At 47.8% G+C, this 71,449-nt stretch overlaps 1 protein-coding gene and 1 pseudogene across 2 annotated transcripts; one reads left to right on the top strand and one right to left on the bottom strand.

The window, feature by feature from the left end:
• The first annotated feature begins 18,213 nt into the window (after positions 1-18,213).
• Positions 18,214-65,622, top strand: LOC144156292 (uncharacterized). Of its 2 annotated transcripts, XM_077688243.1 has the most exons (6): positions 18,214-18,383; positions 22,900-23,004; positions 23,532-23,635; positions 31,087-31,216; positions 38,379-38,462; positions 64,713-65,622. In XM_077688243.1, the coding sequence occupies exons 1-6, from the start codon at positions 18,316-18,318 to the stop codon at positions 64,846-64,848; spliced, it is 627 nt and encodes a 208-aa protein (XP_077544369.1). In that variant the 5' UTR covers positions 18,214-18,315; the 3' UTR covers positions 64,849-65,622. The 2 variants fall into 2 exon arrangements, with proteins under 2 accessions (XP_077544369.1, XP_077544370.1); XM_077688244.1 differs by lacking the exon at positions 22,900-23,004 and having other exon boundaries at positions 18,244-18,383; positions 23,540-23,635.
• On the bottom strand, positions 26,813-27,748 carry LOC144156293 (uncharacterized; annotated as a pseudogene).
• Positions 65,623-71,449: the final 5,827 nt, after the last annotated feature.

Below are 71,449 nucleotides of genomic sequence, written 5' to 3'. Positions count from 1 at the left end.
TTTGCCGCTCGCGACGGTGTTCGGCGCGTAATGGGAGCTAAGCTTTAACCGAGAACTTATCAGCTGCCTGCAGCGGATGTTGCATTGCGTCCTATTGTCAACATTTCGAGATATCCGTGATCCCCGAAAAGACGTTTCGAGACAAAGGGTGGAAAACGTCGCCTATGGCAGGTATATGCACGGCAAAAAAAGGTTTCGACTTAACCGATATTTCGAGATATCCGAGTTCGAGTTATGGAGAAATCACTGTATCTGATGACTGAAGGTGATAAAACTTCGCATGCATGTGCACACGTCTTGTTTTTTTATTCGGCATTTACATTTAACAGATTCCCAGCTGACTGGACGTAACTGAGGGGGCCGCGAAGACGTGCGCTTAAGGGCCTCCAGATCAACGATGCGAAAGGTCAGGAGGCACCGGTTCGAGCTGCTTTATTTATATATACGTACAGGGGACAACATCTTGGGAAACTTGCAAAGAAAGACGGTTCCAAGGAGCCATAGAAAAAAGCGGAGCGCCGCCACACACCACACACATTTTCACGCGCTGACTAATCCATCAGTTAACAACGGCGGGGGTATTCACAAAGAACGGTTGTTTGCTAGCTGAAGTCCCGCATGATATTTCCAAGCTGGAAAACGATGCCTTGCCGGCAGTGTTCCCGAAGCCCCCGAGTATGTGTCGAAATCGGTTCGACACATACTCGGGGGCTAGCATAGCGACACGATTCCGCGGTTTTTACAAGGCTCGATCCTTCATAATACGCGAAAACGTACTCCTGTCACTTCACGCTCCGGTTAAAACACTTCGTACTGGTAAGAACCAACTTATTTTTCTAATCTGGTTTGTCGACAGAAACGGATAGGGTTCGAAAAGGGGCAGTTAAAATGGGCTGAACCCGCCCAGAAATAGGGCAGAACTACGAAGGCAGCAGCGGCACGGCAGGGCGCCGTCCGCCGCTGCCCATCGCGCCGGCCGGCCACCGCGCTCCGATTGACTGCAGCGCCGCCGCTGCATGCATCACGGAGGTACACTGTAACGGAGGAGCCCCCTTCGCGGCCGGCGGACGGCAGACTAGCACATATTTCTACTAGTAAGCTGGTGGGTCACATGATCGAACTCAAGAGAAAAATAACAAAGAAAAGTGACTCTTTGGTTCATTACAGCGCTGATTGAAGTCGAGATTGACGAATGAATGAATCGGCGACATCGGTGCGCTCCGCGGTTATCAGGCGTAGCGCTTCGCTGCTCTTATGTGTCATAGAAGCGATGGTCGTGGCCGTCTTTTTCTGTGATCACGCCATAAACTTGTGACATAGCAGCAAACGATGGTGTGGCGGCGGTGGCGGCAGGGAAGGTGATATAACGCAACAAAGCTTGCATTGAAGCAGAGAGCCCTGCTACATTACTAAAAGCGATTGAAATAAATAGATACGTACGGTAAAGAAATTGTGTGATGTTCTTTAGCTCGACATCCGCCTTTCGCTCACTTTTGGATCAACATAGGGCCTCCTCGATTATCAGTCCCGGATCGTCCGCGGACTGCCCGACACGCGATCCGGCGCTCGATTTTCACATGTATTCCTATGGGACTTCCGGGACGAACGCAGTCCCCGGACTGCCCGCGGATCGTCCAGGACTGGTAAATCGAGGGTGCCCATTATTCGATCGCCTTGTGGTGTTGGCGCCAAATTTGACCTCCAGAAATGTGTTTTTCTTGTCAGCCTCAGCTACCGTCTTAATTTGTATAGTACATGCCAAGTGTTTTTATATCTTTCTTGTACAATATTTGATACCTTGGTTGCGATCTTTACGAGTGACTCGTCAAATTACACTGCGTGTCGTCATAGCTATAGGTGCAGCACGTCACTGATTGCTTACGTCGTGCTTACGCAAAAAAACATGGGCGAATTGCCGGCAATTTGTACAGTCGAGAATAGGGCCCCCGGGGCAATTTTTCCCCCTATTTTGCTTGTATTTTGCGACAAAAAACAGCCGCCATTTTTAAGCTGTTACGTAGCACTACGTCACTTTTACGCAGGCTGAAGTTGCCAATGCATGACGTAATCGTTCCCGCCAACTGTTTAAATTACGTCACACCTTCTCAGCCAATCACAGATGGAGTGTGTATTACAAGCAGTATTGTTGTTGAATAGCAAAGACAGGCTTACGTTGTCATGTCCGCTGCATTCAGTCTGGTTTTTCATTGCCGGCCAAGAATTATGCGCCTTTAGTAACGAGAAATAAGGCAAACTTTAGAACGGGTGTCCCTAAACGATAAACGACATGAAACGTCAAAATGACGACAGCACACACAACCGCTTTGTCAACCGGAAGCACGTGATCAAAATTGAAAGCCAATCAGAAAAGACTTCCGGCAAATTGCCAGAATTGCCGGCAATTTGTGCAGTCGAGAAGCTACACCCACCAAAATGCCCCAAAAGAGTTCGCGGGGCCCCAAAGGGGTGCCACGACGGTTTCGACCTGGGGTTTAACCACAATTTCGATTTTGGGGTGGGGTGTCGCGGTTCTCCTAGGGGTGTGTGTTGGGAGGGGGGAGAGGGAGGTATAGATTGATCCCTGGTTTCGACTCGCCAACAAAGCGACTGCAGGCTCCAAAGGGCCAGAACGAACTAGGAGATTTATTGGCCGAGTGGTACAGCGCATACTGATCGCCGCGACAGGGCAAAGCACTACACTGTATGTACCAATGCGAGGCTCGGGGCCCGGCCCAAGCGGGCGCTGGTGGCCGAGGGTTGCACGAGGGCCGCCAGCGAGGCAGGCCTAATAGGCCTGCCCTAATAGGCCTAATAGGCCAGCGCTTGTGTTGTACATCCCTCCGTCTTTCGTCCCGTTGTTTTGCGCGCTGTGTGTGTTTCTTTCAGGCTAATAGGGCCACCCGCGCGTCCGAATGGGACAAGGGCCCCGTCCCGAATGAGCGGCTCGTCGCTATTCCCTTCTGGTTCTATCTGGTTCCAGTTCAACTGGTTTATTGGACAATTCCCAGATGAAACCAGTAGCTCTGGGACCAGTAGGACTAGGGCAGGGGTAAACCAGTATCATCTGGAACCAGTTACTACTGATCGACCAAAACACAGATGATTCTCAGAAAGGCCCTAGCAGAAGGTGGGTGAAAGGTAAACTGGTCAGGAATATTTCAGCCCCATGATTCTAGCCTAGTTTGTTTGTCACAGTTTGTTTGGGATCCAAACAAGCCGTGACCTGTTTCTGCCAAAGCAGGATGGCTGGGAAGTGGAGAAGATACGTAACGTAAGTGGATCAGGTGAAAAAGGTTTCCATTTCCAGGTGGGGTTATGGAACTGGAAATCTCTCCCCGCTGGGAAATATCCCAGCTAGAAATTTGCTTTCCAGCTGGAAGACATTTCCGGTTCCATAATCCAGCTGGAAACTCCGGCTGGAAATTTCGCATTCCCAGCTGGAAATATACGATTGCCTGCTGCATTTCTTGCTAGTATTTTTCAGGGCTCGGGTTACGTACCCAGATGGGACGCACAGTACAGTGCAAAAAAAAAGAACACTGTACTAAGGCAAAGTGCTTCCGTGTGAAGATAATGAACACGGTGGACTGGAAATCTCTCCCAGGAATGAACTGGAAATCTCTCCCAGTCGGGAAATATCCCAGCTAGAAATTTGCTTTCCAGCTGGAATATTTCCCAGCTGGAAGACATTTCCGGTTCCATAATCCAGCTGGAAACTCCGGCTGGAAATTTCGCATTCCCAGCTGGAAATATACGATTGCCTGCTGCATTTCCTGCTAGTATTTTTCAGGGCTCGGGTTACGTACGCAGATGGGACGCACAGTACAGTGCAAAAAAAGAACACTGTACTAAGGCAAAGTGCTTCCGTGTGAAGATAATGAACACGCAAGTACATCCGCATTTAAAAAATTAGGCAGAACAAACATTCTTACCTAAATTACTGCGAAAGAATTTCTACACAATGGCCATGCAAGCAGCAAAAAAACCAACACGAGTGGAAAGTACAGGAAAAGATTTTATTATGCATTAGGCAACTTAAAACAGGCAAATGTGCTGTTGGGCTAGTTTTGTGCTGTTGGGCTAGTTTTGCGAGCGACTTGGGGCGCGACGCGACTAGCGACGAACTACTTTTCGCCGCGCACCAAGTCGCTCATCGAATCGCTCGGTTCTGGGTCGCCAGAAACAGTCGCTCGCCTCCCGGAAGTGGCCTCAGCGACTAGCCAATAGGAGAGCCCCTACGTAAGCACGCAACCTCCGGTTTAAAGAGAACGGGGGGGAAGATCCACGCAGACGACGTTTGCGGTGCAGCGGCAAAGAAAGCTTTGCGTGGCAAAGCTTGAGTACACGCTGAAGCAGAAGCAAGAAGGCTCCCGCTCACACTGGGTGAGACCCGTGTGGGAAAAACGACGTCAAGAAAGCGAATTCTTCACGGCGTTCATGTTGGAGCCGAGAAACGAGGCGCAGAAGGAAAAGCGTGCGCTATCGCTAACCCAAACCAGTTTTAGAGATGCGATGAAGTGCAAAAAGCAAGGTAGAAAGGCGTAATACTTTTTAGTCATGCTTTTTATGACAAATGAACAAAAAAAAATCGCGCCAATCCACCCCGTGAATGTGGTTGAAAAGCAAAGCTGTAAACGGCCCCCATAACGATTGCCCATACGACGTCACCTAAATTCACTCACATCGCTCTACAAATAGCAAAACCAGAAAGAAGTGTAATGCACTTAACAACACCATTTATTACTTCAAAGAGATATTCTTGGTGAAGTTAAATCAATGCATGATGCATGAACGGTGTTTGGTTGAGTTGTATATGGTGTAGCACACGAGTGGAAACTTTTTTTATAAAATCAAAGTAAGCTCCAACTCGGTGTTAGACGATCTGACTTCTCCATCTCTGCGCCGCGGACGGAGGCGACGACATTTGCGGCAGAGAAGGAGCAGGAGGAGGAAGAAATACTTCCGTTCAGATTTCTGAACGGCCCAGAGTGCAGCCCCGGGGAGTGATTCCTTCTTTTGTGGGGCCCATACGCAGCCCGCGCGGCCTGTGTTCTGTCCATCCGCTGAAGCTGGGTAGGTAGAGAGGGCCTCGACAGCAGGATCTCCCATTGCTCTTGTTGGGTAGTTGACGGAAAGAGAGGAGGGTGCTCAGGGCTAAAGTCGCACACCCCGATTACGGGGCGGAGTGTTCCTACTTCTGAGCAAAATTTACATTCAGCGTCGTAGCGATTCGGATACATTAAGTGAAGACGCGTAGGCTGTGGGAAGGAGCCCGGATTTTATGAGCCGTAGGGTAGTTTGTTGTTCTCTGGAAAGATCAGGGTAAGGCGAAGGTACGGTCTGTCTCAGAAGGCGATAATGCTGGGTTATCTCCCTGAACGTGACAAGCGGGTGATTGTCCTCCTGCAGCTCAATAGAACGGGAGGTGAAAGCGCAGGCTTGTTGGGTTGGCGTATTTGTTGCCCTCCATTGAAGCGTGAGGGGGGTCCAGATGAGCTGAATGGAACCGTTTGGGGAGTGGTTTTTTAGCACGCGCAGTGCAGGTCAGGACACCTAACCCCACTGGTAATTCCAGTAGGCTTGCTGGGAATCGATGACTACCCTCCGCACTCCTGGTTGAGCGAGAGCCAAGGTGATGGCTGCCTCTGCTGCTGCCGTCATTTCTTGGGTCCTAAGCGAGGTACACGCAAGGAGGTTGGTTCTGGAGGTAGCCACGATGATGGCGTATTGCTTCCCTCGATGTTTGGAGGCATCTGTGTAAATAACGCCATGATCCCCACCGAGGGTGGTATTTAGCGCTTGAGCCCGTGCTTTTCGGTGAACCCTCGTCATGTGAGGTGTTCATATTTGTAAGCAAAGGGAGCATCTTTAGTTTTAGTCGCCAAGAGTCTGGGAGAACGTCAAGCGGAGTGACATTCTGGGCCGCCCAGCCAATCTGGTAAAGCATGCGGTTACCCACCGCAGTTCTGAGTCGGACCTTCTGGTTAGAAAGACGGCCTTCTATCAGCTCTTCCACCGTGTTGTGGAGCCCCGTGCTAAGCAGCCCCTGTGTGGACGCACTCATGAGAAGACCAATGGCCTGCTCGACCGCCTTTCTAAGCATTATATAAAGCATCTCTATGTCTTCCTTGTCGACAAGAAGACAGTGGGTTGACGTAAGTGACTCTCGAGAGGACAAAAGCTTCAATTAATCGAAAGGTAGCGGATTCCTTTAGGCCTCGCTGCTTGGTGGCAACTCGCCTGATCATGTGTATGATTGGATTAATGCTGTTTTTGAGGCGCTGCAAGGATACGTCACTCTTGGTGTTGGCCTGGAAAAGTGGGCCCATGGTCTTGAAGCAGGGGCTTGGAGTGATGGCCTGGCCATCAAGGAATATTTGAATGTATTCCTTGGTTTGGTGTGAGGGCGGACGACAAGTAGCTGTGATTCTTTACGTGAACACTGGAGGCCACAGGCTTTAGCCCATTGGCGTACTAGAAGTGAGATGCCATTCATTGGTGTGAGCTTCCTTTAATTTTTGGAACTCAGCACATGAGCAAGGTGCGCACAGGGCCGCTAGACGGGCGTGAGGGGTCGCGTGACGTTTTCACGTGGCATTCAGCGATAACGCAGGGGGTAAACCTGCAGATGTGCTTGGTGAGTACACCACCTGTTTTCCACGTCTTCGCGTGGGCTCATAGCTAGATCGGTAAGACAACGGGCTCTCGCTTTGTTAGTCTATTAGTTCCAGGTTCGATTCCCGGCGGTGCCTGGTTCTTTTATTTGTTCGCTGGCGTTTTCTGGTGACACCAACGGTCGCGAAAGAACCCTTGGGGGGTAGAGGTAAAAAGCTTTGCTTTAAAAATGTTTGCAAACATCCAGCGTACCAAGCGCGTTACTATGCGCAGTGCGGAAACATTGAAATCGCCATCCTCAGTCGCATGCTGAGTCGCTCGAGCCGTCGCCCCGTCGCTGTCATGTGGTTGCCTCGGCGAGCGACTTCGGTTCGGCGACTGCGGATCCTAGTCGCGTCGCTGGAAAAATCGCTGCATGTGGTTAGCGCTTTACAAAAGAGAGAGCTGTATGTGGACACAAACAAAAGCACAGTTGCTTGTCTACCTTTCTCTCTGTGTGTGCGCACGGTTTCAATCTGTTCTTACAAGCAGTAAAAAGACAGGTAATGAACAAGTCCTACCTTCGCGGTAACGGGAACAGAAACGTCAAAACTAGATGCGAGATAAACGCACAATGAAACCGTTGCAGGATGGCAAGCTGGACGAGTTGGTGCTGATTCATCTCGAAAACAGGCGCGGAAAGACGTAGACTAAAGGCCGACCTCCATGCAGCGAAATGTAGGCGAAAAGGCGGCGAACGTCGCCCGGCGGCGGCCGCTCCGCCGCCGGCGTCGAAAATACGGCTGTTCGTCGGCGATCTACGCGAGCTAGATGTCGAACGCGCGGCGGCGAACGCGACCGGAAGCGGCAAACTGCATTTTGAGTCCGCAGCCAATCACAGCCTCCTACTTCGTTGTACTTCCTGTCCTGTCTTCCATCGGCGGCGTTCGCCGGGTCACGTTGCATGGAGGTTGGGGTGGACGAAAACTGAGCGGCGCGTCAAACCACGGCGTCCGCCGCGCCAAGTTCGCCGAGAAACTTCGCTGCATGGAGGTCGGCCTTAAGAATAGAAATACACAGGACGACGACGAAGCGCGTCGTCCTGTGTATTTCTCTTCTTAGTCTACGTCTTTCCGCGCCTGTTTTCGAGATGAAACCGTTGCGACGACTGCACTTCCAATCGTCTTAGAACAAAGACAGTGCGGAGCGCAAATCCACCTCTTCATTGTCCACCACGGCTGTGATGGCTGTGACGAGTAAGGCCTGCACGCCTTCCCGGTAAATAGGAGCCCTGCAGACCTCCATCCACATTACCGGGCTACACAATGTGCGCACTCCCTAAATTAAAAAGCCGTCTTGGTGCAGCACACTTTCTAAAGATGTAATTAATCTTGCTGACTCGTTTCTTAGCGCGTGTGGACTCCGGAGCTCCACAGAACAGGGAGGATTGGAGCTCGCTCTACCCCCCTCAACGTTACCAACGTTACTAGATAACGTTGACCCCCCTGGCGAAAGCCACCGTGAAAAAAAAAAAAAAAAATTGGCAAGAGCTTTTACCTAAAGTGAATTTAAAATTTTTCTTTTAGGTTTATGTAAAGTTTTTTTATCAAAATAAGTTATTCAGTAATTGATTTTGGTTTTTTCGTGTGTGCCTGTGTGTGTCTGTGTGTGGAAGCTATCCGCTACTGGTCGCGGCCGTAGCTATGCGATTCCACCTGACGTTCAGGAACGGTGGACGAGCACTACTGCGCATGCGCCAACTAGACATAAAAAAACAAAGAAAGCGACTTTTTTTTTTGCCGGATGTGACGTCATGGTTAAAAAAAAAAATGGCAGTTGTTGTACGGTTATCTTGCTGCGATCTTCTCGCCGTGATTTTTGTCTGCCGTTGCAGCGGTGCATAGGTGTTCGGCTTGCCATTGTGATAAGGGCGCTCTCGAAGAACTTCTGGAGAGCACTCACGGTGGTGTGCAGCGTGTGATTGAGACGCTGAGTGTGTGCGGCCGCCTTATTTGCGCGTAGTGCGTTACGACGGTGAACACGGGTGTTCTGCATCAGTTGTGCCGCCTCGATTTGCGAGAGTGATGAGTGCGCTCGCGACAAGCTTCTGCGCTGCATTTCATTAGAGCACCGTGTTGAGGCCGCTGGGCGTTTCGTCTCCGACGTGCGAGTGCGCGTATGCCTTCAACTTCAAACGGCGGTGCTATCATGGCCAGCCGCGAACGATCGTTCGCACTAAACTCTTGTCGCTCACCACACGGTCATTGACTAAGAAATATCAAGACAAGACTATTGCGACCGGCCAGCCACGAACGATCGTTCGCACGAAACTTTTGTCGCTCACCACACGGTCGTTGACTAAGAAATAACAAGACCAGACTATTGCGACCTACAAAGGTGATTCCTGCGCGTCGCTTTGGTTCGTTGAACCCCGTGTCTTGTAATCGCTGCGTGCTGTCATAAGCTCCTGGACATTATATTCAGGAGGTCATGGTCCTGCTGCATATTCTTGTTAAATCATTGCAGAGGACTCTTGGCGCGCAGAAATGGAAAAGTTTGTAATTATCCACGTTAGTTTCGTTGGTCTCCAGAGGGTTGCTTTCCTAACGAGCGTATTGATGCGTATATCGCGGTATGGAAGCTGTACAAATGTGTTGACGGATGTGGACGGGCACACTTTGTAGCTGTTCTTGGGGCGCTGGATATACGAGGAGTTCAGGGGTGTCTCGCTTGGTAGGTGGTTGAGGCGGGAGGTTTCGGAGTGATGGTAAGCTTCGTGCAGTTTATCTAAGGTATTATATACTTCCAGTTAGACCAACTTGCACGTGGGTGTCGAGAGGGCACTGTTCGATCTGTGAAAATATTTATTTCGCCCACCACCATATTTGGTGCCCGTTTGTGCTTCTGCGATCAGCCTTCGTCGTGTTCTGCTTGATTGTACACTGTGACTAAGTTTGATAACCGTAGCGGGACCCCGCACGACAAGCGGCAGTGGGCCAAATTAACATTCTCAAATGCTATTTCCATAACACTGTTGGACACGAATTCTTGTAACTTTGTTCCTCCTGTGGCTACACAGCCCGTCACCATGATGCACAGAATATACTGAAAGTCACATAGTTTGTTGTTCCTATTTCAATGTATCTTGATGGTACATAGGGCAGACAAGGACCTAGCAGGCGGTGGTGGGAGCATGCCGCATTGGTGACGACTTGAACAGAAACCGATTTGGTGCTCCACTCCAAGACTCAATGCACGCTAGGTGGCTGCATGCCAGAATTTGATACGATGAGAGTGCTGAAGTTATATGGCACAAAACAGGAACGAGAAATCTTTGAGGCCTATGTGATAAAGGTGGGAGACAGATGCACTATAGAATACTGAATAATTAGTGTGAAGTGTGCAGCAGCTGTAATTGCTTTTTACATGTGGTGTTAAAGCAGTGTCACATGAGGGTTTTGTTTACTTTGTAATCACTCTCAGAGGGAAATGAAGCTTCGTTGATGAAGCTCATTCCTGTCTCTATCCTTTCCTTGAGTCATGCCTGACATTTGACCAAAATTTCCAAGATGAAGTCTCAACTAGTCTGCGTAGCCACCTTCATTCAATTCACTGTTTTGATGCATATTTAAGCACAAAACCCTGGGACGTCTGCCATTAATCACTCGTAAGAAACCCTTGATGCCCGCCACACTCACCACTACCACTTCCACAACTTTGCAAAAAACAGATGCAAGCACAGCCATGACAGATTCCGTGCTTCCCAGTAAGCATGTCCCTTTATCAAGAAGGATGCATCACACCTCAAATACACTATAACGCATACAAAAGCTAGTGATCATCTATCTCATCCGGACATCACGCCTTTCTACAAGGGAATGAGGCGGCACGCACTGCTGCCCTCAAATTTACTAGCCACGGATTCGTAGAAAGCAGAAAAGACCTGCCAGATTCCCTCACCAACCAAAGCCGTTTTACAGATGCCTACAAACCCACACATACTACAACACAACATATTACCCAACACATGCCCCAATGAATGCCCACCCTGTAAAGGAAGGAAGGAGAGAGAGAGAGAGAGAACAAACACTTATTTCTAAGTCCAGGTCCTAATTTGAAAGTTCAATTCACCGGATCCGTGTAGTACTCCTGAATGCCTGGTCCTAATTTGAAAGTTCACTTCATCGAATCCACGTAGTACTCCTGAATGCCTGTGCGGATCTGGTGCACGTGTTTGTAGAGAGCTTCCTGGGCAGCCTGGATGTTCACTGTCGGCGGGGGAGACAGCCAGAGCTCCCAGGAAGTGATGAAAGTGAGGGATTGGGTAAGAGATGGTGGGGTGAAGTCCCAATTAGAATGAGGGATGGATAGGTAGGAAGAACACCTGGGGCAGGAAGGGTGGCCAGGGCGCCGATAGATGCGGTGAAAAATGTGATGGGAGGGGAGTGAAGAGGTTTGAGCTTGTCAAATGAGGCACGCAGCCTCACGAGTTAGACGGGAACTGGGGGGTGGGTACAGGGTGCGTGATAGGCATTGGGCGTGGAATTGGTAACGGCGGGAAGCGCGGTGTTGAGTACGAACCGTCGGCGGGTGGTACAAGGTTGGCCAAAACATGGGCGAACCCGGGAAAGGTACTCGGGTGAGCGCGTCTGCTAAGGCGTTTCCGCACATGCCAGCGTGGCCAGGAACCCAAACCAGTGTGAAGCGTGGCCGAGGATTCGATGCAAGTATCAGAGTGACGAAATCAGTGGTTTGTGGGTGGGTCTCATGGTTAGCGAAATTACGAAGGGTTGACTGACAGTCAGAGAAGATATATACTGGCGTGGTAGTAGGAACATTAAGAGTAGCATGCTCTATTGCAAGGGCAATGGTGTATTTTTCGAGGGAGGTCGAATCCGGTGGAGGAAGAAAGGAAAGCATAGCAGTGTTTAAAGAAGGGAGTAGGAGAAATGAAGCCATGCCCATTGAGTTTGAGGGTATGTAGGAGATAGTAAAGGGAAGACTGAGCGGTTAAGCATCCAATCAACTGCACCCAATACTTATCAGTGATTTCAAATAAATGCGTCAAACTTGCATGAAACACCTTACTGCATTTTTAACTCTCGTTCATGAAATTGTTTGTGTAAATTATACACTTATACTGAAGTGACCAGGCAGTATATTTGAAGGTGTGTGAACATTCGCAACTTAGAATACTGTGCGAGTACTTTTAAGTGCAATGCACTTCTTAAGCGACCCTGAACCTGCGTCCACCGGCGATGTCCGCGCACGTGGAGATGGGCGCGCGCAGCCTGGCCGCTGACATGGCACATACCCACGTGGGGGATTGGCCAGGAATCTCCTCGTCTTCCTTGGCAACGGGGGGAGATGGGCGCGCGCTGCCTGGCCGCTGACATGGCACATACCCACGTGGGGGATTGGCCAAGAATCGGGCATGAGAAGGGCTAATGCACCTGCTTAAAGGAGTACTGACACGAAATTTCAAAGCTGAGATCCGCTCTAGCAATCAAGTACAACAACACAAATAGGTGTCTGTGAATAAATGCATCTTTCTTTCTTTGTAGTTGTGTGTGTGTGTGTGATCTCTCTTTCGCGAACATTACCGAACCGCGCAAATTCAACTAGTGCATTCGCACTTTCACATTCTTCCCCTCGGGGAAATGCGGGGAATTTTTTGATATTCGATTTGCAGCGCTGTTTCAAATGTTTGAAATTTACAAATAGTAGAGGAACGAATGTTTGCTCTATCTGAAGACGTGCAAACTTTCAAGCTTCACTACATGGTAAGACCTTGCGGGTTGGTTTTTCTGCATGACACCGAAGCCGTGCCAAAAGCCTAATGCAGAAGCCTTGCACCAAGCAAGTGTTCGCTAACTGTGGTGTATGTTAAGTCAAGTGCAACACTATGAAAGCAAAATTTATAATCTAAAATAGGTTTCCTATAGATATAATAGCAGAAGTGAGAAATAAAACGTTATTGCTGGCTTGTTCGCGAGGTCCCACCGGCAACTGGCATGCACAGCCTCCTTTCAATCATTGAGGAGAGTGGGGGGACTGCTGCCTATCATATTAAATATACCTAATATGCTTACTGTGTTCACAGTATTTTGAGGAACCCATATTTCTTTATCTCAATGTATGCAAAATTCTTGTTGCACTGGTTTGCATGTCTATGTTTTATTTTCTCTGTTACATTAAATTTTTTGTATGTCAAGCGCAAGTACCTGAACAGAGATGTGTCTAGTTCTGACTGCCTAAGCTGTCTTTTTTGGTATGTTTTATACACTCTAGAAACACCAAAACAAAGATAGTGTGGTTTGAAAATATTCAATTTGCAGCCACTTTTACTATTCGTATTCAAAAATAATTTATTGAATTCACAGCCACGTTTAACTTGTATTCAATTCACAGACGCAAAGTTGATAATCACACACCTCTAAATATATATACAAAAGGTAAGTTGTCGTTTGTAGTGACAAAAAACACTCAGCTGCAGTGGCGTCGCTAAGGGGGGGCCGGGGGTGCCTGGGCCCCGGGTACCAGCCCCTCAGTAAAGGGGGGGGGGGAAGCCACTTCATGCTGACGTCAAAAACTGACGTCAATGCTGACGTCAAAAACTGGAAGACAACTGTAACGAGACCACAGCTTTGGCCTGTTCAATAATGGAAGAAAGCGAGGAGAGTTTTGGCATCCAGGAATGTCGCGGTAGTTGAGGATGGGTGCGGCTTGAGGAGTTAATTGGCTGCAGGGTGAGCGGAGGCGAACAAGGAACGATTCCTGGAGAGGGGGTGTGTCGGTATACGACTGCGACGCACGGAGGGGTGTAGCGAGCGAGCTTGCTTTTCAATGGGATGACAGGGGCCTAACAAAGCCCCTTCATCACGTCCAGGACCACTGTTAGGGTGGCGGACGAGATCAGTAGGGAAGGGGAGTGAAGGGGGAGGCATCCAAGCCTATGAGACTTGGGTCATGTGTCCTCGGCGGTTATTTATGTGGCTTTTTTTACGCTCATGAGATGTTGTGTACGGGTCATGGTGAATGTTTAGCATTTTCTGGAGTCTTCGCAGTGACGCGTTGGAGACCATGTACCCCGGTCCAGTTGTCATATTTTCAGAAGGAAACCAAGGTGAAAATGACCTGAAAAAAAAAAAAAAATATGGGGAAGATTGTATCTTGAGGAAGCGGGGACTGATAATTAAAACGAAATGAAAGTAAGTGTGAAACATGCAATGAAGGTTGGCGCGGGGCAGCTAACTGTACAAATTAAGCCTGTGTTGGGAGGAGGGGCGCAAGTGGAAGAAGAGGGGTGGGAGCTCAGTTGTCCAACATTAGGCGAGACAAATGGGTTGTCGCGATTTCCCCTTGGTTGCACCAGATTCCTTCAGTGCTTGCACTAACCAACCAATTTGCGATTTATGCAATCACGAAGGATCTGATATCGAGTGTTGATAGCTCATATTTTTTATGTCGTTGACTTTCCTTCATCGTGCCCAGTGACGCAGCCAGCACATGGCAATTGTACGAAGATGGCATTATATGGAAGGGGCGTATCCCATGCGGCCCCGTGTAATTAAACTAAAAGAACAACGGACGAGTAGCTTGTTGAACAAATTATGCAAGAAATAGAACAGTTATGTAGGCATTTATTTTATTTACCTAACTTTTAATCAGGCAAATCTACGTTTTTTTATTTCATTCCCCTGTAAGTTAAGAGCAATATAAATGAGTATCTGCGTTGCGCACATAAATAAAGTGAATAGCTGTGTGTTCATCTTCTTTCCATTTTATCATGGTTTTCGTGTGGCCGTCCCAAGGAGTTCTAAGGGAAGAAATATTTGAAGCTGATGACCTAAATATTTTGCTCTGGTAGGTTCATCTTTCAAGGTGGAGGGTGAGAAAAAAAAGGACAGGACAACGAATTAAGTGCATAACAAAAAGATAAACGCCAGGTACGTCACCCACTTTCCATCATTAGGCATTCGATCCGCTGAGTGCTCCCATCCCGGAATATAATCGGGAGACCCCACGATAATTGAGGTGGGAGTGAGGGGCAGTTTCTGTGTTAGTGAAAGCGTTCTGCTGAGTGCTTTGTGAACATTACTAGAAAAAAAAATGTTGAAGACTGCAACAAAGGACAGGACGCCCGGTGTCGTATACACGATTTTTGAGCTGAGTGCCCCTCCCCATGCATTGGGGAGGAAAAATCTACTGGAACGACTCAGGCAGCACAACGACGACGTCCAGCTGCAAAACCATCGCCCAGTACTGCAAAACATCAGACCGCAAAAGAGACTTCGGTGAGATGCTCCAGAAGCGTGACCAACTGGAGGAAAAGATGCAAAGAACATAAATCCTTCCCTCCGAACCCTCCCACTTGTGTACATGCGGGCACCACGCTCCACAGCGAGGCGCTTTGTGAGTGACCGGCGCTACAACGCGACCCCAGTCACCCATGAAGGAAGAGGGAAACGAGATGGGTCCCAAACGTCGTGTTCTTGGTTATTACTCTTGGTTGGAGAGGGCGATATTATTTCCTCAGCTACTGGGAAAAGGTTGTTTCATCTAGGATCTGTCTTTAGCTAGTCGACTTTACAACCACGTCAATGAAATCGTCACCAACACATCGGGATGGGTGCGACCGAACGGTTGTGAGCCAGCGTGTGGCGCTGATACACTCGGGCCCGTACGAATCTGATATTTTACTCAAGAGTTCTTTCTTTATCGCTTCGTAACCTCCTTCGATTCAGATTTCCTCCATTGGCTGGTGGCTGCTTCACTGGAAAGCCCGAACCTCACATTTTATACTTTATACTGTGTTCCGTTTTCCCAAGATGCCAATGTCAATTAACTTATTTGCAAATGAGTGGTGGAATCTTTTTACAACGTACGAAAGGAAATGACAAAATTGTCGCAGACAAACATCCACACGACTAGCCGTGCACTGGCCGCTTAGACGACTCGTACGGCCAGTCGTCTCTTTCCCCGCTAAATGCTCCCTTTCTATCTGCTTCCATTTTCAGTAATCACATAACCATAGAAATAAAGAGACCCGACAACGTATCTATTTCAAATGTACTAAAATTCTCACTTAGAGAAATTTCCAGCAGTTGCATGCTGCCACAGAGGCTGCCTTTAGTGACAAACGGGCAGGCGCAGGCGGTTTTTCCTAATTTATGGGGCGGCCGTTTCTTTCACACTTATCCTGCACAATACTTGGAAATAGCTTTTTTTTAAGTCCGGCTGTTGTTTATTTGCTGGGACAACTTCTATTTCTCCCCCAGCCTTCTTTCACCAGGCTCCGCCTGTGGTCCTTCAAACATAATTTGTTCAAGGTGCGTTCCTAGACACAGGAAAATTGATGCGAATGAAGCGACTATTTGTCTTGCATGTGTTGCCTTTAAACAGCCCTATCATTGCTGGCCACCCTCCTCCAGGCCCGTGGGTTGTCTGCATAATTTAGTCGGCACAGCGGGCTGCAAAGCTTTCCGAACGCCTCTGGTGACCACCTTAAGTGTCGTTTTCTGATGAGGCCCGAGACTCTCTCACACCTCCATTGCTCTTGCAGGCATCCATTCGCTTGGTATCAGCAGTAAGATGTGGTACTCTCACACTGCTGCATATCAGCCTTCACTTTTCCCCTACCCTACTTTGGTTTGGCGCATTACACCCTGTGCTGCCGCAAGTAGCTCTTGGCCACTCCTTTCTCGGCTGCTAATGGTGTTTTCGTGCTCACGAGTGACACACCATGATGCTCCTTACTGTTAGGATTTTTATCGATGCCTAATTCACTGAAAAGGTCGGTGTTGTGTATCAAGATCTGCACCAGAGGCGTTGTCTGGGGTTCTCTAAACCAAGCTCGTGTAGCTATTATTGCCTAAATAACACACGGCTTCTTATCTTGCTGCTTACTTTTCTAATACTATATTGCCAGTTCTTTATAAATAACTACACATCAAGTATCCTGTGGCTTCATTCTGCATCGCATGTCGCATATTATGCATGCTTGCATTGATGTTTCGAAGCCCGTGCATTAAGTAGCTGTAAAAAGTTTTTTTTTACATTGGTATCCAAATGAAAGACACAAAATTTGCCGAGACCAATCGCTCTTGTTGCGCGATGAAGCAATGCTGAGTGACAAGAGTGACAGAAATCGCTTTTTGTAGCTCCAGTCACAAGTAGAAGACATTAAAAGACATTAATATTATCAATAATAACAATAACACTAGTTTTATTATTAATAATTGTTTTGTATATGTGGGGCGAGACAAATTTTCTGGGCCCCGCGTGCAAGTTTACCCAGCAACGCCACTGCTCAGCTGCCATTGCCATCACTGCTGGAGAGAGAAAACTGACAAGCAAAACCTCATCATCCCTGACTAATTTCAGTTTTAAGTTGTAGTGGCACTTTTGTGCTGTTCGACAAGCTGTTCGACAAACTTATTTGCGGTAAGATTGCTGCAGACAAGTCCTCAGTCACGCTAAACACAGAAGAAATGAACTTGAAAGCATTGCACATCATATAAGATCTGTTCCTAAAAGTACCAACTGAAGTACAATATTGTTCTTCGGCATGTGACAGCACACATCAAGGACATATTGGGTGAACTGTCCAGCATCTGTTGAATGCATGGCATTATACCAGCTTGAACGTGCCTTAGAAGGGATAATTTTAAAAACGGTACCAACTTGAGAGGGCCCACGAAAAAAAAAAAAATGCTTGGCACCAGGGCTAAGTGCAACTAGTTAATATTTTCTCATTCACTACTTGAGGCCTGGATGTGTATTATTAAGGCTTGGGTCTTACAGCCGGTAACAACAAAAAAAACCTTTTTTTTTGTGCGCAGCCCTACGTCCCACCGGGCTGCATGTCCTATTATCAGCTGGATTAAGGTTTCAGACCAACAAAGTGATTAGCAGACAGATTATGGTAGTTACTACACTTTCGCAATGGTGAACATTACCTGCCTGCCTCACGACTCCGAACACACAATTATACCTTCGCACAGGTTAACTCTGTTGTACTGGGACAAAAACACAGCCCTGTGGTCCACGTAGAAGTGGTCTACGTTTGCAGTGGCTAGCTTGGTTACGATGGGAGTGGTCATGCGCCATCCCAGTGCCCTCGTCTGACCGGCGTTGCTCCCTCTCGCCACGGCACGTAGGCGGCGAAACGCCCAGCGGCCTCAACACGGCACTCTAATAAAACACAGTCCAGAAGTTCGACGGGAACGCACTCATCACTGTCGTAAATCGAGGCGGCAGAACTGATGCAGAGCGCCCGTCGTCACCGTGGCAACGTACTACGCGAAAATTAGGCAATTAGGCAGTCGCACACACTCAGCGTCCCGATAACACGCTGCACACCACCGTAAGTGCTCTCCAGAAGTTCTTCGAGAGCACCTTCATCACAATCGTAAGCCAAACACCTATGCACCGCTGCAACGGCAGGCAAAAATCACGACGAGAAGAGAGCAGCGAAATGACCGCGCAACAGCTGCCATTTTTCTTGAACCATGACGTCACATCCGGCAAAAAAAAAAGTCGCTTTTTTTGTTTTTTGATGTGTACTTGGCGCATGCGCAGTAGTGCTCGTCCACCGTTCCTGAACGTCAGGTTGCGATTCCGAAGAGGAGGCCGATGGGAATGAAGGCAGCCATTTTACGCGGTCTCGCGGTCTAGTCGGTGTTAAGTGTCCAGTGGAATCGAGTATTTAAAAGCACTATGTCGTCGCGATATTCGCGGCCTCCAAACTCGTCACTTTTTATTAGAAATGTGCCTGATGGCACTAGGTATGTACGAACTTTTTCTTCGATATGTAGATCAACTCCAGGCACCGCGTTTTCCCTGTGCCGTTCTGCCCGCGTTGTACCGGTTAGGCCTGAGTAGTAGCATGCCGTCCTTTGCAGTGTCCTCCTTTAATGAAAGGCGGTGTTTACTCTCCGAGTGCGTGCACGCGGTTACTTGATGGAATGAATGTCTGGAGTGTGGCAAGCACGATTTTTTTCGTTGCAATGCTTCCTTTGTTAAATTGCTCACGTGCAGCCTAAGCCTAGCGTTCTTTTGTTCCATTGCTTAGAATAAAGGCCCTTAGCCAACACTTGAGTATTTGTTGTATCAGGGGTGAGTTTAAGAGCAGCGGGTAACTATTAGCCTAGCGGTAGTTTGGATAATTACTTGAAAAGCGCCATTTTGGTAGTTCAGCTGCGCCGCGAGAAGTGTTCACACCGACGCTCAATATTCAACACGTCTTAAAGGTGCCTGCTCGTGACGCTTTTAAATGTCTGTAGTCTCGAAGCTTCGCACATTGATCTCATTTTTTTGGCGTTGTAGGGTTCTATGCCTTACGCGTGCCACGTGTGTGTTCACGTGGCGAGGATTTCGCTGTGTTAGTAACTGTTGGTACGATTCATATTGAACATCCTGTATGCGTGACGACTTGGTGTGTCGGATTTGGCGTGATGCGCGACCTTTATACCAGCACATTCGGTTGTCGGCAGTCAGTATTTGCTTGTGGTGCTTTCGCATTTTTACCGTATTTCAAAAGGCAATCGTTAGTGTAAATCGCCCCAGCCTATGACAATCGGTCGTTCCTCTCCCGTGTTAGCTACTTTTTGCTACTTAGCTACCGCCCCGTGGGAGATGGTATGAACGCGGTCGCTGTATTAGTGCGCTGCATGGAAGTGGGCAGTTCTATTGCGCTGTTCCAGGGCTTTTCGTACCCAAGCGCTTTGCAGCCAGTGTGCCGAGGCGCATGTGTACGATAGTGACCGTGGGAGCGTGTGGCGTCACGTACGATCGCGCTCAATTTCCGCAACACCGGAGCTGCTCCTTGGTCAGTCTTGGCACCGCGCAGTGAGGCGTTCAAGAACCAGGGCGAGAAAAGGTCAGCTTTTTTGATAATGACCAGCATCCCCGATGTTGATTTCAATGCGGCGGCACCGCCCGGCTGCTCGACAATTGACGCGGGAGGTGGGGGGGGTGTGTGGAGGGGGTTGCATAATGTACTGCAGCATTGCTGGGAAGAACGTGAACCGCCGAAATCCAGCAGTGCGGCTACAGGGATGAAAGAAAGCCTGTAATGACTCATTTGATTGCGGGGAATGTGTGAATCCAGATGCAGTGAGCAACTGTCCCGAAACAGTTGTTAAAATCACTCCATTAGGCATAGTTCGGCGTTGCACAGTAGATTGCAAGCAGTAGAATCCATGGGAAGTGCTGGCATGCAGGAAGAAAAAGCTTGGCGATGGCGCCACTTCAGAACCTTGCAATCTAGTCATAAAAAGTTTTTATTGGCCTCGAGGACATTCCGTGGCAGCACCTACGAGTGACGTCGCTCGTACTATGCCAGATTATGTTGTCTGCTAGAACACATTTCCTGTGCTTATGTGACTGCAAGTTTTGTTGTCACATGTTGTGCTGTCTACTCTTCCTCTATGGATGCTGGTGATCACCTGAATAGTTGACCGCCCCTCTCTTTAGTTCTTAAATGCCTTGCTGTGTGGTGTGACGAACGCCTGGGGAGCTACTCTGGCGACCGCTCGCATGTTGCGGGTCAAATTGAGCGCCGTAGTACCTTCAGGGCAGTGACGGCCTCGCGTCTTGGAGGCAGGGTGCCAAAATTAATTTGCAGCCAAATCTCTGGCTCTGCACAAGTGCAGAGTGGACATCAAAGCTTGGTGGCCCATTCTGGCTTTGCATTAGTGTGTAAATGCTTACATCTCCCACCTAACTGAAGGTATGGTGGCCGGGTTTTGTATAAGTGTGTTATAGTACTTTACACACGGTAGTTTCTTGTGGACTTTTTTGTTTTGCATGAATTGTGTGCTGTTTGTGCTGTCACCTGTGCTTTTTCACATGCCTTCAGCTTGTGATAGTGTTGGCTGCATTTCATGTGTGCCAGGTGTAGCTCGAAGGGAGGGGCACACTCTGTGGGGGATGGCAAAATAGGCTGTATAGATTGTTGCCGGCACTTTGCCCATTGGCTGGCTGCAGTCTTGTGACCAAACGTCTGGCATCTTTGTATCACTCATGCCGGCAGCCAGCACAGCAGACCGCGTGCGTGGAGGTGTGCCGGCAGCTGGCTTGAAGACCGCTTTAAAAAAACAATGCTTGCAGCGGGCATGGCAGTTCTGATAATTTATGCACAGACTGAAGGGGTGGCATTTATCAGGTCCCACTTAAGTCTGCAGCCTGCAAAGCACTTTGGGGAAAATAAGTTGGCATTGCAGTTGCAAAAATTTTTCCAGATGTGCCATTCTAGTGTCGCGCTAGGTCACCGTGTACTTTTGCATTATTTACGAGATCCAACTAGCAAAAACATGTTCTTACTTGCCCCACAGTGAGAAATGTGCCCAGTAACCAAGAGGAATTTACCCATTCATTTGATCAAATTAGCTGCGCATAGTGTAAAGTTAGAACAGAGGGGGATTTTTTGGTCAAGTCTGGCATGACGTCTTTCAATATTCACTTTCTATGTACAACAGTGAATATGTACCACCCTTTTAGGTCTTACTGTCGGCTACCACTCGCCCCATGTTCTGCACTATAATTCCCTCGAGGTTTATATTTCGTATGTCCATCACACGCCTACAGGGCAGAAACTTGGAGGCTCACTAAGGGGGTTCAACTTAAATTGAGAACGACTCAGCGGGCAATGGAGCGGAAAATGATAGGTGTAACATTAAGGGACAAGACTAGAGCGGAGTGGGTGAGGGAACAAACACGTGTTAAGGACATATTAGTAGAAATTAAGAAGAAATGGACGTGGGCAGGACATGTAATGCGAAGGCAAGATAACCGCTGGTCATTAAGGGTAACAGAGTGGATCCCTAGAGAAGGCAAGCGCTGCAGGGGGCGGCAGAAAGTTAGATGGGCAGATGAGATCAAGAAGTTTGCGGGGATAAATTGGTCACAGTTGGCACAGGGCCGGGGTAATTGGAGAATAATGGGGGAGGCTTTTGCCCTGCAGTGGGCGTAGATAGGCTGGTGATGATGATGATGATGAGGATGATTGTAAAGCTCTGGCCTTTGTTCTACATCACAGCTTTTGTGTTGCATTCCCCTTCCAGCAAGGTCAAAATTTCCTTCCCTTTTTCTCTCGTTGAAAGGAGCTCGCTCGCTGGTGGCCTTCCTTTTCGGAAGGCTGCCCACACTCCTCATAGCTGGTGGCACTTTGGTGTCACTGAAGACACTAGCAGATAATGTACCAGAGCCGTCCGCACTAGGGGCTAGCCCCAGGCCGTACATGTCATCACCACTCGGATACGGCTTGTTATCGCAGCTAGGGTGCACTAACCCTAATCTGATTTCAGCCCATCGGCGGGGCTCGCTGCCATGGTTCCTTGCTAGTTTTCTTTGGTGCGCAGTTGTTCAACAGCACATGGAAAGATGCAGACATTCAGCCCAAATCATGCACAGAAATAAGCAGAATTACTTACGAGCACTGCCGTCCAGTCGCCCTGGATACAGCAGTACCTGATGGACTGGTATTTCAGCGTGTTGGACAAGCTTTCCGCAATCTTGCTGACACGCTTCTTGGCCCTTCAAACCGTCCGTGTGTCCCATTTCCACAGTTGCACATGGTTGAGTTGACAGTGATATTTTTCTTCTCTTCTAAGGAAGCAAAGCTCCCAAGCTGTCTCCCACACCACTACTTGCATCAGGAGGTTGGTTTAGAGGCACCAGTGGGCATGCTGTAAAGTTTTCTCGGCTTGGGTCATCTAGGGAAACAATCGGTGGACGGTCAAAGCTTACTGCATCTGCTGCTCTGTTACTGCCATTCTACCGTAACATTCTGTAGCAAAGTTTGGTGTATCTCTCATACTCGGATTCCATGTGAAACGGTCAGGAACACAGAACTACTGCTGCCAACTCCACAGTGCGGGACTGCAGTGACTGCGCTCTGAAAAAAAGGAAGCTCATGACGTGGCCAGCCAATGTTGGTGTAGTGTCAGCAACATTTCGTGTACCCCACTTTGCCGGCTGCTTGCAACATACAGTTCAAAAAAAAAAAAAAAACTGCCAAGTGTAATTATGCCAGACATTGTAGCATACTTATGTGACATTAAATAAGCGAGAAACCATAAGCAGCAGCATTGAGGGCACTTGTTCAGTGTTTGAAAAATGTCCGGCAGCCACGAAATGCTGGCAGATTATCTGCATGCAAAGCGAGAACTTGTAGTCTTGGGCCTGATTACCTCATTAAGTTGATTTGAGCATTTGTATAGGTGTTCAGAGGTTGCATACTTGTTTTGTGTTCTACTTGTGAGGAACAAGTTTTTCCCCTCAACATTTTCTCTGCTGTAGACCGGACGACCTGCGCAGTTTATTTGGTAAATATGGACCGTTAACCGATGTCTATATACCTGTGGACTACTACACTCGTAGACCTCGGGGTTTTGCATATGTGCAATATCCTTTGTTGTTGTGGACTGCGCTATCTTTCAGGGGTGGGTGCACAGCAGGCATTTTTTGCAGGTGGGGGTTGCTTTCTTGTGTGATGTTGTGTGCAGTGTGTTTTCTTTTTTTTTGTGTACTTTCATGTGTGTGATTAATTTTTTTTTAATTGTTCTGCCAGACGTTACCAAGTGTGCCAAGTAAAGTTAACTCGTAAAGATCCTCAAGATCATCTAGCACGTTGGAGAGGGCGGCGCCGTACAAGTGTTTACAGAAAACAGCGGGCAAGAACAAGCGCTGCTTTAGGGCCATGTGCATGCAAGGGCAAGAGTCAAGCAAGGGTTTTTTGCAAAGCGACAAGTGCCATAACACCACGTTGACAAGCGCCGAAAGATGTAAAGCCAAGTTTCGGGATCAGGTATAGTCGACAGTATCCTGGTGGTTTTCCCCGTGCTTCATTCTCTCTTGCCCCCCCCCCCCCCGTGGAGAGTTGTTGGTGTAGTGCTTTGTGTTGCAAACCGTTGCTTCCTTGACTGAGCCACGTTTGAAGATCTCCGGGATGCTGAAGATGCCATGTACTCTCTGGACCGCACCCGCTTCTATGGTCGGGAGCTGGAGATCGAGTTCGCCCAGGGGGATCGCAAGAGTGAGTACCCACACCTTTTTACGCCAACTTGCATTGAAACCGTGGTGCTAATTTTTGTGTAGCGGCTAATATGCCGTGCTTCTGAACTTGAGGGTGTGGGTTTAATCCTAGCGGCGGTGGCAGTTTGTCAGATTAAGGCGCAACACTGCAATGCATTAACGATGACCGCGTTCTAACATAGTGTGCATCTTCGGTGTGGCTTCACCGCATAATGCCGTGGATGTTGTGCCACATAAGCTCTTGAATGTAACTGATTTACCCTTGTGCACACCTTCCCACCAATGGGGGTGAACTTTTTCCCCCTTTGGTTCGCTCAGCACTGCTGCACGTGTGCCTTAACCCTTTGAGGGTCACGGCCGTACGTGTACGGCATCGGCAAACACTTTCAAAATGGTCAGTGACGTACATGTACGGCATCGCTTGTATCTTTAAAAAGCGCGCCTTTTCTGCCAAGTTCTCTTGCTTGGCATGTGCTGCCACACTTTGGAAATACGTCGAATTGTTTTCTGGCGCCGATGGCTGCTGTTTTGATTTTTTTATGATTTACTTCAGCAGTGCAGCGGCGCACACTAAATGAACTAACACAGTTAAATTAGGTGGTCAACGTCGTCTGTGCCAAGTATAAGGGCTGCACTGTGCGACCCTTCGGTTGCTTTTTGTTACGGTTATAACTGTTTAGAACCGATCGGAATAAGGGAATGGAATACCATACCTGCCAGGTCTCCCGAATTTTGGTTTTGTACGATTGTACGAGCAAAACAAAAATCTTCCGAAAACTACCTGTGTTTCACTAAATCTTTCTCCAAGTATGGCCTCATTGCGCTGGAGCTACCTGACATGCAATGCAATCTTGCACTACTTGACATTGTTATCAGCGAATAGATTTGAAAGTGTTGTCGGCCGTGCGCAGAAGTTGAACCAGTCAGTACCGCAGCAGCGCTCAATACGAGAGGCAGTTTAGCAGAGCGGAAAAAATCGCACCCTCCGACCGTTCATGTCTGGTAACCCTCGGTCACGTTCTTTTGGCGAAGTGTCGTAGAGGCGGACATTGTTAGCTGCGACAGTAATTCATAGGACTTCTGGAAAAGGGTGGTGTCACCCATGTTGAATATTTAGCAAGTGACCAGTGGTGTAGGTTGCTAGTAGTTTCGATGACACAGTTCGGTGCCTTCTCTGTTGTAACTAAGTAAAAAATGCAAGTAAAATATTCCACTGTGTCACTTCTAACTCCCCCCCCCCCCTTCCCCTGACAGATCTCCTTAAAGGGACGGACAACCGATTTTTGTCGCGTATATGTTCTCTAGCTCACATGAAAGCCAGCGTTTTATATAGCCATGTAACCACAAGCAATTTCTAAACAAATTGGCGGAAATAATTTTAATTTGGAAGCAAACTTCCTGAAATCGGAAGGGTGGTGCTTCGTAGTGTCGAAACTTGACACTACAATATGTGTCCCTGTCACGTGACTTGCAAACTTAGCAGCTACTGTAACTGCTGAAACGTTTATTTACGTCTTGAAAACCTTTTAACACAAGTATTTTGAACATTATTTTGAAAATTTTAAAGATACGCCGTCGCTGGGTTGCGCTCAGTGTGACTAACTGGGCCTCCATGCCCAGAATCAACGGCAGCATTCAGTAAACAGACCCAGTGAAGGAGCTTTGACGATTCTGCCTGAGTCAGGGGCATTTGTTCTGCCAAAATATTTTTCAGGTTTCAAGCACGCCAACGGCATCCTAAAAAAAAAAAAAGCCTCGCCCGGGGAGAATTGAACTTCCGACCTCCACAACGTGAAGCCAGGTTCCATCTATCGTCTATCCCAACAGTGGCGCATTCATGCACAATAGACCGTTGTATTAAAAAAACGCATAAAGGAACAGGAAAGCCTCAGATTCGAGCATTTTTAGCTGGGGACAAGTTTTTAAATATCGTTTTTCATTTCGCATACAGACAAAAGTATGTCACCGAGCTACTGTCATGGTTGCCAGCATTATTTTTGGGAGGGACACATATGGCTCGTAGATCTAGATTTAAAAAGTTCTAGGGTGTTGTCAGCAAAACTGTCTGTCAAGGTGCTTTAAGTGATGCCTTTTCATTTGGGATAGAGAATATATACTCGACAAAAATCGGCTGTCTGTCCATTTAACCCATTATGACCCATGGAAAAACTACTGGGCGAAAGTTGAAAAAAAATTGCATATAATATTAGGACCACTCAAGAAAACTCAACAAAAGTTCACAAAAAACTATTTACTTCCTCAGAAGTTATGATGCCGTACTTGATCTAGTACAATGGGCGGTTGCAGAGTCATTTCGACCGCCGTTGCTCCGACGGTCCCTACTTGCCTTTGAAATTCTTTGAAGCATCCTCGCTCCAGGCACAAAGGGCATTGGCACTTTTCGCATTCCCACATGGCTCGCATATGGCAAACTTTGCATCTGAGCTGCTTTCCCAGATTACTGGGGTAGTGCCCTCTGGGGTCAAAAATGATGTCAGTTGGGACGCTTGCAGGTGTTCGTCTTTGGTTCCGGTTCTGGACACCCAGGCGCAGGAGGTGGCGAGTCAGCAGTCTAGTGAAAGTTAGAAGGTCCAGTCTGTTTTCAGACGACATTTGGTGAATCCTCCACGCATTCACCATGGAAATGTTTAGCATCTGGGTGAACAATACCCACCACCACTTCTTGGAGCGAATGCCGATGCTGTAGTTGTTGGCTGTCTGATTGCGAAGGTCCACGCCTCCCATTCCATTATTGCAAGTGCCGAAAACGCTTGGCTGGGCTACCTTTACTTTTTCTTTTTTCGAAGAAGACCACCGGCTTACTGCCCCAATGGGCTCAACGGAGTCATAATTCGTTGCCATTGTCACGACGCTGCTGTCACGCCACTTTACGAGGAGCACTTCAGTTTGAGTGTCAAAGCAGCTAGCGAAGTAGCCCCTATCTTGCTTTTCCATCTCTTTCTTCGCTGGCAACGGAGCATTCTTGAGGCGGTTCTCGCGGATAGTGCCAGTCGCTCTGAAACCCTTCATTCTAAGAGTCGCTAGCAGGTCGATTCCGTTGAAAAAATTGTCGAAGTAAAGGATGTGGTCTGGAGGGATAGAAATCTTCTCGCAAAACGAAAGCACTACTCGGCTGCCAAGGGGCAAGTTTTCAGATATCGACGACTTTCCGCAATAGGTGTCAAAGGCGTAGCAGTGGCCATCTGAACTGCAGAGCATCCAGTTTTTATAGCCAAATCGTATTGGCTTGCCCCGAATAAACTGCTTGCACGGGTGATGTCCAAACTATGGAAAGGTTTCTGTGAAAAACCCTGTGCTGCTGGAACCGTTTAGTAAATCCATGAGCGGCCGGACTTTATACATCCTGTCGGTTGTTCCAACAATAGCGTTGTTGTCAGCAAAATGCAAGAATCTCTTGATATCCAAGAACCTCGTCCTTGGCATGCACCGAAACACACAAGGGACGCCAACATCTTCAAGAGACCAGTACATCCTCTGACTTGGCAATGTGTGGTAGCCGCTCAGAAGAATACCAAGGAATTTCTTTAGGTCATCCGTGATCAAAGAAAAGCCGTGCTCATTTTTTTGTTTCGGTTATGTCCCTGACTGAACTATTATTTGGTTGAGGACCTCATCAAAAATGGTAAAATATCTCGCTCGGCGATTTTCCTTCAAATTTGGTCTTCAAACTGCTTATGCGGTCTTCAGTTCCGTTCGTGGGCGCAGGCCAAGAGTATTGAGGCGCACTTTGTTGCCATTTGGGGTCGGTCCCATTCCTCGCCTTTTTAGCAGCACTTTGAGCATGTGGTAGAGGATCTGCAGGGGAAGCCCGTGCACCTCGAGCGAACCTAGAAAATAAATGGAGCTCTACAACTGCATGAAAAATTTTAAAATCGATGGTGCAAGATTAATAGCACTCACCGCATACGTCATTCACCCCACGGTCTTCAATGCAGTCGTCATCTCCCTCTTCTTCATCGGTTTCTGCAGCAGGCTCAGGGGGCACGATCACCTAGTCAACATCATTATCTGCCTCTTCTGCATTGTCAAGCTCTTCTAGAGCTTCTCGAAGCCGGCAGAACTTTTTCGGGCCAAAGAAAAAGTCAGCCTCCATGGCGGTTTGTCTGCAACGGTTTGTCTGCAACGGGATATTAGTGTAGCACACGTAAGCGCCCATTGTACTATCAAGTACACCGAGCTTCAAGCCATCATAACTTGTTATCACCAAACATCGCAAACAAAATTGTACGCGTGCCGAGGACCCATTTTCATAAACAACCCACACAAATATTGAATCTCACAGAGCACGCTGAAAAACTTTATAAAATAAAAAGCGCGCACTTACGGAGCTAGCGAGGCGGCGTCAGTTTCCTAGAGTTCGGCGGGAAAAATCGCCTAGTGGGAGGAATGGAGAGATGACCACCGACACGGGGGCGGTAAAGACACCCACTGGTGGCAGCAGTCTGAACTCAATTTTAAAATATATTCGCCTCGATGACAGAAAAAAATTTATTATTCACTGTACTTGATAAAGTACGCTGGGCGTTATGGGTTAATGCCATCGGGGCAAACCTGGCACATATGGAATACAACTGCCTGTGTACGCACTTGCATGGCGTCGCAACACGACCAAGCTCGACATTAGTGCAAACGCGTGGCCAATTACATGAACAGATGTCGGTTCAGAACACGTGCTCACTTCACAAATTTTGAGGTGTCGCCACTCGTCACTGCAAACGCGTGGTGACAAGTTTGTTCTTTTCGTGCGATCTTTCGGCGTGGTGTGAAAGCACAAGTCCCGCCTTATACCTTCCATCAGCTTTTCCAGACGTGAAGAAAATGATAAAAAAATGTCCCTAACGGAATGCAGAAAGCCAGACGGCCCAGATCGAAGCTGCGGCGCAGAATAAGCAGCAGCAGGTGCCCACATTCTTGCAGACGTGAAAGACAGAAGTGGGGCATCATGGGCAGTCACGCTCGCGCGGTGCGAGGAGGTGGACGAAATGAGGGAGAACCGCGGCGTGGATGAAAAGGGCATGTTTTGATTTGCAATAGCTCTACTAAGAAAATTCATGGAGGTGATTACTAGGGCCTTAATTTAACTGAAAATGCGAACACCCCTGTATCTGCGAAAACCTTTTTCAGGGTCCCTTTAACACTTTGATGCGGTACCGTGCCAATTGGGGGCCAGACCAGGCCTGGATGATGACAAGCCTTGTGTCTGCATGGTGCGACTCTGTGCACCAGAGCCAGCAATGGTCGAACCCACTGGTGTTGGCGCACTCGCGTGGCAGATCTATTGCCTGTGTACGGCAGTCTGACGCCTGGTTTTCCCCCTTGCCGTTGGCTCCAATGTCAGGCCAAGGAGAGACGAGCCAATCGCGTGGAAAAATTGAGCTCCAGCGATGGCATCGTTACGCCATGTTATCACCACATGCCAGCCGTGTAATGGGAAGGGTGTTATGGGGGCTCGGCTAAAGTGGTATTCGCATTATGGGGTCTCTCGAAGGAGAAGTCGAGTGGTCGTGACATCAGTGCAGGCAGCCTTCCGCTTGGCTAGCTCCGTTGCTCGCTCAAAGGAGGTGGATGGATATCAGTGCTTGGAATCTGTAATGAAGGGCACCGCTGTAGCATTGGGGATTCCGCATCAGCGGCATACTGTTCCAGTCTGGCAGCCAAAAGGCGGCTGCGGGCGTCGTGCTAATGCTAATAATTTCTGCCTCTGGTAGGAAAAGCGCAAGGCAGTGGGCAAAGAGGCGTGCCCTCGGAGCGGCTGGCTCAGCTTAAATTGCTGCCTTTGTGCACTCTGCAGATGACAATTTTTAATGCAGTTTGGCCCCGCATTATTAGCTCCGTTCTCGTATGTGCAGCATTGTTCGGGCCTTTAATTTAATTCGATTTGTGCGCGCATTAACAGGCTTTTGCTGGAGCTACCTGTGCTAGTTCATGGTTGCACCAATGCAATGTTGCAGCCGTGAACCGGACCGGGTGGTATATCCCCTTCAGAGAAATAAGGAGAAAAATTGTGATTCCTTCAAATATGGCTTCTAGAAACAAACCCAAACTCTGATATGAATCCAAACGAGTTTAATGATCCAAGAAGCAAAAAATTGGGATGTGCACATTTGTACACATGGTGCCTCTGGGCGGTAAAGCGTGTCAATGACCATTAGCACAACTGAAAAATATTTTCAGGTGCTTCGCTTGTCACTGGTGTTCAAGATAGCATTTTATATGCCTCTAAGCTTGATTGCTTCAACGTCACTTCTTTTTGGCGTAAAATTCGAAGAAGCAATCCTTTGCAGCTCTAAGGCAGAAGTAAACTCTGCATCTGCGGCAGCAACTTTGACACTTCGAAACGCAGCCTGTATTCCACCACCTTTGGGACAAGTTAGCACTGACGTGAATTCGCCAGTGGGTTATTCTGTCAAATCTTGTAGAATTTATTGGCAAGGGTGTTGCGACGTGCAATTTGTGGATTGGCTTTGGAGAGGCCATGCTTGATCTTCCCTAGTGCCACTAGATAAGATAGAGTACCATCACTGAGTACAGTCACTGCAATGTAAACAACGGCAATTGACTCCTTGCCATTAACGTTTGTTTTGTGTGGATGTGGCTTGTACTTCAAATTTTTGTTTATAATGGGGGGGGGGGGGTAAAAATCTGGCAATATTTTTCAAAGCAATAATCGGAGGGAAATCGGGTTTTTTGTAAAACCATTTAAAATTCCTGTGTTTTCGGGTTAAATCTACAGATGTACTAAGTAATACACTCGGTTTATTTTATCAGTGGGTGAGCTTCTGAACTCTAACCTGTTACAATTATTGTTTGTTTCAAAGAGGTAAACAGGGATGTTGGGGTGTTTTAGCAAATACCCTTTGAAATTTTGAGTTTTCTTTGAAAGTGAATTCATAAACTTCGAAGAAATGTGGCGAAATTTTTCACAAGCTGGTCATTGTTTTTTACACATCCTTATTTACATGCAGTATCATCTGCATGCACAAAATGTCAGTCTCTATTTGGTACCTGTCTGTTCGTGAAACGTATCTCGGGCAGGAGAAAGTTTCCTTAACATTACCGCTTCCAAGTGGCTAGCCACAACAGAAGGGCAGCATTCATGGTTTGGGATGTCACTGTGTAGTGCGGAAAGTGGATTGGATGTGGACACGCGTTTTTGTGCTCTTGGAATTTCCTTTGTTAATGAGCAACTGCGGCTCCAAGTGTCTATTGCTCTGGGCACTTACTTCAACTAAGTGGCGGCTGCGAGAATCTGGGGTGATCCAGCGAATCAGCAGCGTGGTGCAGCTGTATGATGCTTTGTTTGTTCATGCCTTCAAAGAGCGCGTGCAGTGGACAAGGACGAGCACTGGTCCTGCCCCCTCGTCCATTGCGCTTTTTGGTGCAGCCCATTCTGGTGTGGCTGACGTAAAGCCCTGTGCTCTGTTGCTGCAGCCCCATCGGAGATGAGAGGGAGGGAGCGGATGCGCAGGACTCGCTCTCCACACGGCCATGGACGTCACGATGACCGTGGTAGACGACGCTCGCGCAGCCGCTCTCCCTATACACGAGACCGAAGCCCGAGGTGAGTGCGCCGCCCTGTTGGGCCCCCCTCCAACCCCGGGGTGGCCTTGCGGTGATGAGAGCCAACAGCGTCTGCGGGGCGTGCCACACTGTGTCAGAGCCAGCAGTGGTCGAACCCACTGGCACAGGCATGTCTGTCGGATGAAGAGCGCTGATGCTCAGCTGTCTGATGCTTGGCCCCCCCCTCCAAGCCCCACTTAAAAAAAATTGGCTCCAATATATGCTGTGAAGGTGGTTGGAAAGCAAAGCTTTAAACGATACCCACAACCATTGCCCATGCGGCGTCACTTGAATTCACACACGTGGCTCTACAAAGAGTGAAACCAGAGATTCTGCCAGCCGTTGCCTGGAATTTGCTGGGGCCGTGTCCCGAACGCAGCAGCAGCGTTGGCCACAGTCGGGCTAGAGCGGCGGCCGCTGCCGCTGCAGCTTAGCCGTGAGTTGGGAGAAACGGAGAGGAGCGCCTTTCGAAGGGTGAGGCAGTGGAACCTAGCCATCCTGATGTGCTAGCCTGGGGCTACACCACTGCGCGACACAAGCGCAGGCACCGAAACAATGTGGCACGTGAGCTTAGTGATTCCCATTTACACCGATTTAAACTTGTCAGTTTAGTAAATATGAGAGTTGCGAGAAAGCTGAGGGAACTTTCATAATCGCTATTTATCAGAACCAGTTGCTACTTTCGCCTTTCGTAATACCTCTGGAAACACAGCCGAATTGGTACTAACCAATTTAGAAAATGGAGACCCATTCGTGGCTGGCAGCATGTAAATTGTAGCGTTTCTCTAGCAGCCAGATGTCTGTGTGTGTTCTCTACATTTTGTTTTCCGCCCTGCACACCAATCCTTTAAGTATCTTCGCTGTACAACCACTCGTCAATTCCGTTGGTTTTGGGTTAGCCAGGAGGTGCTCCGGGTGCGCAGTGGTCTTTGGCACCACACAGACTTTATCTGGTCGAGAAAAAGCTGTCCCCGTCATCCACCCCATTCTCCTGGGACCGAGGGTGGACATTGTGGGAACACCTCGTTTTAGGGCACAGTCTCTGTTCAGAATGATGAAGGGAGGAGACTCCCGCCCATCGGCGGTGCAGACTAGCATCATGGATATCCTAGCTTTCTCGTTGCTTGTAGTGTGCAGGCTCACTTGGCAATCGCCTTTTTGGTGAATGGCCTGGGGCGGCAGTATGTCAAAAGAAGCCAGTTTCGCCGGCGTTGCCAATATGCCAGAGTGAGAAGTTGTGGTCGCATTGCGGGCGGATAACCTATCTTTGAAAAGGAATTAGTTTTTCTTAACTTCTGCGTCATGGATCGCCTTTGCAAAGAAAACCCGGCCCCGGCTAGCTCTGAACTTGAGAGCGGGGATGTCAAGCTCATGATTTGGCACGCCTTCAAGTGCACGATGTCGGCAGTACGGGCCAAACCGCAACCTCTTCTCTTTTTGATGAAGTCCGTCAGCACTCTTTCGCGGTCCGCAGAAAGTGCTTCTAGTCGTTTTGCAGTCTAAAAGTGACGTCTTCTGTTTGCGCCATGACAGACGTTCTCCGGATCGCCGAACTTTCAACCCGCCCTGCAGTTTCCAGTGACTTCTGCCTTAGCTGACTTTTCTCATGAAGGCTGCGTCGTAGTGGTAACGACGACTCGCCATTGCACTGGTCACTTGCATAAGAAGATGCACCGAGAGATCTTGCAGCAGGGACTCCAAGCACTACAACAATGAAAAATGGCATCCCAACTTGTTTACAAGCTTTGCAGCTACTATTGGCTTGGAGCGACTACTGCTGGCACAGCTCATTGACATGGTCGAAGGCGTCTGCTGACATGGCATCTTCTGTATCGCGAGCTAGTCAGTACACTTGCTGCTGCCAAAACTCCTAACTACTATCTGAAACCTGCATTTGTGTAAAAGTTGATAAGTCTTCTGAAATTTGTTACATTTCCAGCATTGTTGTTGGGCTCTTTTGGAAGCTTGGAAATGGTTGAAAGGGGGATACTGAAACTGCCACAACAAAATTGCCATGTTATACTGAGCCTCAAATATAAGGTGGGGTGAGACCATGGATTTTGGTAAAAAAAATTCCTGTCCTTATAGTCGCATAAATACGGCATTTCATCTTTCAGGCTTCGTGCCAATTTCAGTTTATGTAGTCAAGACTGTTCAGCATGAGCCAGGTCACGCATGTTGGTATAATTTGAAATCTAATTTCAAAAAGTCCACTTTCCCGCCCTTTTTTTTCCACAAAAGGAAGCCAAGGCTTGGGTTTAGACAGCTCCGCAAATTGCACAGTTATGATACAAATTTGTTTTCCTGCACCAACCTGCTCCAAAACAGTGAGAGCCCAGGATTTTAATGCTTGCATCAGTTTCAGTCTAGGAAAATGCTTACTGACGCATCTCCAAGGTGGTGCTGTTTGTAATGGTTTGATTGACCATTCTATAAAGAGCCTGCATGAAGTTGTCCCAGAGATAGTTTTTTTGGAAGTCACAATGTCGGGTTGTGCGTGTTATATTCTGTGAGTTTTTAAAGCTTTCCCATCGAAAACCATTGCGAAGTCCTGTATAAAAATACTGTTTACTGAGGCGACAAGACTTGTTCAAGTTGATAAAAAAACAACAATTTTCGGAGCACCGTATCTCCGGAACGACATTAGTAATAATGATTCATCTATCTGAAGTGAACGTGCACGTTGGGGTATTGAAATGGGAGGGCTTGGGGTGTGACTACTGTCACTTCGTTTTGCGCAGCTTTTGCCATGGCTCTACACTTGTGCGTAAAGCTGCGTCTGGGTTTACAAAAATATTCCTGTTGGCATTCACATAACAAAAATGCATTATGATTGCTTAGTTTTTCAATTCGATATTTTCAACGGAAGTCCACAATATCTAGCCAAATAATGTAAGAATGGTTTGTAAAAAGATTGTGCAGTTCGTACCCTTGTGGTACTCGGGTAGAAAAAAAAAACTATTGAAAGGCTGTTTCAGTGTTATGTACATTCAAAACAGATAAAAAGTGCACTTTTCCCCCTCAGAGTTGCCAAAAATTCGATTTTTTAGGCTCCTAAGGTAACAATAAATGTTCTTCTGCTCCAAATCAAGTTTCTTCTGCTTGGTGCACGTTAAAGATCCCCAGGTGGCCAAAATTAATCCGGAGCCCTCCACTACGGCACGCCTCATTGCCTGCGTTGCGTCGGCGCATTAAACCCTACAATCAATCAATCGATCAAAGTTTCTTCTGCTCCAAAATCGAGATTTCGCTTCTCCAAAAACTGCTCTCAAATCTGATTCAGTTCAGCTGTCTCACCCCTGCAAGGTGGTTCTTTATCACCTGCCTGAAAAACATTTTGCTCTATTGCAGTGATGCTACCGCTGCGCCAATTGCGCCAAACTGCGCCCAAGTGCTCTGGCTGCTACATCCTGCTACATTTCCTCTAAATTTGAAACTAACATTCCCAGAAATGAAACTAACTACTTGAGGTTCCCCACTGAAAGTGACATCGCGGTACACCTGTTTTCAGGCCGCAATCCGAGCCAAGCCAAGGTAAACTGGCCCTTGTAGGGGTAACGGTAGAGTGCCTAGAATATTTCTGAAATATTCTAGGCACTCTAGTAACGGCGATGATGCGTTTTGCGCATGTAGGCGCACAACGCCAAATCTGCCCCCTTATACGAGACCTATTGGGTTCGCGAGACCGGTTGCCACCGTCGCGACCGTCCGCCTCGCGGTCTTCGGGCCGCGATATGCGTTGTGATATCCGTGCCGTACTCGTGAATAACGTCAGGCGTCGTGAAATTGCCGTACTCGCTCGCCAACGCGCCCCGACAGCGTACGCATGTACCGGGTGCCTGCGGAGTTGTGCTTTAAGAAAAGTAGGCAAGAGATGACGCAGGAGTTGTAGTTGCAGTGGAATCTGGGTGATACGAATTTCGGGATGACACGAATTTCTGATTAGTCTCGGCAAAATTGCACTGTTTGAAATGGGAAAAGTTTCGGCTCTTACGAACGGACCTGCGGTGCCCGGTGGATAATCACGAGTCGGCGAGGCACCCGACTGCCGAGCGAGCAAGCTACGACGACATACGAACCCTCTGCCCTCTTTGTCGCTCTTTCTCCTGGAACGGCCAAGCTGTTTTCTGCTCGCGAAAACGCGCCGTGCACTCCACAAGCACGCTGACGCCGCCGCGAAACCATACTCGCACGCTGCCGGGCGCAGCTAGCAGCGCCAGCATGGCGGCGGTTTCGGTCACGAAGTGGTGCGGGACGCTCAAGAGACCGCTTTTAACGTTTTAACCGCTCTTTAAAATGCCACTGAAAGCACACAGGAAGTTCCTTGTGCGGTAAATGAGCTAACAATGTGAACGAAAACGGTGCTATATAACATCATCCGCGCCGCTAGTGAAAGCGCCCATGAAATATTTGTCGGGGTGCTAAGCCTAAACATCTCTGGCGGAGCCAGCCGGCTGTCTCAAGCACTTCGTAAATGCCGCCATGAGGCGCGTGCCTTCCCGTTGGCGCAAGTCGTCAGGCTCCTCCCACTGCCACGCTCGTCCCGGGCGCCGAATCGCCGACGTGGGCGTGAAAATATCGCGCACACAGCGCCAACGCGCACGAATCACGTGCAAAATCGCCCCTGCAGTGAGTGAACGTCCAGAAAGTACCGCTCGGCGACATGGAGGTTAAAAAAAAAGCAGAAAAACGTCACGGATTTCGTCACGCGAAAGTAAGAAAAGAAATAATCGAAATTTGGTGCTTGGTTTTTTGGTCTGTGTTGTTCACACGAATTTTAAATGATACGAATATTTTTCGCGGTGCCGCGAGATTCGTATCATTGAGATTTTACTGTAAACAGATGAGAATTTACAAAGTGCAGGGGGGAGAAAATAGTATGCAAGGGCTGGAAACGGTGACATAGTTCGGGCCGCGCGCTGGCGAGTGAGTACGGCAATTTTACGACGCCTGACTTTGTTTCAGAGCTTAACGAGTACGGCAGGCATATGACGACGCTCGTCTTAATTCACATATGGGGAAATTGAAGGTGAAATGCGCGCATGTGGCCTCGCAGGGAATTAACATAGTCTCGGGGTAGGAGGAGGGGGGGGGGGGGGGGAGGGGACTAATGGGCTACCTCGTCATTAACGGAGACGTTTTGGTTGCTTGTTGCAAACGTGTCGTAAAGGGCCAAGGTTCAGCCTGGTGCTGCATGTTGGCTGCCAGAAATGGCTGCCCGCTGCCTTTGTAAACAATAGCGCTGCTATCGGTGGCTTGTCATTTCAGACCCTTACGGTGGCAGCGCTGACGCTGCTAAATAGTGATGCATGTGCAATACGGCCGGGGAGCAGCGTGATGTTCAAATATGCAGTCAAAGCCCTGGCGCTACTGATATTATTGGTCAGTGCTCCCCCGATAGCCTTCCAATAGCGCTCGATTTTACATAGCATGTTTGTTGTGACGAGCAATTTGTTTTTTCATAGTAAATCTGCTATTGTGTAAAAATGAGAGCTTGTTTTTTTTTTTTTTTTAATTTTTGTTGTGCAGGCTGCTGCACAAAGTTCAATGCAGAAAAATGGGGACAAAATATCCATGTTCTGGGTTTTTATTATCGTTGAAGGGCGTGCTTTTAGCGATTATCTATCAAGAATGCAGTACGTGTCTTAAAATTTCTTCTATCAACACCTGCTCCGTAAGCTGGTTTTGCTGCTTTGAAACGCATTTTTGCCTGCTCCAAAAGCTGCTCCAAAGTGGCCTAAGCCGGTAGCATCACTGCTATTGTAGTTTTGCACCTGCTAAGCAGTAATAAGAGCCTACAGAGCAACATTGTTGACATATTAGTGGTTTGTAAGAAGGCTCTGATCGCGCTGTAAAGTAAGAAATAGCTGGTACAGATAGGAAATATCAGTGACATTGCATTGACCATTTTTTGTTTAAATTGAACGGGTAAATCATTCACCACACCTAAATGTGATGTTGAAGCTCTGGCTCACAAGGTGATTATGTTAGTATATCAACTGTTCTTGTTTCAGTTGGGTAGTTTGGGATTTGGCCTTTGTATGATTGCTGGGCTTCAAATGATCAGCATAACATTTTCAATAACACAAGAGCTAAACCATACAAAAATGATTTAAATTTACCGGGACTGCAAATTATTCTTCTGATCACGCAACAGTAGAACCCCAGTTATGCCCGTGGGTTTTACTATGGTCTAGTCAAGTCCCGGCGAAGAAACAATGCATTAAAAGCCTCTATTATCCGATGCGGTTTCAATCGATTTTGTCCGGCACAGCTTTCTACGCATTTTACAATGTTTTTTTTACGGTCCCGTGAAAGTCAAAGAATAAGGGTACTACTTCTGTATATGCGTTTCTGTTCTCCGGTCTGGTACTCGTGCTTTTTAAACTTCCATGATAGCACCCACATGCAATTGTCCACTGAAATCTTGAGTCCACATAACTGGTTCCCAAAGATCTATGTGACACCATATGCAACAGCAGAGAGAGGCACTTTGCACCGATGAGGCTGTATGAGTTCTCTATTGTCTCATGTGATGTGCCCCATTTTTGCGTAGTCCTCTGTATGTACAAGACGGCAAAATTTTGTTCCCACTGTTTGCATAGCTGCAATAACTGATGCCATTACTACACGCCACATGCTCAGTGATGTGCGCTTGTGGCTCGAAGGCACGAGCACATTTTAGTTTGTGCTTGCATCACTGCCGTGACACTTGCCGTGTGTGGTCGGGGGCCGGGAAGAGCTGTTGTGCTGACCAGGCGTGTATCCTTGTCGGTGGAATGATCTCTCATCCCCTTGGCTGTTTCTGGCACACCAGTTTGCAGCTTCCCTTTCTGCCAGTGGAGCTGCAATCTTCGACAGCTTTTTGCACGCCATCGGGTCAAGCTAAGCCTACTTTGTCCGAGCGAGGTCTTTGCACAACAATAATATGTAAAAGCGCCGAGTGCAGTATTCTTGGTGGCTATCAGTATCACTGGTGACTGTTTGCGTACCTTTTAATCTTGTGGTCTGCTTTTTTTTTCTTTTTCTTTTTGTCAGTACTGGCACATGGTTTATGTTGTCGGGCTGTAGGTACGGCACAAATTGCAGCTACTGAACTGCCTTCTGTCATTGCCACATCTTTTGGGCAGGACCTAACGTCTATGTTGCTATCTTCCTCGCAGGCGAAGTCGCAAGCATTCTTACAGCAGATCCCGGTCCCGTTCGAGGTCGCGAGATCGGAGGCGGCAGAGCTACTCCCCTAGGAGGTAATTTCTCCCATGGGTGGCAATGGTGGCATGCGTTCCACACAAAGTAGTTTCTCCCCTTCGAGCCTGCTGGTTGTGGCAATACCTGGTTTGTGTTTAAATAGACATTTCTTATTGATACCTGTCTGGGCCATGTTACCTCTCTTCTGGTCATCAATATGGTAACCCAACCAGGTCAAGTGCAGAACATGTACGAACTGCTGAGTAGTATTAAAGCAGTTATTGCAAATAGTGTTTTATGATGTGGCAGCCGTAGGCACTGCTGTAATCCCGTGGGTCGCGTGACCTCTCCATATCTCTGTCCTCTCAGATTTAGTTCAAAGTTGTCATACGCCTTTGTGTCAGTCGGTGACAAACCTGTCATTCATGCAGATTGTGAGGCTGAGGGTGCAGTTAGCGTCAACAGTATGTGTGACCCGCTGCGGCGGCTCAGTGGCTAAGGCGTTCCGCTGCTGAGCACGAGGTTGCGGGTTCGATTCCCGGCCGCCGCAGCTGCTTTTCTGATGGAGGCGAAAAGCAAAAACGCCCGTGTGTACGAGATGTCGGCGCAAGTTAAAGATTCCCAGGTGGTCAAAATTAATCCGGAGCCCTCCACTACGGCGCGCCTGCGTTGCGTCGGCGTGTTAAACACCACAATCAGTAGCGTACGTTCCGCCCCGGCATCTCTGGTTGTGACCAGCTAGCTCTGGCTGCGTGCTTGAAAAGAAATAACTGTTCTCGGAAGTTGCTCACCGTTGGTGCCGCGCTATTCCAGTTTGTGATTATTTGAAACGGGCCTATTATGCAAGGAGGTGTACGTACGCCCAGCAAAGGAAGCGTGTTCATTCTGTTATCAATGATGTCGCAGTGGGTTGGCCCGCATCCCGGCGCACGCTTCCTGCCCGGCAAGTTACCATAGAGATAAGCGATTTGAGAATGATAAATGCTCACACTGTGCACAATGTGCGGGGTGACGTGATATGCTGCGAGTAGATTAAATCGAAAACGTGGTTATCCCACCTAGCCAAGCGCACCCACGTCTCGGAACAGTGTGGCGCACGCCATTGCCAGCCCCTTCAGTGCAACTCATTTCGCACGATGCTAATGGCCCTGGAGCCAATTTGATTGCAACGAATGAAGCAGTAACATAACAAAATAAATGTTTACAAATGTGGTGCACGATCGACACCTTAGCCTTGGTGGCCAAAGAGAGACGACGCGCTGCGAACAGCGTAAAAATTGAAGCAACATTCTGGGTTTGCTTTCGTTCAGTTTTTCTGCCAAGTGCCATCTGTGTACAGAGGATTTCATAATTTTCCCATGAACTGATTTCAGCAAACTTGGTACGCTCGTGTTGAGCGAAAAGAAAGCTACAATCTTTTTCACATGCTCAATAAATAAAGCGTTTACTTGTAGTAAAACTTCAACTGTGATTTTCTCAGCTTCCCTTTTTTTGCATATGTGCCTAGCCTTGCAAATGTTTTCAGGTTTTTATCAAATCAGCTTCCCTTTTTTTGCATATGTGCCTAGCCTTACAAATGTTTTCAGGTTTTTATCAAAGGATTTCTATAAACATTATACCCTTGAGTTTGGTATGAAATGAACTGCATGCTGAAGCTATTGTAATTGGCTCAATGTGTCTCAAATAAATGTTATGATTAATATAAATATGACCTTACTAAGTTTTCTGAAAACTGTACTTGGCATAATTAGCCTAATTCTATCCAATCAACTATCTTCACAGGAATACAAATAGCATCAGCATGCATGGCACGTCTTAAAGGGACACTGAAGTGAATTTGTCAAGCTCCCGTTTTTGCTTGCACTGCGTAGACTGGCTCAAATTAGCACACTTTTCATCGTTTATCCGGTTGACAAATCGGTAATTATTTTACAAAGCGCGAAAGAAGAAAAACTACCATGCGCGGTTTGCGGCGGCCGCACCAACTAAGGCTGTGACGTTGAGAGGAGGGGCGCCGTGATTGGACGATGCCCAAGGTATCACACAAGTTTCGGTTTCGGTTCTGTAAAACATAACCAATGGCTTTGTTGGATGGGCATTCTCAATATCTCAGTAATCATCGTACCGCGCTTCTTCCATGTTGTCGGCTGTAAAATGCACAAGATAAGCCTCCCAGGACGGCTTGTAGTCGTAGCATTCACTAGCCGAGACCTACGCAGTGCATGAACGCCCTCCGCGTACCCGCAGACGCCCAAATGTCATGCGCTTTTCCCCCATATTTGGAGCTTGCCTCCCTCATGCCTGTATCGTAAAAAGCGTGTTCGCACCAGGCCAAGGGTCTGTTCATTCTGGCCTGTGCCCACTGCCTGCAAGCAGTCGGTGCTTATGGCAACAGCACGCCAACGAGAACTCGCTAGCGCGCCAGTGCCAGCCTGCGCGCGTTTTGTGAACTAGTTCGTGTAGCCATGAACGTTGCGGCCCCAAAAAAGGTGAACTCAATATAGAAAACATCGGCGGAAAACAAAAAAGTTAACTTACAAAAAAAAAAAAGCACGTACCGGCGGGGATTCGAACTCTTGACTCGCAAAACATTTGCAATGAATTCCTAGCGCCTCAGACTGCTAGGCTACGGAGCGGGACGCGAAGGCTATGCTAATATAGGGTATATATTGTACAACCGGTTTACACTTTTATTTAGTTTTGGCATTTCAAGCCGCTTAGGTGACTATTTGTTGTACTGCGATCGTGCAGTAAGCGTCGCCCGAGTTTCCACAGTAGCTCACGTCTAGCAATTGCATTTCGTAGACGGAAAAGCGTTCGCAGATGCGTAGTCGTGCTGCTGACCGCTGTGCTTGTTCGCCCAGCGCAAAAAAGTGCTTCCCGCACCCTATTTTTACGCTGTACGGTAAAAATATCAGTTGATTTTATTTCCTTAGTACCTATATTGACTTCGCTGACTCTTCTCCCGCCTTCAAGAGGCCTTATATTTTCCTACTGGCGTACCAGTCAGCGAAGCGTCGCATGTGCGCTTGTGCAGCACTTGTGTGAAGCGAACTTGACATTGAGCTAGGTACAGTGTACAAACAAACCAAGTAAAGAAAGGCACATTCTTCCATTCACAAACGTGTCCTGGCTTCGTTTCAACTAAGCGAACGAATTGCGACCAAGCAATTTTTTTTTAACCTCCTTGATTGCGACGACCTGCCGGCGGCCGGCGGACGAAACGCTGGGCCGACTGACTCTGTCGGCCGGGGAGCCGTGCAGTAGCGCAGCCGTGGCGCAGCCAATTGCCAGCTCATCCCCTCCTGACGTCACACGAAAACGCCACAGAAAATGGGCGAGCGTAAAGAGAGGAGGACAGCGTTTTCGAATTAGTTTTTCTACTAAATAAAATCGCGTAAACGCGCCTAGAGTGGTCGAAACATGGCCTGGGGACTCCGGACTACAATTTGCGCTAGTAATCCCGCAATGTTTACATATCACTTCAGTGTCCCTTTAAGCTACACATCCATACCATTTATTTTCCAAAAAATTTGAATAAAAAGCCCCTCAGGGACATGCTCCTCAACTTTTTTTTTAATAATGAAGTTAGGAGGCTGAAATATTCACAGCTTGTAAAGATTGAGCTCCTGTAGTCATATATGCAATCAGATTTGTAATAGTTGCTCGAGATAAAATGTTACGCAGCATGACTTGCAGAAAAATAGCTTTTGTGCACTTTTTTTATAGTAAAAATTTTTCCTGAAACTTTTAAAATAGCCTAGTTGGTTCCTTATGAACTGCAGAGTGCACAAATCTACCTGAAAAAGCCTCATACAGTTAAACCTCGTTATAACGAGACGGGCTATAACGAAATAATGGATATAACGAGCAAATTACAATTCCCCTTGAAAGTCTCCATAGAAACCAATGTATTTGAAACCTCGTTTTAACGAGGTAAAATTTCCCCGTTACGGAATATAACGAACAAATTTCGTGGAGAAATCAAATTTTGAGCTAATTTTACAACAGTGCGCAACGCGGATTTGAGACAGTGCGTGACGCGGCAACTGTATTAACAGTTCAAAACTCCCGCCACGCGCGCGAAGTTGGCTGGCGCGCCATGCGGACGCTGCGCCCGCGAAGTCCCCACCCTCCTCTCGCTGCGCACGGCAGGCCCTTCGATTTACAGTGTCGGACTCACTGCGGATTCCCCGAGAAGCAGTCCGACGTTCGATTTTCCCACGTATCCCTATGGCTTCGGGGAATCCGCGGACTATCCGTGGTGAGCCCGAGAAGAACCCCAATGCACACGGCGCGCGCGGTTGCGTCGCCTTCCTCCTCCCCCCCCACTTCCCTCCCCTCCCCTGTTCGTATCGCCGACGTCGCTGCGTAGTATGGCATAGTTGTGTGTGCGTGGGTGTTGGCAGTCTTCAGCCTTGTCTTTTATCGCACTGCCGGCGTGATTCCAACAACGCGTGAAGCGAAAGCGAAAGACTATCACGCTTGAACAGAAGACTGCTATGATAAAAGCCGTCGCATTGGGCGCGAAGGAAGGTAAGGTGCACTCCGTGGTAAGGTGGCAAGACACTGACGTGTGGACGAGTACGCTGTCCACCATCCTGAGCAACCGAGAGTCCATCGTCATCTCTGTTGCATATGGCTTGAAAAGAAGCGCTATGGACGGCGTCGGAGGCACTAGATGTGGTGGAAGTGCTGCGTCGCTACTTCGGCGCGCACGAGGGCGGCGAAGGTGAACGTAGTGGCCGCAGCTGAGGGAGTCATCGCTCGCATCAGGAAGGTGCATCAATGTCCATTTACGGACTTCTTCGTAGCCAAGTCTGTTTGAAATACGAGTTTTGAACTGCAATAAAGTAGGTTCGTGACTTTTCCTTTTTACCTCCGGAATGCGTTTATTTTACTGACTATCGCCGTGCAGCAAGATGCTATTTCACCCGCTTTTTGTTGTAGGTCTCTACAATGCATAATATTTGCAGTAAAGGTCGGTGACGGCTATAACGAAATATTGGCTATAACGAGCGAATCGCGGCACCCCTTCAATTTCGTTATAACGAGGTTTAACTGTATTCATTTTCGTCACCACGAAAAAAATGACTGGTAGTGTGCCTTTTCTTGTTCTGTATATTTTTGTTTTATGACCGTCAGAAATATCTAAGCACGCAAATTGCATAATGAACAAGATTTGTGCACTCTACGTGTTATAATGAACATCTGTGCAAAATTTCATCGTGATACAACTTTAAGTGGGAAAGTAAGTGTGCACAAACTCAGAAAACGGACGAAAACAACAAACTGAGAAAAACACAATTGAAAGTTTATTTCTTTGGCAGGTTCAAAAATTCTTGCTCAAACATGAAACTTCGTGGGGATATAGTCTGAAATGTCCACACTGCAGGAGTGGAACAGCTGCGCCATTTGCGCCATTTAGCGCCAAACGTGTTTACCTGCGCCATCCTGCGCCGAACCGCCCCTGTTGCGCCAAACCCGCCTGAACTAATGGGGAAGCGGGTCTTATAATGGTCGAAAATCGCCAAAAAAATGCATTTCGGGAAAAAAAATTTTTGAAGTCTCCGTACCTTCAAGCACCTACTCTGAAGTTTCACCGCTGAATTGGTGGGGAAGTTCTTAAAATGGATTTTGTAAACGCAGCGGGAACCACAAAACGCTGAGAATCGGGCTAAAAAAGTTTGAACTTAGCGTGCGCGCAGCACTCGCAGACTGCCGGCGGCGGCCATCTCAGGCTAGACTGGTAGCTGCCTTCTTTGTGAGTATAATGCGCTATTTTAAAATGTCGTCACATGAGGAGAACGAGCGTTATCGCCGATTTCACGACGGTTGTTTACGAGTCGCTGATTGGCAGGAGCATGCGCGTTGAAGCAAGCCCCCCCGTTCCGCGTCACTGATTCGCCGGCGCGGCTGAGCCGCCATTTTTTTTGCTTTGTTTTTGCAGGCGCGCGTTTGCCGCCGCAGTATTTTCACTTCGGGTGCGTTTTCTCTGCTGTTAGTGACTGCAATTCTGTCACAACGTCTTTTTGTCTCAAGCCGCAATGCATTGACACCTTTACCTCAACGAATTACACGCTGCAAGCGCACGAAAAAACGAGGGAACACGCCATAAACGGCGGTGTTGCGTACGAATCTGGTCCGAGAAGCGCCGCGTGGAAACGTCCGGATTTAGTCAGCTGTTGTGCGTTGAACTTATTTGTGACAAAAAAAGTTGGCAGCACAATATGGTTGTGCTTTTCTGTAGTTTGCATAGACGTTGAAAGGAGTGAAAAGTAGCAAGTACTGTTTGTGAAGTTCAGCAAAAAGTGTAGTTTTCCAGCCCTGTTTGCAAAGATTTTCATTTCTTGCATAGAGCTTTTTCGGCTATTTTTGTGGTACGGTCGCATTCTTGTTTTTTTTCCCTGGAGGAACAGAGTGACACGGTGCTTTTTATATTGTGGCAAACACCTTGTTTACGGAATGCCACCTTGGGGTCACATAAACACTGCTGTTTGCTGGACACGAAGGAAGGCCTGATATCTGATCTCTTTCGACTCTGCGTGTGAGGTTTGGCCTTCGAATGGTAATAATGCAACGCACTCGCTGGGGCTGAGAGTAGGTGACTCCGCATTTTGTAAACCTCCAGATATATAGTACAAGAACACGGTTCCTGGTTTAGAGTAGGTTCCAGTGCATGAACGCGTGAGAATAGTGGAGAGATTAGGTACGTGGCAGGGGACTTGCACAGCGGCCTGTACTGAGATTAGGGAGGCACCATAATGCTGTGAAATGGTGTTACATCTCCAAATGCAATTCTGGCTGCTCCAAACCTGCTCCAAAAATGCCTTTCTGGCTGCTCCAAGCCTGCTTCAAAAGGCACTTTGGCCTGCTCCCAGGACTGCTCCCGAACCCATGGACCCTGTTCCACCCCTGACACTGAGGTACTAAAACTAGAACGCTCCTGCTGCATAAGTTGCGCCCTCATGGTTCTTGCAGGTGGAGTCTTCGGTACAGGCCCGTTTCACCGGGCTGTGGCGATGGGACCTAGCCTCAGCAGTTAGCCTGGCAGACATCTGCCTGATCCTCCGCTGGTCACTTGCATTGCTTAGTCTAACCAGTTCTTCTGAAGGGAAGATTCCCAGTTCTTGGAGAACTTTCTCAAAGCTAATGTGGCCCCCTGTTGAACCACAACACTGAGAGCAGTGGCAGTCTCCACTACAGTGAACTGCAGGTTGTGCGATACCGTCCTGTGCCAGATGCGCAGTGCTGCTAAGATAGCGCAAAGTAGCGAACGGAACGACAAAGGTGATGGAGGCTCACAAGCGGCGAGAGCCAATGGCGGTCCCGATTTCGCGTCACGGGATTTAAATACCCAGTGGGAGCTCTCAAAACAAGCGGGAAGAAATTTTTTAATTTTTTTGCGCGGAGATACGAAGCTGGCGAGCGGTTTGATTTAGAGAAAAAGGCTTTGTCTACCTCCAGGGGTGAGACAGCTGCGCATATTGCGCCTTTCTGATACAATTCCATTTTCCTGCGCCAAGCTGCTCCAAAAGCACGAAAATGGCGAAAATTGCGCCAAACTGCTCCAGAAGAGCCTCAAGGGCACGCATTTTGATGCTCATGTCAGTTTCGGCGGGGACGAAAGCCTCCAGCATCCCGTTCACCGCTTTTATCGTCGGTCAATCGCAAACACAGAAATGGCACAAATAGAAATACTGAAACGAAGCAAGCGATAGCTTCTAAAACTCGATTCGCTTTCCGTCCGGGTTTGCTGAAACCGCCTTCTCGATTAGGCATCGCTGTGGCAACAAACATGGCCGCCGCCTGACCTGGCTGCTACCAACGCGCTCATTGCGCATCGCCGATATTTTCCCTGGTTTATGTTACGCTATCAGCTGGGTTCCAGTCTATTCATTCTATCTGTTGTGGCTCTGAACAGTGACGTTAACGCGGGGATATGGTTTGAGATTGGTGCCAGATTACGGGAAGCTGCGCGGCTCGAAAAAAAGTTAATTGAAATGTGGGGCCTACGACTTCGGCGTGGTTTGTCCTTGAGTTGCGAAACGCGGGGGGCGCGTCTATAATCGGGTTCGTGAAGTGAATTTTTTGGGTCGTTGTGGTGTTATAAAATGCTGAGGTGTTGCTGTGCTTCGAAGCGCGATCGCGAGCTTCGGGGATGGAACGGTTGACACGAAAGTTGCGGGCTGTGCTGCGGCGCCGCGACCTGTTCAGGCAGCGCCCAATAGCTGCAGGACTACACTGTTGCCATAGAACGTGACTATAACACTTGATGTATGCAAAGTAAATTTAATGCCAAAATCTAGGTGGCTAAACAGTAACGCTACTCAAATGACCATAGGGTGAACCTGCGCCCCGGTGACTGAAACAGGTAGGCTGGTTGGGCTATGCAACCGTTAGCTCGAAGTTGCTCAACTGTTGTCGTGACTACAGTCGTTCGTACAACGCAGCCTGGGATTACAAAAATAATAATTTTAGCATTAAAACGGCAAAAAAAAAACGCCACCATTGCGGAGCCCTTAAAGGAGCACTGACACGAAAATTTTATGTTACACTTTTATTGCTTTTATCGATGCTTAATGGTCTGGCGAACCTGAAACAGCACTTCAAATACTTCAGCGCGCGATAGTTAATTACATTTAACGGCCTGAAAATCGTTTGTTTCAAATTCCCGCGCTTTCATCCCGAACGGCGCATATGACAGAATCCCTGACTGACCTCACCGCTTTGTGCGGATGTCACCGGCACCCGCTTGAGAGGGTGTTGCGCCCGCTCGCCGCTCGTGGGGCCGCGCGCATGAAGTGACGTCACGAGTTTTTGACGAGCGCTGGCGCGTCATTTCTTTTGGCTTTCACTGGATGATGTCACGCTGATGTCCATTTGCTGAGTGCCGCTCCGCGAGCTGCTCCGTCGGCGCGATAAATAGATCAAATTAAACTATGTTCTTCGCGTCGCCGGCCGCTCATATTTCAGCCAGGGTATTCTGTTGAGTGAAGGAAGCGAACTGTGCAATAATATTAACGCGGAAAATTGGTGTCAGTGCTCCTTTAAATTTGATAACAATTTTAGCAGTCCGTCTGTTCCGTCGTGTACGTAGTTACCGTGCTGACCGGGACTCGTCTGGGCACTTGGGCATTCGTAGAAGTAGGGGGATTAGTTCCGCGGGCCTGCCTTCGCCTTGTCCGCGCCTCCTCACCCTTCCGCGCGCGCAGGCGCAGACCGGTCCCGGCAACCCGGTAACAAAGTAACCAACAGAACAGACGGACTGCTAAAACTCTAATGTTAACGGCAGTTTTGTTGTCAGTGTTGCGTGCAGCCGCAACACAATATCACCAGTTAGGAAAAAAGGTAGTGCAGTTACTACCTTGTGATACTCTTAAAAACTCTTTCAGGTAAGGCTGTTTCAGTGTTCTGTGTACTCAAAACTGATTGAAATGTGCACTTGACCCTGCAAATAGCTGAAATAATGATTTTTTAAGCTCACAAGACGGTGTATTAATTCTCCCTAACTGCTCCAAATCAAGATTCTTCTGCTCCAAAACCGAAATTTTGCTGCTCCGAAATCTGCTCCCAAATCTGTTTGGGCTGTCTCACCCCTGTACCTCTCTCAAGTGACTGAAATTCAGCTTGATTGCGTGATTTCTAGGCTTACCGTGAGTCATTCAGACACGATTTTCACCAAGTTCTCGTTCGAATTTTGTTCATTTTTTTCCATGAAAAAGGGACAGTCAAAGATAATAATGCAAGTAAAAACAAAAAAATGACGTATTTAAAAAAAGGCGATTTTTCTACCCGCGTGTCGCCTCAGGCCTGTAAGAAATGACTTAATTAGGCTCCAGTATTTTCTTTTTCAATGTACACTTCAATGTACTTTTTTTTTTGCCCACCTGCTATGATCTCTCACGAGATGGGCAGTATCTCTAAATAAATAAATAAATAATTATGCCACATGAAAGCTAATTCCATATTTGAAATGAGGAAAACAAAACACATATGCAAAGAGATTTTCATTATCGTAGACGAAGGTCGAAGTTTTTCGCCAAATGCGAACCCCCAGGGGCGATTTTTTTATTGCCGATTTAAATTCTTCGGATGAATCTATTTCAAGAAAAAATTACCGTAATTTTTTTATGGTGAAATCGTTTGTGTTACATATATGTGGTTTATTCATGAGTAACACAAGAAAAATCTGTAAATAAAAACGACAGAGTAACAAGCGGGCACCTTTTGAGTAAATCGAAATCAGACATCAGTTTCACGGGCGCAAAAAGCGGGAAGTGCCCAAAGGACGATACCGAAACCAGCTGCTGCGCGCGCGGCCGGATGCAGGAGCGATAGATGGCGCACCGCTTATAAAATACAAAACGAAAGGAGAAAACAGCCATGTCAGTTTTGCAGGCGACCTTGGTCTGTGGCAGGCGCAAGAAGCGAGAGGCTCCCGGGTGCCTGGTAGGCCCAAGCGCGCCCTCTCGTTATCGGATACGCAAGCGATAGCCGGCGCGCCGCTGAAGTAAATCGTAAAAAAAATAAAAAAGAACCATCGGCGCAAGAAAAATATTTAACGCATTTTCGAAGTGTTGGCCAAGCAAGAGAAGTTGGCAAAAAAGGCGTGCTTTTTAAAGATACAAGCAATGCCGTACATGTACGTCATTGACCATTTTGAAAGTGTTTGCCGATGCCGTACATGTACGGCCCTGACCCTCAAAGGGTTAATAAAAAAGTTCATTTCAAGACCCTCGTCTCTCCTTAAAGGAGCCATGAAGAGAAAACACAAGTTTGGTTCATTCAAAAGATTGTCTCGTTAGAATCATACTGACACCACTTTTAACGTAAACTTCGCTCAAATAAGCTACATAATTAGGAAAAACGGGAATGGTCATGCGACCCACCAGCTCATTTCCCGCAACAGAACCTATGATGTCACATGAGCTAAGCTCTGCAATTGGCGGAGGCTGGCAGAAGCAGACGCAAATTAGGTAGAGCTTACAAACTAGACGAACGAGCGATTTGCGCTTAAATTTAGGGCACAATCTTTACAAAGCAATAAGAATGATGGGACAAACAGTGGAAGTTACGAAAGCACATGTAAACATAGAAGTACTGATGCGTTCTGCTGTTCGTACTGCGCACAGCATGCTTGGTTTAGCTGCACAGCACTACGGGGCTTGGGGTTGTCTCAGACGACACTGGCCGATTGATGCAAGCAACGGTGTCTTACGTGACCCCATTTGTCGAGCGAGCACTGTTTCAGCGAACGAATATTTTCTCCCAGAACAAAAACAAGGCAGGTTTAAATGCGGGAAAAAACAAACCAAACGCTTGCCACGGTATGGTGGCGCCATCTTGGTTACGGAACGTAAAGAAACGCGGGAACAAACCAACACCGCTGTACAGGGTGGAGACAACCTTTGAACGGTCCCGTGCCGCCGCAATTGGGCCAACGGGCTCAACGCGTTATTCTTTTCGTTTCCCACGAGACCTAGCAATGCGAAACAGACAATATGATTCAAACTCCTTCAGTAAACCGCGTTGCGGCGATAATTTTAGCGCGGTTTTGACACAATGACTTGCTTCGGCGGCGAGCGAGCAACCGAAAATGGCGGCGCCAGCGTATACGTGTCTCTACCCTGTACGGCGGATGCGTGAATGAAGGTACTCTAGGCTGCAGAGCGGTCGGTTCCTGTGATGTCATTTGGGACCACGAAAACGCACGATTGGGCGGGAAAATCAAAATTTTAACCTAAATTGTTTATTTCTCAGTGAATAAAGCACCGCTTGTTATCCGGACAAGCGCTGGGGGCACTATAAAACACGAAATCTTTCGAATAAAACCAACTTGCATTTTCTCTTCATGGCTGCTTTAAGTGATGCACTCGGACGTTTCTAAAACATTGGCCCTGACGTCCTTTCCGCGGAAGAACAAAGGCAGTTTGAAGAGGCCGAAATATAGGTGTTCAGGGAAGAGGCACCCAGTCACATTCAAAGCAGTGTGCACATGACACAGGCAAAGGCGGCGCAAGTGCTCGGCGCCACGATCTTGTGGGCAGCTGTGGGGAAGATGCCGAAGTGGCGGCGTTCGGGGGGGTGGTTTGGAAGAAAAACTGCTCTCCTTCTCTGGCTTCTTTGGCAGCGGTGCAGTCGACTCGTTTTTTGAGGGGTGGAAGGGATGTGAGGCTCACCGCGGCTTGCGGTGCATGCCGTTGGCAGCTCACATTTTGGGCGCACGCTGGAAACTGATTCAGTCGTCATGTCTGATATTGCGGCATTGGAGCATTGTGTTAAGCGTTTTTTTTATTTATTTTACCATAGAAAGCATACAAAAGTGGACGGTGCCATGGTTGTTCATCGTTAAATACAATAAATTGTTATACACGGTATTGTTACAAGTGGACTCGACTGTACATGCTCAAGTTGCAGTGCTTGGCAAGCAACTGGTGGCCACAAGCTTTCTCAGGTCACGCATGTAGCAGAAAGGGGACAAGTCCATGTCATTGCCTTGCTTTTGTGGCTTGCCCCTTCCAAAAAACAAAAACCAGTTAGAAGGCCATCTCTTTGTAATGTGCGTAGTTCTGTTAGGCTGAACTTATGCTTTTGGGCTGTCATGTTGTGTGATCAGCATGACGGGATTCTGTGGGATGCGGGATATGAGGGGCAGGGCCAGGCCTGAATGATGACAAGCCTTGCGTCTGCATGGTGCGACTCTGTGCACCAGAGCCAGCAATGGTCGAACCCACTGGTGTTGGCGCACTCACGTGGCAGATCTATTGCCTGTGTACGGCAGTCTGACGCCTGGTTTTCCCCCTTGGTTCCCGGCTGGCCTCGCTGTTGGCTCCAATGTCAGGCCAATGACTGATGAGCCAATCGCGTGGAAAAATTATGGGGAGATGCTCCTCGAAACTTTTTTTTTTATTATTTGCCCTACAAGTTTGAAAATTCAGACAGCAATAGATTTTTTGATGCAGATTTCAAATATGCCATTAGTTTTTGTGTGGCTGTAATAGCTTTTGAGGTATTTCATAGACAACAGCAAATTGTGCTAATTTTGGTGGAAACTTTTACATATAGCAAATGTTCCCGAAAGGCATCTTGCTGTAGCCCATTTAATCCTTTGGATACCACAGAGTGCAGTTATCTAGGTAAAAACTGCGTCAAAGAACTGGAAATACAAAAAAAAAATTACGAAAGTACAGCTAATTTTTTTGCAACACCCTGGAACAATTACCTGGCGCTTTCGTATTTTATTTTGTGAAATATCTTAATTTCAAATAGATAACTTCACTCTACATATCTTCAACTATGCGTGTGCCAAGTTCCGTATTTGTAGATAAATTACAAGTTTCCAAGAAACTTTCCACGACTGGAAAGCTACCGAAAATGAGAAAATTGAGTTTGAAAGTGGGACATTTGTATTCATGGAACTGCGATTGTCACCGCACGAAACTGCGTCACAGTGAAGAGAACCTTTTGTACAAAGCATAGCAAGTCGTTAGAACCGTCCATCACTATAATTTGGCCGTTCACAGCACGAATTCCACATCGGAGTTGATATCACAACCACGGTCGCGGTGATCGGCGGCGGCGTTAGGCCTAGCGGCCCGGGGAGCATCAAGGACGGCGGTCGTCCCGATCGCTCTCTGAAGTGCATTTTGCCGCCTTCCTCGGTACTTTCGTATAGTTCAATACTTCCGGGCCTCAAAATCGCGCTTTTTTGGGCTGGCCATCACGCGAAAATGCTGAGAAATCTTCGCAAAATGATCGAACACTACTACTCGTGGACACGCGCGGCCATTAGATCGGAGCGCTGTCAGCTGCCGTCCAATGGCGGCTGCGTGTTCCTTGGCGCGTGATTCAAAACTCTCGACATACGCGTTCTTTTACTTGTTTTTCTTGTGTTTTGCGCGGAAATACGAGACTACTGCTGGTGGGAAATGGAGAAGACTGCCGCCACCGCTCGCGCGGCCAATCGCACATGGCGGGCGGCGGCGCGCGCTCACGTAGGACAGCTGTGAGCAGGGCGCATTTTTCGCGATTTTTGGCTTTTTCTCGCGCCGCTGCTGTCCACTTGCGAGCATTTTTACTAATTTCTCATGCGAATTTCGACGTGCTCTTTTCAGAAATAAGGTTATAGACCAAATATGAAGATGCAGCACAATACAAAAGTCATTTTTTTCTCACAAATCAGCATTAATATTACACAGTTCGCTTCCTTCACTCATTAGAATACCCTGGCTGAAATATGAGCGGCCTGCGACGCGAAGACCATAGTTCAATTGGATCTCGTTTATCGCGCCCGCAGGGGCACCTTGTCTACTCAAGGTGACGGTAGTGGCGACACCGCGGACCCCGAGCCCATGTGGGTTGGACCCACCCACGCCCCGGCTGTGCGTGGCTTAGCCGTGTCCAGGGAAAAGGGCATCCTGGTGGCTGAGCCAAAGCCAGGGTTGTTTTGGACCTTTACGGCCCCCTGGTGGCGGCAACACGCCACTTTGGCCCCTGCTTCCTGCAGACGGTACCCCAGGATTGACCCGCCCTGGGGAAAGCAGCCAGTTGCCTTTTCCTATCTCCCTCACTCTCTCTCTTTTTCTGTCCTGTCATCTTTCCATGCCTGTCCTGTCACCTACTCTTTTCCTGTTTTTTCCCTTTTACCCTCAGGCGGCAAGGGTTAACTTTGTGAAAAAGGCCTACCTAGACCACTTTTCATAAAGTTATAGTGGCCACGTATGGCTAGCGTGACTACCTGCACGCTCCCCTGGTTGGGCTCCATGGTGGGCGGCCAGCGTGGCCACTGAAAAACACCAGCTATCCACATGGCTAAAAATAAGACACCTCTTGATCGGTCCCTGAAAAGGGCCCGGACCGAAGCCACTGCTCAGTACATCGCGCAAAAGAACAGCAACAACTTCTCGCGATTCTTTGTTGTTCAAGGAGTCGAGGAACCCATCCAGACAAAGTCTCCCTTTGCAATTGCGAAGGCCCTCAATCAGCTAGTGGGGACTAACTACAACGCCAGGAAACTCCAGAATGGAGATGTACTGGTCGAAGTGCACACCAGAGAACAGAGTGCAAAAATCGTGGAACTTGCCAAAATTGACAACACGAATGTGACAGTAACAACGCACCGCTCACTTAACTTTTCTAAAGGCGTGGTCTCTGAGTCCGAGCTATTCCACTGCTCCGACGCGGAGATAGAAAACGAACTTGCAGAACAAGGGGTGGTTGCAGCGCGCAGAATACTGATCCGGAAAAATGGAGAAGAAATTAAGACCAAACATGTTGTCTTAACCTTTAACTGTACTACGCCACCAGACTCAGTAAATGCAGCGTATCTGCGTTGCAGGGTGCGGCCCTACATTCCAAACCCAAGGCGCTGCTTTCAGTGCCAACGGTTTGGGCACGGGTCTGGATCCTGTCGCGGCAAACCCACATGCGCTAGGTGTGGAGGAAAAGCGCACGAGAACGAAAGATGTGAAAAAGAACCTCACTGCGTTAACTGTTCTGGCAACCATGGTGCGTACTCCAGATCCTGTCCGGTCTGGAAGAATGAGAAAGAAGTAATGACCATCAAGACAACACAGAAACTATCTTACCCTGAGGCTAAGAGAATGCTAAGTTTCCAACAAAAAGGAACTTTTGTGGAGGTGGTGCGGCGGGGGCCGGCGCCAGCTCTGGTGTCTGTAGGCACGCAGGTCGAGCTGAGGGACCTGGTGTCAGCGGTACGGCCCCCTCCTGTCCCAGAGGCTGGGCTGCCCCAACGCCCGGCACTGACTCAGTCCACGCAGGTGGACCGAGTGGACCGCTCAGCGGACTGCTCAGTCCCGCAGCCCTCTACACAAGTCGGGCCGGAAGCCGGTGTACCGACTACCGATCGGGTGGAGGAGGCTTCGGGGCTAACACGCAGCTCACCGGGTTCTGCCCCGGCTGCACGGTCGGCTCCCCCTTCTCGGGGGACGGTCGACACGCCCCAGAAGAAGGTGCCGCCGGGAAGTGGCACTGCTGCAGGTGCGGCTCCTGCACGGCAACGGCCTGGGGAACCCCCCGACCCTCGAAGGGTACCGAAGGGCCGCGGGAAGCCTGGGCGTCCTGCAGGCGACAGTAGGAAAGAGGGAGAAGAGGAGATGGATGTGACCTCACCCACACCTCCTTGAATACAAAAGAGCAAACCCAAAAAGACTGGTATGGTGCGAATACTACAGTGGAACTGTCGTGGGCTATTGTGTAACATAGATGACATTCACGAATTGTTGGAGAAGTCCCAACCATCTATTATCTGTCTTCAGGAAACTCATTTATCCTCGGTGCACAATAATCCTTTCAGAAAATACAATCTTCACCGCAAAGACAGGACAAATTCACTTGTATCTGCTGGAGGAGTGGCAATCGTCACTCCCCAGTCGATCCCAACAAATGAACTGAAGCTTCAAACCACTTTGGAGGCAGTAGCCATAAGAACACACATTGGAATAGCCCTCACGATTTGCTCCCTGTATATTCCACCAACCGTTCCACTCACCCAGAACGATCTGTTCAGACTCATAGATGAGTTGCCTGAGCCTTTCCTATTGCTGGGGGATCTCAATGCGCACAATGTACTATGGGGAAGTGCAAGAAGTGACACACGAGGCCGACTCATCGAGGCTGTAGTGTCCGCAACTCCTCTGCATTTATTCAATAATGGGAGTCCCACTTACATATGCTCATCAACCCGCACCGAATCATGCATTGACATCTCTCTTGCAACGCCATCCCTAAGTGCCTTTTTCACTTGGTCAACACTTCAAAATCCTCTCGGCAGTGACCACTACCCAGTTTTTCTGGACTCCACACCGGCAGTACCCATGCTACCAGAGTGCACCAAAAGGTGGAAGTTGGAGGAGGCCAACTGGTCTCTGTTTGAACAAGCATGTCAAATAGAATCACATGAAATACAGGACTTGAGTGCAGATGAAGCTTGCAGCCTAATAACTTCACGGCTCTTGGAAGCTGCAAAAGTGTCTATTCCCGAGTCCTCCGGGACACTCCCCAGGAGGTCAAAGCCGTGGTGGAACTCTGATTGCAGGGACGCCCGTAGGAAACAAAACTGCGCATGGTCCCGTTTCAGACGCTACCCCACTGCCGAATGTCTAATAAACTTCAAACGACTCAGAGCAGAGGCGCGCAAGATAAGACGGCAGTCGAAAAAGGCTTCATGGCAGGACTTTGTAAGTTCCATAAGTAGTAACGTAAGCTCAAAAACGGTCTGGGATAGGGTCAGGAAAGTGAGTGGAACTTACAGTGCATTTACCATGCCACTTTTTGATGGTAACAAAGGCCTTGCCGAGCAGGCAAACATTCTAGCCGAATATTTTGCCAAAGTGTCCAGTTCAGCCCAGTACTCCGAATCATTCCTCAGGTATAAGGAACGGGCTGAAAGAGGAATAATTAAGATAAACTTAAGTAATGAAGAAGCATATAATGCACCTTTTTCCATGGCTGAACTACACCTGGCGATAGCTCAGGGAAAAAGTAGGGCTGCAGGACCAGACCGAATTCACTATGAAATGTTAAGACATCTGACCCCAGGAACTTTAAAAACCATACTGCATTTCTTCAATCAAATATGGTTTGAAGCCTACTTTCCAGTAGCGTGGCAGGAAACCTTTATGCTCCCACTACTGAAGCCAGGTAAAGACCGTAGTGAACCAGCAAGCTACAGGCCGATTGCCTTGACAAGCTGCCTTGGGAAATGTTTTGAACGGATGATTAACAAGCGGCTCACACACTTTCTGGAAGAAAATCACATTATTGATGCCCTTCAGTTTGGTTTCCGGGCAAGGCACTCAACAACTGACCACCTTCTCCGTTTAGAAACTAAAATTAGGGAGTCCTTTGTTCAACGACAACACTGCGTCTCTGTATTTTTTGACCTGTCAAAGGCTTATGACACCACATGGAAACATGGTATAATGCTAGATCTACAGGGATATGGTGTAAAAGGCAGAATGCTTGGGATGTTGAAAAGTTACCTTTCCAATCGCTCCTTTCGAGTGAAATTCGGAACAGTATTATCGGATGTGTACACTCAGGAAAATGGCGTACCTCAGGGAGGTGTTCTCAGTGTTACGTTGTTCCTAATCAAACTAAACTCAATTGCACATGTAATACCGAAATCTTTGATGTATTCGCTTTATGCGGACGATATTCAGATCAGCTTTTCCTCGTGCAACTTAGCATCCTGCGAAAGGCAACTGCAACTTGGCATAAACCGTCTGGTGCAGTGGGCCGAGGAAAATGGATATAACTTTTGTGCAGAAAAAACAGTCTGTGTGCCTTTCAGTCTGCACCGAGGAATTGTGTTAGATCCTGAGCTGCACATTAAATCAGCCCAAATCCCTGTTCGAACGGAGCACAAATTTCTTGGTTTAATATTTGACCAAAAGTTGACATTTAAAAGCCATGTTAATTATTTAAAACAAAAATGTCTGAAATCAATGAATGTTTTAAAACATTTATCTTACAGAACCTGGGGCTCAGATCGTACCTGTCTTTTGCGGCTGTACAACAGTCTAATTCGTTCCCAGTTGGATTATGGCTGCTTTATCTATGGATCTGGTCGTGAATCTGTACTCAAAGCGCTCGACACCATTCACCATTCGGGCTTGAGAATAAGCACCGGAGCTTTCCGGACATCTCCGGTACAAAGCCTGTATGCAGAAACCAATCAATGGTCACTTAACAAACGGAGAGTACTCCTCGGAAACATGTACATAATGAGAATTCTTTCCTGCACCACTCACCCTTGTCGACAGCTGTTTCTGAAACCTCGCTTTGAAACTCTCTTTACCAACAGGCCTCGGACTATTCCAACCATGTTTTTCAGGTACCGCATTCTTAATGAAGCCCTTGACTTTTATGTAGATGATACTATGCTGGTCACCCACAAAACCGGTTATGCTCCATGGGAATACCGCAAGCCACAATGTGACTTTTCCTTGCTGAAGTACAATAAGCACAACACTCCAAAGGAACTACTACAGCAAGAGTTCTTAGATACCCAGTTCAGGTATGCTGGATGTGCTACTTACTTTACAGATGGTTCTAAAGGAGAAAGGCATGTGGGAGCAGCTGCAATTGGACCTTATTACGAAGAATGCCAACGGCTCAGACCTGACGCTAGTATCTTCACTGCCGAACTGCATGCCATACAGCTCGTTTAAACAAAGTATGCATTGAAAGGACACCACAGTCAGTCATTTTCTCTGACTCTCTCAGCGCGCTAGCAGCCCTGTGTTCAGGAAACAAAACCAAAAATCCGCTTGTCCAACAAGTACTTAACCAACTGATGGACTGTAGCAAAAATCACTTAGACGTGAGCTTCTGTTGGGTACTGAGCCACGTAGGAATTGACGGCAATGAAAAGGCAGATTCCCTTGCAGCCCAGACAAAAGAGCTCGAGGTGACGGAAACTCGTTTACCCTACCAGGATTACAGACGGAGACTAAAATTATCAATAACGAAGAAGTGGCAGTCTGAATGGACAGAACTCAATGAAAACAAGTTCCACCTTGTGAAGCCGCACCTGAGAGAGTGGCAGAGCTGCAGGCATAAAGAAAGATTTGTAGAGGTGGTGTTATGTCGCCTAAGAATTGGGCACACGCGCTTGACCCACAACTTTTTATTGCTGGGAGAAGACCCTCCAGAATGTGAGCAATGTGGGAAGCGCCTTACAGTAATACACATACTTATCGAGTGTCCTAGTTACGAAAACAAACGTCGGGAATTTTTTTCCCACTTTTATAAATTTCAAATTCCATTGCACCCTGCTTTACTGCTTGGCGATGAACCCCTGGTTCCCTTGGAAAAGGTTTTTAAATTTTTGAGTGCCGTCAAGCTTTTAGACAAACTTTGATATTACCATGTTACATCATTTTTTCTTGAGCGGTTTTTAAATTTTTGAGTGCACTCAAGCTTTACAGAAACTTCGATTTTACCACGAGTTCAAAATATTTACCTTGTGTCTGGCGCATTATAGCCAAATTTGGCTGCTGCGCCAATAAAATCCAAATTCATTCATTCTCATTTATCGCGCCAACGGAATAGCGCGCGGAGCGGCACTCAGCAAATGGACATCAGCGTGACATCACCCCGTGAAGCCAAAAGAAGTGACGCGATAGCGCTCGTCAAAAACTCGTGACGTCACTTCACGTGCGCAGCCCCACGAGCTGCGAACGGGCGCAACACTCTCAAGCGGGCGCCGGTGATGTCTGCACAAAGCTGTGAGGTCAGTAAGCGCAACAGGTTCGCTTGCGGCAAACTTCGCTGCTCGGCCAGTCAGCGGAACGTGGCATTGCTGCACATACGCATGTTTTAGAATAGGGGAGCCGAACGTTGGTCGCCCCCCAAAAGGTAGAGGAACCCAAGCGCAGCACGCTGGTCCCCAACAGCTCCAGCCGGCTCAGGTTGCACGGATCGCCGCTGATGTTGGGAACTTTAGGCTTAGCACCAAGTGAGATAGTTGGTCGCTGCTATCTCTACAGTTGCGAATGACTATCCTTAGCACAGTTCTTCACCACACCATCATCCCCTTTCTCGCATGTGGAACCTTATTTCTAACGTTGTCGTTCTAGCGATCGGTGCTCTGCTCATTGATGATGCTTAGTGGCTTCCCCTTTGTAACAGGGTGGCGTTGCACAGCGGCCTTAGTCACAATGCCGCTGTATAATCGCCTCGCCAAAAATTACCAAAATAAATAAAAAATCAAAATAAAAAGAAAATACTTTTACGAAATTTTTGTGCTAGTCTGACCTCTTTGTTCACAGATTGTTGTCTGCTCTTTTCCCACTACCGTATAATGCGGAATATAGGTCGAGGCGGAATATAGGTCGACCCCCTTACCTTGTAGCCGAAAAATGCAAAAAAAAAATAATTTGGTACCAACCATTGTTTTATTGAGACTATAACTTGTTTCGTCTCAGATTACTCATTTAAAACTGTCTGAAGTATCGTCGGACGACTGCTTCTGGCTCGCTGTCGCCCACACAGCAGGTCGTCCTCGGTGCAGTCTAGGGAATTGCTTATGCAGCACTTCTTCAACACTTGCAAGACCATGTCATCGTGAAGCGAGCGCAAAGCATGGGACACTCGTGTGCAGACTGTAGCGACAGCCAGTCTGTGCAGGCGGTCAGCAAACATCTTAGGGTATCCATTCGTAGAGACATCGCATGACGCTAGCGGACACAATTTGCCCCTTTGTACAGCAGCACAGGTGCACAGAGCAGCGCCCATGAAAGGAGGCCTTCCGAGCGTTGCATACCGAGAGCTGCCCCTTCAGCTAACGCCGCTAGCAACACTTCTTTTGGCGATACCGAACTGGCGCAAGGCGGACACGTCGTTGGCCTTGTAAAACCCCCAACTTTTCTTTTAAATGCTGCTGTGAACTGGCACCAAGTGCCTAAACTCATTTTGAGCAAGAAGAAAATAGCACGCACACATTTGCCAACAGCGAGAAGCAACAAAACAAAGATGTCGTCGTGTCCGATTGATGGTGGTGGCGATGGTGCCTTTGGGGTTTGGATGGGCTCGGTGGGCTGCCCGGTCACCAGATGACAACTGCCAGTGACTGCAATATAGGTCGAGGGGTGACTTTTCGGCAAATTTGCGTAAAAAATCTCGACCTATATTCCGCAGTATACGGACATTCTAACCTTCTTTTACTAACCTCTACTGCTGTCCAATTCACTTTTTCACTAACCTTAAAGCTAAGGCCTTCCGGAAGCTGGATGTCTCCATCACTGAGGACTGGACGGATACTTTTGCACTCCGTTACAATATGTCGCATGGTTTCTGGCTCATTTCCGCAGCCTGCGCATAGTTCTTCCTGTACCGGCTCGCGGATAAACGTTTTTGTCTGCAAGCAACCCGTCTGGGCTTCAAAGAGCAATGCACTCCCTTTGGTATTGAATAATTTTTGCCTTGTGATCTCCTGCTTCCCGATCCTGTAGATATCTAAGGACTTCTTCGCATCCATCCTCTTTTACCAGGTCATTGTCTCTGTTTCTTTCACTTCATTTTTTGCCTTGGTCGTTTCCCCTGCACTTCCAGGTTTCATTCTTGCGCGCAGGTAATGGCATCCATCGGCCTCTCGCCGCATCTCGTGCTCGGGCAGGTTCGTTTGCTGCTGTCGACGTGCCTCTGCGACCGGTCGGCACTCCGTATTGCGATACAAATTCGATCACCTCTTTCGAAATCACCTTGGATGACAATCCCTAGCACAATGTTTCACCACACTATCATCCTCTCTTGCACGTTTCGCGACGGCCTTGATTCTGGATGCCAGCAAAGAGCGGTCGCTGCTGTATTGCGATACAAATTCGATCACCTTGGATGACAATCCCTAGCACAATGTTTCACCACACTATCATCCTCTCTTGCACGTTTCGCGACGGCCTTGATTCTGGATGCCAGCAAAGAGCGGTCGCTGCCGCGGCATGTATGGTGCGAGCCGTTTCGTGTGCCGAATGGGCATGCACGACCGACGAGTGTGCGGTATGGTTCGACGCGCAGAAAACGCTTCATGCTTTCAGCTTGCTTGATTTCTTCTTAAAATCTAGCTATTCAGCTAAGCTGTCATCACAGCCAACAACATTGATCGGGAAAGTGAGCAAGAAGTTAGGGAAGCCCAGAGCGCTGTGGTCCCACATATTTTCTAATTCCCTTATAATAATGGATTAGGAACTTGGGGTACCTCCGTATTTGTTTGAGCCCGTCGCTTCCCGTATGAAGCACAGAGCACCCGACGACACGGCCGGCCCCGCGACTACTCGTGAAGGCAATGAGTAGCTACGGGCGCTCGGGTAGGAAATCTTTGGTATCTAGGAGTCGCTTTAGGGAATCACGCAGTAGCATTACAATTAAAAATTGACGCGGATGCAACTCTAGACAATGGTGATTAATGAAGTGCAGATTACACGCCTGCTTAATTCGGAACTTCGCCCAGAAAACTGGGACACAGCAAAGCGGCGGCGCGCGTCGCTGGCTGTCTTCCGAATATGACGCTACTTCCGGTCGCTACCGCCCAGTTTCTCGCTCTTCCGGCGATGCGGCAGGGAGCAGTGGGTGGGGCGTAGGGTCAACTTTAACGACAAATACCGCTGTCCCCAAGCTAAAAATGATGAAAAAAAACTACAGGCATAAATTGACCAATGTGAAAAGTAGAGCTTTGCTTGGTTTTAAAAGCGCTTCAGTAGCCCTTTAAGGGGGGGACACGGGGATCAGGTGGTAAAGTGATCGAAAGAACGGTTTTTTGGGAGTCACATTTTTGGATTGTTGGTTTTATATGCTGTGCACCTACAAAGTTTCCCCATCTAAAACGATCGCGAGGTGCCAAAGAAAAATATTTGTCAGCTGAGGTGACAAAATATTTCCACAAAATGACGAAAGATAGCTTCAGCAACTTTTGCAGCGCTGTATCTCCGGAACCCCACCACTGAGCACCGCCATCTTGGTGGGGTTAGATCGTCCGAATCTTCAAGTTCCACTCTCCAGTTGTTGCTTTCTTTGTCGCTCACTCACAAACGCGCGAACAGCAGAAGAGACAGTAAAATGAAGCAACCGATAGATTCTAACATGCGATTGGCTGTCCAGCTGAGAAACGGCAGGCGGACTTTTATTTTTTTGGTTTAGTAAGTGTGGGCCCCATTCATGATTCCATCGGGCTGTAGTAACAGTATTTGGATTGTTTTTACATCAAAATGAGACCATGAACTCCAGGTTTCATGCAGGTCCTTGAAGTCTATTGAATTTGGAAAGCTTGTTTTCGAGGACTTGAAAGACTGAGGGGAGTGTTGCTTGATTGATGTTTTCTTTAGCGAATAAAGGTTTTGATTTTGTAACGAACTGAAAGTGCTTATCTGTGTAACTCTAACAATGATGAGAAGTCATTGAAGAAGGAAATGTCGCTGGAGCCATTGTTTTGCCAAGTCACTTGTCTGGATGAGAGTCCTCTTGTCGAAACGGTGCTCCAGCAGTGCTGCAATTTTTCGCCGATTTCTCGGTTAGAAACCTATGTTTTAGCAGAGCTGTTCAAGCTTGAGTTCCACCTGTGTGTGGCATCGCTCAAAACTGCGCAGCAAAGTGGAGCGGAGGGAAGTGTGAAGGGAAGTGGTGAGCAGGCAAGGATTGGACAAGCACGTGTGGGGAGTGCGCATCGGGGATTGGCGGCACCTGGTGGTGTTGGAAGCTCTGACGTGCAGCTTCTCCCTGGTTAGACTGCAAGCACTCGGTGGCATCAGTACCCAATCTACCGATAAGTTTGGCAGACCTAAGAAACTGCACGTTTAGGGGTCACTGTTCTCAAACTTTTTTTTTTTTGCTTTCCAATCAATTTTGACGAAACTTCATGGGCTTGTTCAGTTTTTTTAGCTGATATCAAATATCTAATTAGTTTTGATTTGAGGTAACTTGCTTCTGAGTTAATTAAAAAAAATTCCTTGATTGTTCTTGAGAACAATTGGAAAAAAACTATTCAACAAAAGATTACTAGCAAGACATGAAGAGATACCAGAAATTGTGGAGTATGAAATGTGGGAAGCAGTTTTTTTTTTTGTTTTGCAATCAGTTACATGTTTACATAGATTCTCACTTCTAGGTTTGAACTACCCCTGCTAACCAATTATAAAAAACGCGAATTAAACAACTACTGAAACACAAAATGCAATGTCTGCTTCCCATATCGCATGGTTTAAACATACAGCTTCACAGTGCAAAAGAAACTATCTTCTAGCTGCACTACATGCTGGGATGTGCCTTGAGAATTTCGTATCACTGCAATAGGTGACCGGTAAAAAGCGCAAAGGCTCATGGGTATGTCGTCTGCTACCGCCATTTCCGGTTCGAGATCTCTCCTGCCCTCCCGTACGCCTGCGTGCGCCGGCGGCTGTCAGGCGCTTGTGTGCGTGTTGTTTATTTGTCACAGGGTGCTTACCTGTCAGATAAACCCCCAGTAGGGTCAATCGTTATTTATAGAATTCCCGATGCATTATTTAGCGTTTTTTTCCTGTGGAAACAGATAAACAATAAGCACACACGCGTGTGAAAGCCAACGGCGTACGGGAGGCCAGGAGAGCTCCCGAACTGGAAGTGGCGGCTCTCCTCGGGAGACAAACAATGCACCCATGAGCCTTTGCGCTTTTTACCGGTCACCTATACCACTCGTGAAAAAGTGGGAAATTATGGGAAAATAATTTCTTTGTTAAAATTGGGCCTCTATGGTTTTTATGTACTGTTTTAAGTATGGAGTACTTGGAGGAAAAACTGCAAATCAAGAGAAAAGTTATACCTAAGAAATGCTTTTTTGGGCAATTTTTTGGTCCCAAAGGCCCACGTGACGTGACGTGTCTTTCAAATTCAACTTTTTTATTTCTTTGTGGATTGTGATGAAAATTGGCACAGCCACTGGAAATGCTTCTGTGATACTACCATAAAAATTTCAAAGTAATATTTTGTAAACATTTCGATTTAATAAATTTTCTTTCTGTTCGACTTGTACCGAGCTTTAGCGGCTTATAAAACATGAGAGAAAACTTGTTCGAAGTACTTCGCATTCCCAAATGAATGGACGAGGTCGTGAAAGTTTTGGATTTTTTTTACAACACAATGTTAGTTTTCATTTTTTTAGAGGTTAATGTGCAACAGGCTGTCAACTGAGAGCGACTGTTTGAATAAAAAAAGTCACAAAAAACAGAACCGGAAAACCAAGAGTTGTACGACCTGAACCATCAAGGAATGTAATGCAAGAAACTGAATCAAAATAGACCCAGCGGTTATGAAGAAATCCCTGGAACAAGCGACACAAGTGGCGATGTTTTGAGAAAACGGCTTCCAAAGTTGCAACATAGGTTTCACTTATCAAATGTCGTCAGGGTTGTAGTAATCCTTTCGACCATGGGGCTTCTGGAGGGCCATGCCTTGAAACTGCAGTGCCTTTTACAGCCTTTCTCTTTCCACAAAACGTCATTTTCAGCTCCTCTGTGAAGAGTACATAGCCTTAATGTATCTATTTGCTGGCTTTCTTTTGATAGTGTGCTGAGCATTTGGCCGATATGCACCAACTAGGTGGTGCAGTGTGCATGGCCTAAAGTAGCCGTTTTAACAAGCCGAGAGGAGGAGTCCGATAAACGGAAGCCTTTGTTTCGTTTTTTTTTTTTAAGGGAGTAACAGTCGCGTTCTCAAAACTATAGCTGTGGAGCGCTTGCTACAATGCGTGTGGGTATTTTTAAAAGGCTGTAAGAACGCTTCTGGCAGTAAAACTATTTGTGCATTGGATTTTGCAGGTCAAGGTCGTACAGCAGGTCCCGTTCCCGCTCTCAGTCGTCCCACCTTGGCAGCAAAGGCAAAAGCCGGGACAGGTCGCCGTACGAGATCATTGACGAAAGTCGTGACAAGTCGCGCAGCAAGTCGCCCGAGTGACACTGTTGTGGCGGCCGTCAATCGCGATGACATGGGCTTCGTACTGATGATCCTGGAGCTTTCAGCAAAGATCATCGCTCTACTCGCCTTGAATTGGACCATCAATCATGAAAAGGCTGTTATTGGTTTTCCTGTAGTCTTCACCGAAATTATTTGTCCTCAGTCCCATTTCCTGAATTTTTCAACGATCCTCCAGTTTTGTTGGCACTCATTATTGCATGGTTTTGCCTTTCTTTCCCTTAAGAGGTCACGACAAGTTGGGAATGCAAGACTGGAATGTTTTGTTGGCTGTTGGATCAAGGTGATGATACTTTCATTACAAATGAAGTTTTTCTCCTGGTTTTGGCTTTAGCAGTGAAAAAGGTTGTGCTTACTTTTCTGCAGCTTGTAAAATTTCAGTTGAAAATTCACTCTGACTTTAGCCATCAGTCATAAAAACAGCATTGTGCTTAGCTTTCCGGAGGATTGCAGTGAACTTTCTTTTTTGTTGTTGCTTATATGCTTTCTCCTATGCTTCTTTTTTTTTTTTGTCTGATTTTGTCACCCTTGTCTTTTTCATTGCTGCGCACTGTTTGAATCTTTTTGTACCCTTGGAGCTATTTGTTGTACAAATTTTAAACTCCAAGTTGTTTTGCTGAGCACCTACTGGGGTCCGTTTTGTCACTTTTCGCAGTTTGTGTACAAAATTTCATGGTGTGTAGTCAACAAAACGCGTCATGCTTGTGTCACAATCCTTTGTAAATACTGTCCCTATTAAAAAGTTCGTAAACTGTGTTTCACTTTTCTATTATTTCTACCCTAGAAATAGGCCTTCACTGACTTGTGGCTGCAGCTCGACAGTCCCAAAGGCTTGCTTAGCAGTTGAGTGTGCAGCTTGGACTGTGATATCCCTTTAACTCGTCCATCCTGAAACAACTTATCTGCAGTGCCTGCATTTATTTTAGCTCTGTTGCCTGGGGTCAGCACAATTGTTTTCATGTAGTTTGGGTGAAGTGTTAAGCTATGAAAACCTTCCCTGCATATTTCTCAAATTTCTTTTTTGAAGTCTTGGTTTTCTTAGGGTTGTGCGGATATTCGATTCAAACATGTTTTCTTACTCCAAATATTCGAAGTTCAAGTTTAGTACTATTCACGTGTCTGAACCCTAAAGCATGTCTGCTGTGAGTGGTTTGTACTTCTGCAAAGGTCATATCGGTGTTTGTTCATAGTCGGTGCGTGGCAACGTGTACAGGGTTGAGCAAAGTCTAGAAACATGCATTGTGCAGTTCTGCACTGAAGGTTGAATGAAATTTTGTGGATCATAGGTTGATCATGAAGATACACGTTTGGTAGCTCGACGTGCAGTGATGCGTCATTTGCTGGGAAATAAGTACTGCGGGCATTTGTGCTGTCCCCTCCCCCCTGTTTGTGTGTGGCGTGGCGATGTCTTCGAAAAGGAATGTGGTTATGGTGGCTAGAAGGGGAGGTGCCAGCATCTGCACGCCAGAGAGGCAACGAGAATTCATCCCGATGCGGTGGTGCTGCTGTCTGCTCCAAGGTGCCCGCGCGTAGCAGACATCTTTCACTGCAGCTGTTTCGCGGTAATGCGGTTGGTTGTAGCAGGTCCTATAATAAAGGCTAGTTGGCACACTTTCCTGACTGCTTGCTGCAAAACGTGTATTGGCCCTGAAAACTAAAGTCTTGAACTTCCTTGCACGTTAGCTGCGTGCGGCGCTCTCATCGTGAAGCGCTAAAGGATAGCGAATCCAGTGACTTGTCGTGAGCTTGTCGCCAAAACATCCGTGCCGTTTTTGCTTGGGTGCGCAAGTGTTCAAGCAATGTCCGAGTTTAGATTAATATGCAGCACGAACCATACTAAAAACTGAAAGAATTGTAGGTCGAAAAGTAAGTTCTCTTTCGTACAAGCTTTTATGTATATTTGAGACTGCCAAGACTGAATTGGATAAAAACGCCCTCTGGAGGAAAGGTAGGTAGAATATGTGCATCAACATTGCAAACTAGGCTATAGCAAATAAAGACAGTATTTAATTAGCAAACGCAACAAGTCAACATTCAGTGTCTGGAAACTCTTTCAAACGTCACCAGGTTGGGATATCAAATATGCGGAGGAGAGGGATCAGGACATAAGCTGCAGAGTAGGAAATGTGTAGTCGGTAAAACGTTCTAATTCGCTATTTCAACTGAAACTGGGTACATCTGAGAACTGCCAAGACATTCTCTTTACGAACGGATTGGAGACTAGCGAAATACATTTGTCTCCGGGTGCTTTCCGCTTAGTTTCGGGAAGCAGTGAAGCACCGAGATGAAAGTTACTCAGTTCGCGTACAAGCTGGGAAGTTTTCTGGAAAACAATGAAAGGAGCTAGAGCATCGCAAGAACATATTGGAGCTTTCCGGTCAGGCAGGTTGGTCGGGGCATTAACTAGACAAAAGCGAGGGTGCTAAGCAAGTATTACTGGCCCGGCTGCTTTAAAGATGCTGAGCAATTTGTTCGTAGCTGTGACGTTTGTCAGCGTACAGGTCGACCGAAGGAGAAAGGAAAGGCTCCCATGTCAATAGTGCCTATTACTACTGCTCCGTTTCGCAAAGTCGTAGTCGACGTAGTCGGACGTTTACCCGTGACAAAGTCAGGGTATAAGTATCTTGAGCATGGTCTGCGCCGCGACCAAGTTTCCAAAGGCAGTGCTACTGCGCGATCGAACGTCTCCAGAAATAGTTGATGCTCTCCTGTCAACTTTCGCCCGCGTTGGATTTCCGAGTGGAATTCAGTGATATCTTAGTAGTGTCTTCACAAGCGAACTGACAACTATGTTTCTGAAAAAGTGTGGTATCCAAATACACCACAGCTCTGTTCACCATCCCCAAAGCAGCAGTGTAGCGAAGGTCCATTCCGTAATGAAGCGCAAATTACGGGCCTTGTGTTACGAACGGAAGAATGGGACACTGCATTGCCAGCCATGCTGTTTGCTTTGCGTTCGGTGGCGCATGAATCAACTGGTTTTAGCCCAGCAGAGATCGTGTACAAAAGGCCATTGCGTTCTCCACATAAGCTAATTCATGAGAACTGGGAGAAGGACAGTGATCCGACGGTAGTCGAGTACGTTTGCAACTTATTGCAGCGCGTGTACGACGCAGCTTCTTGTGGAAGCTAACATGCTCGAGGCGAAAGCGATAAAGTGCTACGATAAGAATAGCAACGTGCACCAGTTTCATGAAGGGCAGAGGGTGCTTTTGCTACGCACTTCGAAAGCGAACAAGTTGGAAGTGCAGTGGCCGGGACTGTGCAGCAAAAGCTTTCATACACGAACTTCTTTATCAAAATGCCTGGTCATAGGAAGGAAGTGCGCATCTACCATTGTACCCTAATGAAGCCGTATGTGGAGCGAGCGCATGTCGGAAGTCTGGTATTAAACCAACCAGAGGAAGTGGCAGCGAAATTTCCGCAAATCCCTCGCGACCAAACTGGCCTTTCTGTAGACCAAATTCTGGATCTGACAGTAGGAAGAGCAGTTCTTAGCGAAAGCCAGATTACAGATCTCACAGCTTTGATAACAGAACAGTCACAGTTGTTTTCGAAGGTGTCCAGTTGCACCAGTCTAATGACGCATGACGTAAAGCTAACATCCCAAAACAGCACAAGATGTAGGGCGTACAGGTGTTCACCAAGGCAAGAAAAACTGAGGGATGCCGTCGACCAGATGGTGACGCTGAAGATAGCTGAATCGGGTGAAGGTGATTTCGTGTCACCAATGATAATTGTGGAAGCTAACGGTAAAGAACCGTGCCCTTGCATAGATTACCGTAAGCTTAACGCAGTGACTGACAAAAGTACCCCCTACCACACGTGGAGGACTGCCTTGAAAGAGTGAGCAAGGCAAAGTACATTTCAACACTGCTTTGTGCGTGGGTACTGGCAAGTTCCACTAAGTGAATGAGCCAGTAAATTAGCTGTTTCTCGACGCCTTTCGGCACCTTCCGACCTTTGGTTCTCCCTTTCGGGCTGAAAAATGCACAATTTGCATTTTCAAGGCTAATGAACCAGATCCTAACAAGGGTGGAAGTGTTCACACTTCCATGTCCGGATGATGTCGCAGTATTTTCTAACTCTTGGCCAGGGCACATCAATGAATGAATGAATGACATTTATTAAGATGGGGGAGGCCACATGGCCGTAGTTGGGGAAGGGGAAGAAGGGAGGAGGGGGAGGGGATCACTTAATCGTTAGAGATGACTTGTTGGAGATCGATGATCAGTGATTTCTTTGTGAGGGGGATTGTAGACCCCATCTCACACTACCCTTGCCAGGCCACTCTTAATAGAAAACACACCTAGAGCATGCAGAAAATTGGGGTCTTCGTACGGGGGATCATCAGGGGACGAGTTGGGGGGCAGAGCACTGAGCAAAGAATCGCGAGAAGATGCGAAAGCTGCACAGTGCCAAGTGAGGTGCTTGAGGTCTGAAAAAACATTCTGCTGGCAGTGAGGACAGTACGGAGAGCCTGAAGAGTCCAAATGGAACCATTTCCGAAGTGTGGAGGGTGTGAGGGCCGCATTAGCGATTGTCTTATTAACAAAGATTTCTGCGGAACGGGGTAGGGTGGGGACACCATGCAGGTAGCCCTGCGGAGTCTTCTCAGCGAGCCGCTTTCGGCGAGAATATTTAGCATGATCCAGTTGGGGGCGCGGATGGAGACCTGGATCCGGTGCAAGATCGGGAGCAATCAAGGGAGGTGTTGACTGAAGGCTCTCCCGCGCTGCATTATGAGCAGCGTGATTGCCGACCCCCTGGGTCACATGCCCCGGAATCCAGGCTACGCGGACTTGCGTTCCGTTTCGGGCCAGTAGGTTAACCATGGCCTGGATGTGATGAACGGTAGGGTGATCAGAGTAAGCCCTATTGAATTCTCTGATGGCGGCGTGGGAATCAGTGAGGAGACGAACCCTGGGTGGTGGTGGTGCACGAGCCATGTAGGTCATGTGATCCAGGGCTCCTAGGCATGGAGGAAAGAATACTCAGGAGAGGCCCCTAGCATCCCAATGCATTGCGAAAAGTGTGGAGGAAGTTACGTCATTTTTCTTGAGCCCATGGACAATGTTGCTTACTCGTTTACAACTGCGGCGGCCAAATTTGGGCAAATAGAACGGAGAAATTTTTAAGGCGCTTGGTATGTCGCTGCCTCGCTACGCTTGCAAACCAACGCAGTCGCTACGACAAACGTTTTTAAATTAGGCCAGTTTGAAAACTCTGCCGTCGGAGGCGTCTGCGTTCGCCATCCCGCGAGCCTGTTGCTATGACAACGACAAACGCTACTTTGCCAGGCTTAAGAGCTGAAAAATCGTCCTTCTATCTCAAAAACGAAGGCCGTTTTTCGATTGAAACTTTGGGTAAGGGTTAGAATGGGCAAATTGAAGGCGAAATCAACAGCTTAGAACATGATATCGCAGCGAGGAATTAGCGACGAAGCTGTTTTCGCTTCGAAGCGGGAGGGCAGGGCGACGCCATGTTAGTCAAATCAAACCGGAGACAGCAAAGTATGATGGGATAGAGTGCTGGGCTCCGTGGGCTCAAGTCATGGCGGGACTCGGCTTCACAAATGTGACGTCAGGGCCTCTCCTAACCTTTTCTTTCCTCCATGCTCCTAGGAGACCATGGAGCTCGGCTTGAAGAGGTGACGGGGCGATGGTAGCCATAGTAGTGGCGCCGCTAAGATCAGGGCGTTCTTCGCAGTGCCAAGCCAAACCGATAGAGTTGTCTTGTAGGCTGGCGTCTGTAAATATGTCCACCTCGTTTGGTAGCCTCTGTGCCATGCATCGGCGGAGGGCGCGCAGACGCGGAACGACGCTAACTCGAGGGATAGCCGACCGTTGCGAAGAAACCACGGTATTTCGAGCCCAAGGGGGTGGGGGAGGAGATGGCATGGGTCCGATTGGGTGCGTTTGAGAGTCCCATGCAGTAATAGCAGCACCCTGGATAGTGAGCGTGCGCCGGAGTTGATGGTGTTTCCGGGTCTCTTCAAGAATTTCTGGCAGGGGAGGCAGAGGAGCAGCTTTCTCTAAGGCGCAGACCCTAGTGTGCCGTGGGAGGCCTGTGATCGTCCGCAGGGACGCACGATGAAGAATTTGTAGTTGCTTCATGTGAGCTGGACGGAGGTCATATGCAGGGGCGCCGTACAGAATTCGACCAAGGGCAACTGCTCGAGTGAGCGCGAGGCAAGCAGCCTGACTAGCTCCACCATACTTATTAGACATCCTGGAAATCAAATGCAGCATTGGTTTCCAGTTGCGTCTAAGTTGAGTGATCCAACGACTGGCACTGTTGTGGCTGCCCAATGGGATTCCCAAGATGCGAACCTGGTCGCACTTGGTTTGGATTGGCGTTCCGGCCAGATAAATAACATGATGGAAGTGAGATGGTGGGTTATGTAGCCCATGAACGAGTAGAAACTCTGTCTTATCAGGAGCCAACTCTAACCCAAGTGAAGGGAGGCTGTGGGCTAGACTAGAAGCCGCTGCTTGTAGTTCAACAATCATACTTTCGACGTCCGGATAGTCAGCTGCCTCAGTCCACACCGTGAGGTCATCAGCGTAGATTGCAAAACGTG

Source organism: Haemaphysalis longicornis, unplaced genomic scaffold (assembly GCF_048455015.1).
Source record: "Haemaphysalis longicornis isolate Haplotype H1 unplaced genomic scaffold, Haemaphysalis longicornis Haplotype H1 scaffold_1, whole genome shotgun sequence".
Lineage (NCBI taxonomy): Eukaryota > Metazoa > Arthropoda > Arachnida > Ixodida > Ixodidae > Haemaphysalis > Haemaphysalis longicornis.
The sequence above is the reverse complement of the archived record's forward strand: the minus strand, read 5'-3'. Positions and strand labels throughout refer to the sequence as shown.

Excerpts from the sequence above, each read along its gene's own strand:
- LOC144156292 (XM_077688243.1), top strand. The coding sequence starts at position 18,316 with ATGTCGTCGCGATATTCGCGGCCTCCAAACTCGTCACTTTTTATTAGA. Across the intron at positions 23,636-31,086 it reads CGCCCAGGGGGATCGCAAGA|CCCCATCGGAGATGAGAGGG; the intron begins GTGAGTACCCAC and ends CTGTTGCTGCAG. Across the intron at positions 31,217-38,378 it reads ACACGAGACCGAAGCCCGAG|GCGAAGTCGCAAGCATTCTT; the intron begins GTGAGTGCGCCG and ends TCTTCCTCGCAG.